Source organism: Haemaphysalis longicornis, unplaced genomic scaffold (genome assembly GCF_048455015.1).
Source record: "Haemaphysalis longicornis isolate Haplotype H1 unplaced genomic scaffold, Haemaphysalis longicornis Haplotype H1 scaffold_1, whole genome shotgun sequence".
NCBI classification, from domain to species: domain Eukaryota; kingdom Metazoa; phylum Arthropoda; class Arachnida; order Ixodida; family Ixodidae; genus Haemaphysalis; species Haemaphysalis longicornis.
The window spans coordinates 257,490,519-257,562,449 of record NW_027526203.1 but is presented as its reverse complement, the minus strand read 5'-3'; the positions used below and the strand labels follow the sequence as shown (position 1 = coordinate 257,562,449).

Below are 71,931 nucleotides of genomic sequence, written 5' to 3'. Positions count from 1 at the left end.
CTAAACTGTGGCGCCAACAGAGATGTTATTAATCGCACTCACAGTGAACTCGACGCAATTCTTTGTGTTCGGCGAAGAGTTCGTAACGTGAAACACAGTCATGTGTTTCACAGTCGTGCTTAGCTGGACAAGTGCTGCTATCCCGCGGAGCCCGACGTAACGAGTGACGGCGCACTCTGGCGCACTCACACGGTTGCATGGAGGAGAAGAGGGGTGCCTGATCTGCGGGCCGTGCGCACAACGTCGCCTAGCAACAGACGCTTGGCCACAAATATGGCGGCGCACACTTGGTTGCCTGCATGCATTCCACGCAATGAAATACCGAGGATAAACAGAGGTCGGCGAACTCACTTATGAGTCCACTCAATCAGACTCATTTGGACTCAAACTCACGCGTGAGTTTGAGTTTGAGTGAGCGCGAGGCTAGTGTGGCATGGTGAGTTTGAGCTTGAGTGAGTTTGAGCCGAGTGAGCCGGGCTGAGTTTGAGTCCGATTAAGTTTCAGTACGCCTAAGACCCAGTAAATTCCGAGTCCATTTTGAGTTCTGAGTACATTTTGAGTTTTGAGTACATTTTGAATTTCAGTCCATTTTGAGTTCTGAGTACATTTTGAGTTTGAGTCCATTTTGAGTTCTGAGTACATTTTGAGTTTGAGTCCATTTTGAGTTCGGAGTAAATTTTAAGTTTGAGTCCATTTTGAGTTCTGAGTACGTTTTGAGTTTGAGTCCATTTGGAGTTCTGAGTACATTTTGAGTTTGAGTCCATTTTGAGTTCGGAGTACATTTTAAGTTTGAGTCCATTTTGAGTTCTGAGTACATTTTGAGTTTGAGTCCATTTGGAGTTCTGAGTACATTTTGAGTTTGAGTACATTTTGAGTTTGAGTACATATTGAGTTTTGAGTGCATTTTGAGTTCTGAGTACATAGGAGTTTTGAGTCCATTTTGAGTTTGAGTACATATGAGTAGTCTAGCAGGCAGCTATGGTTGGCTGTTAAGTTTCATGCGTCGCTGTGGGCTCGGAATTCAGGTTACCTGCGGGTACGGCACCATTCGCGATCCGCATGATCGGTTGAGAGGGAGGGGGTGTCTAATTCTTCTAGTTTCTTGTTGAATTTTCATGACACTAAGCATTTGCTGTATACCAAGTTTTCGCGGCTGGGCGCGTGAGTGATAATTAACTGGTGAGGTCATAGGCGTAGAGTTTTCAATTTCCCGGTGGGGGCAAATACACATGTATATATATATATATATATATATATATATATATATATATATATATATATATATATATATATATATATATATATATATATATATATATATAATTTTTTTTATTTTAGTTGTCTTATTTTTAACCTTCTAGCTGTCTACATCCCCTTTTCCCGCGGGCTTTGCTGATCGCGGCTACTGCTGAATTGACGTAGCACACACTGCATACGCGTACAATTTTCCAATCTGTCGTGAGAGTGTGACGGGGGTGGAAGGCATCGGTGCCCCGCGTGAGCTCAGAAAGTTTTACATGTTCGCTGAAACGGTAGGACAAAAAATTGAGAAAACTGATACATGGTGGCATCATTTATTCTTTTGTAAAAAAATACATTAGGGGCTATAGTTCAATAAACAAAAAATGGGATATCTACAAAAGCATGAAAAATGAAATATCTACAAAAACCACACCTAATGCATATAACCCTTCCCCCCCTTCCCCCCCCCCCCCCCCCCACACACACAAAGTATATGGAGACATGTATAAGTGAAAGCACAACAAATAAAATCACGAATCAGAGTCTTGATACACGTATACATTGGGGGGATCCTGACGCCCAAGCCATTGCGCGATCACTGGGTTTGTGGCGTTGCGCGGCGCTTTTCCCCTCTCTCTCCGAGTTGCTGGCGGAGAGGGGGGAAAGGAGAGATAGGAATGAACTACCACGGCCGCTGGATCAAAGCGCATCCAGCGGCCGTGGAACTACAAGCGACAGCGTCTTGTAGCGTTGAGTGAAGTGAAATCAAGCGCTTCGGTAACACTAAAGTATTAGGGTTGTTCACATGAATGTTAAAACAAAAAAAAGTTTCAACGGAAGTAAAGTAACAACTTTAATTTTTAACATCTACCGAAATTGTGTTTTACGCGCCGATGCTCCTCCTCGTTTTAGCGTTCGTTTCCGCGAACGGAGACGCAAATACAACTCTCGAACGTAAAATCATATCAACTGACGAAATTACAATATTAAAGCTAAAATTTCGAAACAATGACTGGGAGATCCCGTGCACCGAAACCTCCCACACCGCAATGAACTACACCGAAATGTCGGGATCCCTGCTTACCCACAGGGCTGCATTGCCACCGGAACGGAGAACGCTTAGAAAAGGTAAAATGAATGAATTTAAACACGCATCTCCACCGACTGCTGGTAGCGAGTAATTCTAAACTACGGTCTGAACGAACAGCTGAATATATAGAACTGATGCCACACATACCTTTGCCTTGTTTCTTTGCATGGGTGTCCAGTCCACTCGATCGCGCAGCCCAGCACAGCCACTTTCACACGGCACGCTTCCCGCCAAACAAAACGGTTAGACGGATGGTTCTATACTCTTGCCAATCACGTGTAGCGACTGCTTCTGTCCGGCCCGCTACATTGTTCGGTCGACCGGCCCTCGTCTCCACCTTCGAATTTTTAGTTTCCTTGCTCCCAAAACACCAAACACTTCAGTTTTATGGCACAGAAACCACGCCTCCAAATGAGTGTCACAACAGTATACGAAGGCCAACTAACACACACCGGGCCGCTGATTGGCCGGGTTGCTTGCACTGTTTTTTTTTTTTCTTTCATTTTCGTAAAGGCTCGGACTGAGTGTCAATTAGCCGGCCTAGAGGGGCCAAGGGGCGCGACGCGCCACAGATGGAAGTACTTTCTTCGAGTGCATTTTGTTGTGTTTCTCCAGGGGCGGCGGACACCGCTTAGCGCTTCGGCGGGAACTGGGAATTCTCGGAAGCATGCGAGGGGGGCGGGGGCCATGTGGTTTCGCACCGGGCGCGTTGAGTGTTCAGGCTGCAGCGCGGAAACGGTAGCGGCAGCGCAGCGGCGGGGTCATAAATCGCTGGGTGGACTTGTCCCGAAGACGCGAAATGTCAAGGCGGCGGCCGCGGCGTCGAAGGCCTTCTTTGAGACTGCAACACGCTCTGGTTTGTTTTGAAGTGAGTAATTCGGGGATGACCGGAAACAGAGCGACAACTGGACATAAATTCTCGGAACCGTTGCCCCCCCCCCTCTCCAAAGAGCTCCTCAGCTTCTTATTTCTTGTTTTTTTAGGCTTCCCACTTATGCGAGGTCGCAAACGTGTTGCGACCGTCAGAAATGCGGGCACGAGCCAGCCATTGCACCGCCTAAGGGGCGCCAAAAACCACTGTGTCGCCAAGTGATTTGTGGGCAAGCGGGTTACTCCGCATACGCGCACACGCCGGAATGGTTATCGCCTCCTCCGCAGAAGTGGCGCAAGGAGGGGAGCGGTTCTTTATCGAGGCTGCAACCGTGGCCGCCGAACCACGCGCATTTGTTTCGAAGAAGTCGCTTCCTTTACTAGTTGCCGACGACTGGGGCGTCCGCAGAACAGCCGGCCGGCCCCATTTTCCGCCTTTGCCGATGCCTACACTGCGTGGAGGCTGGAGCGTTGGGTTACTGCGGCTTCCCTGTGTCCCACTGGATTGAAGGCCGCACGCTTCCCCACCGGCCGCCTCCTTTCCAGCTTCCTCACCGTTTCTACAAACCGTGTGTGTGCGTGCGCGCACGGCTCAGGACGCATTCCGAGATCAGTGCGCCGGCAGCTTCCGAGGCATCACGGGTGCGTGTTCGTTTGCCGTTTGGGTATCGGAGGGTCCTGTCAGCATGTGGCATTTCGGGACGTTCCGCTTGCTTCACGACGAACGTTTTTAGGCCATCGACTGATTTGTAGTGGGGGTGCGACCTTTGACGTGACGTTTATGCGCGGAGCGCAGGCTTGGGAACAACTGATTTCTGAAAAGGGGACCGCTACACCTGCATGCTGCGGAGCATCGAATAATAACGACGAGTGCCCTCTTATTTCTTCTTTAGTGCTTTTTTACTGTCTTTTCGGTATCAAAATTCACCCCCCCCCCAAAAAAAAAGAGAAAAAAAAAAAAACAGTCTCTGGGACCGCTTATGCACCCAGCCAGGGTTGTGTGGAAGACGTTCACGCTTTCATTGTTTTTCTGGGAAAACCAAGATGCCGCAAATTTAATTAAGCGCACAACGGGCGGAGAGCTGCACCTTTGCGGTCTTGCCAGCAGAACGGCCGATAATTTGTATGGGAGTATTGAAAGACGCGTTTTCCTGTGCGACTGCGTCGAAGGGGCCTGAGAGACGTCGATGTTTCTCTTGTAACGCCGGCGAAATGTCAGTTCTCACGGGTTGTTACCGCTTTAGAGCGTGCAAAGAGCGGGTGCGTACTGGTCGGTATAGTTACACTAGCTGCGAGGTCATTACAGGTTTCACCAACTATCAATAGGATGGCCCCGGCTGGTCGGACGGAGAGAGTTCCACACGAACTTCCCCGGTGGGGGCGGCGCCCCCACCGGGGAAGCTCGGTGGGGGCACGCGCCCCGTTGCCCCCACGTAGTTGACGCCTATGGGTGAGGTCATAAAAAAGGGTTGGCTTAACTTTTCTGCCTGATGGATCCACTAAGAGGGTGGGAAAGGGTGGTGGGAAAGCACATGGCGGCGCTTGCTTGCTGGTTGTTCGCCGGCTACTGTTAACGGCTTGATATACTAGGGGTCACAAAGGAAAGGTGAAAGCCGGGGGTAAAAAGGGGTGGGAGCTGTCCCTTCTGCTGTTTAAAATGATTAGCTGAATTTACTGGGCAACGCCCCTTTAGACAGAAAATGACCGCTTTAGATTGGGTGAAAAGTCAAACTGATGACGCTAAGGTGTGTAAGGTATCAAATGAAAGGTCCCAATTAACGGAATCACGCGGGGTAAATAAAAAAAAAGGTTCCTGATTGTAGTCATAAGGCAGTCATAATAAGTCATAGATTGGGTTAAAATTCAAAATAATGCTGTGAGGGCATGTGGGGAATCAAATTCAAGGTCTCGATGTGGGGAATCATTCGGAAGAAAATGCCTTATGGTTATATCATGACGTAGTCATGGTTAGTCATAGATTCCGTTAAAATTCAATTTCATGACGCTAAGGCGTGTGGCGTATGAAATTAAAGGTCTCGATGAGGGTAATCACGTGCTTCCTGAATATTATCATGACATAGTCAAGGTGGGTCATAAATTTGGTTAAAATTCACAATGACGCCACTGGGTGTGCGGGGCATCAAATTGAAGGTTCCGATGAGGGAAATCACGTGGGATAAAATTGCGGTATGGCTATGTCAGCTTGAACCAAGCTGACAGCTATATCATGAGATAGTCATGGTTAGTCATTGATTGGTTTAACATTCAAATTGATTCCGCTAGGATGTGATGGGTATCAAATTAATGGTCTTGATGAGCGGAATCACGTAGGAGAAATACAAAAATGCTTCCTGGTTATAACCATGAGATAGTCAGGCGAGTCTTATATTGGGTTAAAATTCGAAGTGACCCCGCCAGGGCGTGTAGGGTATCAAATTTATGGTCTTGACGAGGGGAATCACGTGGTACAAATAAAAAAGGCTTCGTGATTCTAATCATGAGATAGTCATTATGGGTCATAGATTGGGTTAAATTCAAGGTGAGGCCGCTAAAGCATGTGGGGCGTCAAATTGAAGGTTTCAATTAGGGGAATCACGTCGGACATATAAATAATGCGTCCTGGTTACAGTCATGAGAGACATGGTAAGTTTGACTTGTATGAATTCCATATGATCTTGCTAAGGTGTTTGGGGATCAAATTAAAGGTCTCGTCGAGGGGGATCACGCGGGAGAAATATAAAAATGCTTTCTGGTTACAGTTATGAGGATATAACAAAAGGTATCTTTCTTTAAGTGCTGGGTCGGGTTTAACCAAAATTCCTTGTCAACCCGTAAGGCAGTTGTGCTATATACATGCGAAGGTTTGTCCAGAGATGTCCATTGCTTCCTAGTAATTAAAATATTGGCGTCTAATTGGTGAATCATCGAGGCAGGATGGCATGGGCTAAAAACAAAAGCCATGCCAAGCTCTCGAACTTAAATCACCAGTCTCAAAAACTCTCTGCTAATAACTGCCATTCAAACGTTACTTCCTCCATTTCCCCGTGTCCCAACAAAAAAGGAAATCCTTCGACACATATGGTGCCGTGGAACTTGTGGACGACCATAGGTAACAGGGGGCATAAGAGCTTATCAGAAAGTCGAATTTCACATTTGTTTATGAATAAGCCGAGCGGCCGCGTTTCGTGTCCGTAATTTCCTTCCCACAGTGTACCAACGTGCACTCGAATCCATAATTGGCCAATTGCATGGGACACATTAACTCCTTGCTAGATTGTAGGAGAGACAGGCAACAGAGCCACCAAGACATAAACAGACATTGCCACAGAAGGAAAACACTTCAGAAAAATAAGCAAGCGCAGTTTGCGTGTGCGCTCGAACTGATTTTACTAAAATAAGAAATCAGCGCAAGATATCGAAACTAGCACATGATAACAATGTAAAGAAAAAGAATTAACTCGGGCTCTGCAGTTCTCCAATGACTACATGTGAAACAAAATGAAAGAACCAGATGACTGACGCAACACACACACACACACACACACACACACACACACACACACGCACGCACGCACGCACGCACACACACACACACACACACGCACGCACACACACACACACACACACACACACACACACACACACACACACACACACACACACACACACACACGCACGCAAACACACGCGCACGCGCACACGCACGCGCACACGTACACGTACATATCCAGAAATCTGGGACACGAAGCAACGACGCCCCTGGTGGCCCCGACGCGAAGCACGCGCGTTTTCAATGGGAAGAGGCTGTTTTTTGAATTTAATTAAAAATACAGGGCATAAATTGAATTTGTGAAGACGGGGAACGCTTCCAGTAATCACTGCGAACATTTTAAAGGCCACAGCACGTTTGCGCACGCAACATTAGTTGTTCCCACAGCGAATGAAGTTTAAACAATGGGAGCCTATGGAAGCAGCTAAAATTTGGGGCCACTTTCAGCCACAAAAACGCGCCTAGTGACAACACAGTGGCTGAAGTGCAAGTTGTGTTAACTGATATAGCTAGAGCAGGGACTTGGCTTCCCTTGCGTGCAAACGACAAGTCATCACGCGGACGATAAAGCGTTCCAAATTGACAATTTCTGAAACACAGTCGCTGTTATCGCCTAGCAGATACATAAGCGCACTCTTCATTCAGCGCTTCCATGTGCCGATGGCCGAGCGGTTTTACCTCAGGCACTTTGCGTTGATTTCATTTTGCAGGGAAGTGATGTCGATTCCGGACGCCGCAGCTGTTTTTTTTTTTTTTTTCGATTTAACTTTGGTGGTGAAAGGACGACATTTTTGGTGACAAACATTTTTGGTGGTACATCTACTGTACCTCGCGCGTTTGCTTTATAACGTTTGTACAGACATCCTTTTAATGCTTATTTTCTCTGCTTATGGGGTGTAAAAGCTCGTCGCGAAATATGTTTAGCACTGTTTCAATGTTTTCTTTGTGTGTATGCAATGTTAAGGTAGCTGGCTGTGATTCGTTTATTCAACATACAGCAGTTATCAACGAAAAAGTTCAGAAATTGCAAAAAAATATTAGAAGTGACATAGGTCCCTGGGATAAATTGCTAGGTAGCGCCATCTACACAGTTCCCGTGAACTAAAAATGTCACAGTTGAGGAAAGTTACAAGGGCGGCGCTAAACAACCACTCGTATCATGGGGGTACATGCGAGAGGGAAGATATCTCTACGTTGTTTGACTGTTGGCCTTTAGCTTTGACCATACAGACTGATACAGGCGGAAAACTATTCCCTGACGTCTGTTATTTCATGTCCCACGCGCAGCGAAGGCGCGCATGTTTTACATCTTGGTGCTGCGATCGCAATTCCCTTTTAGAGCAGTAAACAATCGTGACGGGTGACAATATTAGAGGGAAGTAATGGCTAAATATACTAACCACCTCCGCTAAAGAAAAAAAATGTGGCCACCATCCCGCCCTGCGAACGTGAATGTCCAGCGAAGCTGTATGAAACACCACACATGCTGATGGGGGGTATGTTTTATTATTACTTTAGAGTAATGGTAGTGATAATCGCTTTGTGGTCGCTGTTGTAGACCGTGATTGGTTCTGCGACCATGTTCGCTACATTTTATGCAACCGGGAAACACACGCGGGGTGAAGGAATGTGCTCCCATTGCCGCAGGCTTGGTTATAAACCATTATGCGGTTTGCACTTCACATGAGAGTTTCAAATGAGATCAAACGGCCCTTTCGAAAGCAGCTGCAACCTAACCTTTACCGTGAACGCGTGCGAGGGTGTTCCCATTGTTCACAGGACCTTATCATCCATCATATGCGGTATAATGCTTATTGAAACGAATTTTAAACCATCGTAGCCGTTTGACTGAGGGGTGCATATTTATGTTTAATTACTGGATACGTCCATGTACCCCTCTCCAAATGCGAACGGCTTCGACCGCGTCGGAATGGCACAATCGCATTGACATCGGCTACATATCGCGAAGGACCCATGTTCGAATCCGAACACGGGAACTGTCTTTTTTTTTAATTCATCCACTATCATCACCATTGCCAGTGAAAGTTGGCTTTCCTGCAGTGCGTTTTGCGTTTACGCCACGACATTTTTCCACCAACGAGAGGTATACAGCTTCGTTGTAAAAAGACCGAAGGTTCGTCGAGGAAGGACCAGACTTGCCGTGGGAGCTTGTGTGGATTAGATTTATTTTCAATTACGGATGCCCTGTAGCTAGTATTGCCTGCTCTGACTGATATTTATGTGTAGAAGTGACAACTGGGCTAGTTGGTAATGCAAATGGGACATCTTGAAGGTAGTGCACTTAAACACGGTCACTAGCGAAAGAAACGACAAACCACAGCGCTGTGGTTTGTCGTTTCTTTCGCTAGTGTCCGTGTTTAAGTGCTCTACCTTCAAGATGTCCCATTATGATATTTATGTAGTGGTTACGGTAACTTCGCGTTTCGTGCAGTGCTCTTTCTCCCCCTTTCTCTTTTTTTAGATACGTACGTGAAAGCTTGTTCGGCAGCGTGCGACGTATCGTTGTCTGCGGATCGTCCTGGTTCCCCCGTGTCAAGTGTTGTAACCACGCACACCAGACGCAATCGAATTAGCAGTTATCAAGCCGCTGCCGGTTTGTGCATACTCAAGTTCTAGTCATACAAGGGGCCGGATTCTGTAAACTGCTGGCCGTCTTTGGGAATGACGGGGTTTTGGCGTTAGAAATGAGTGTTTTCCTTGGTTCGGGAGGTCTGTGATCGTAGACAGCCGAAAAAAATAGCGCTGCTCCTGACGAGAAGCAAAACGACAGCGTGAAGCGACGCGACACTGGGCGCGAAAAAAAAAAGAAAAGAAAAACAGAGCCATTTTGAAGAGGAGGAAATGACAACAAGGAACCGGACGGTGTCGCTTCTAGTCAGTGTTATTTGCCTTTTTAAATATACCTACAACATTTCGTCTTTTATTGCTGAGCTTCTAGGTGCTTTTATCTACTGTGCGTGCGAACTGAAGCTACTCAATTTATCGTCGGTAGACGGAAATATCGCAATCCTAAATGGTATCGGCATGCTTTCTACTAGCGCGCGAGAATTGAAAATCAGGCGCTGGCTGTTTAACGAAGAGCCATTATAGCTGTGCTTGAACCATGATCATATTGTCCAAAGATACTTTAGCGACAATGTATAATTGATCATTTTCAGAGGAAACGCCCCATGCAAAGACAGAAAGCGCCGGACTGTTACATGCTCCCCCCCCCCCCCCCCCAACTTTGATCTCAGCATATGAATGACAATTATTCACATGTTTAATAACAGCGTAGTGCAGACAGGATGCAGAAAAAACATATTTTTTTGGTGTTTCGAGTAAGCTCAATGAATGGGCACCCGAGTAGCTTCGTCCAGCCCTGTTACAGTCATGAGTGTGGAAGTTCCCAATAACTATGAATAAAACCCTGTAAGCACGTGTCATTTACATGCTATTTCCGTTTTAGATGCGACTGCATCTCATTCACTCGCCTTGTCCCTCCATACGGCGTTGTCCGTCCACACCCCTCCCCCTACACTATAAAAAAAAATAATAGTTAGCGGCGCCCGGTTTCGATCCCACGACCCAGTGGGCGGAACGCGGGGTACATGGTGCTCTTCCCACTGCGCCACAAAACCGAGACAGAATCAAATGCTACGAACGCGCCTTATACCCATGACTCATTCAAACTACGTCAAGATGCTACTGATACAACGCATGATGGGGCAATGATTAACACTTGCAATAAAAGAAAAGAAGCTCCCACTTACAGCAACAATGATGGAGTAAAGTCGTTGCGACAGCGAAGCTCCAAGAATACCACTTAGAGAGATTGACCAAGATTGGCCAAGAAAACATAATAATAATCATAAAACATAATAATCATACGCGTTCCCGACATGTTTCACGCGATTTCAGAATCAATCCAACGGAAACACCAAGTGAACCCCACGATGAGTCGCATCTACACAGGGTTCCCCTCGAGGGGAGGTGACGCAATTTTTTCTTTCATTTCGTTTTATAAATTATCAAAATCGTTTTTCTTTTATTTTTTCAGTCTCTGAAAGTTCCCCCTCAGGCTATGCTCCTGGTCGAATAATATATACATTAAGAAGGGAAAATAGCAGTTTGTAAACACTGTTATTATGACATAGCTTGATATTTCATTCTCACAAACTGATTCCATTTTCCCCCTTGCTATGGGAATCACATTGATTTTCAATGCGTTATGCATAGAAGGAAAAGCTGAAATTTTAAGGATGTGCAATGCCGTGAGGATTTCCAGTAGGGCATGAACCTTTCCATGTGCTGGGGAAAATAAAAAGAATATTGCCGCTTTTAAGAAAATGCAAAACTAGAGAGTTTTAGCTGAGCGGATTTTCGGCCAGCGGAGCGCAGACGCCAGTGTGCCTGCGCAGAACGCTGAGGTCGCCAGCGGTTTCTGGGAGCGGATTTCACGTGCGCTAAACTGCCCACCCAACGGTGTTAAAGGGGTACTGATACCAATTTTCGGGGCTGATATTATTGTACAGTTCGTTTCCTTTACCCACCAGGGTACCCTGCGTAAATTATAAACAGCATGCGTCGCGTGGAACATATCCTAAATTGAGTGCAAATGTAGCGCCGACGAGACTGCTGTGCTGGAAGCTTCCACCGAAATCGACATCGTGTGACATCAGGGTGTGGCAGAGCAAACGAGGTGACGTAGCCGTGTGCTCCCCTGCTCCTTGACGCCTACCCGGCACCCGGCTAATGACAAGGCGCAACCGTCTGCGCGTGGATGGAGCGTCACAGGTTTTCGCATACCCACGTGATAGCGCCGGCCCGGTTCAGCGGAAACCGTGACATCCTAGCGTACTTTTGGGCGCCCGCGAACTCAGGGCTTTTTGAAACGGCAGCCGTTGACGGCGGTAATCGCGGCGTTATAGTCCCTCATTTATCGTCCGATGATGTATTTGAACTACTGTTTCATGATAGTTATCCCTGCAGGCATCGATCTAAGCAATAAAAACATGACGTAAAAATTTGGTGTCAATACTCCTTTAAGTGGTCTGTGTGATATAAACGCTTCGTTTTGTTTCTAAGCTAGGGGTTATCTTTATCCTTTTTGACTGAAATAAGGCAATGTACCGGTCGGCTAGGGAAAATAATTTGTCTCTGTAGACCACCCAGTTATCACTGATGTTACGACTGTAGAAAGATGGCAGGAATGTGTCAGTATAGAAGGTCTCGAGTTCGGCGTTAATTTTGCTGTAGTCACCTTTACTGTAACCGTGATTTTTTCTTTTTTTCAGTGCCAGTGAACGCAAGCCGAATGTTAAGGGTTACTTGAGGAAGGTTGTGATCGCAAAATCTATCTATGTGTAGCACGGTACCAACTGTTTCAGGGGTGGTCGTCAGAATGAGGTAGGGAATGTTAGAACAGCGAATGCATTGGTTCACCATTTGAGATATAATGTCTAAGGCTAGGTTTATAAACTCAATAGACGTCTTCTTCCAACCTACTAAAGTTACTATATTTCAGAAGCCGGTCAAACAAACGCAAAAAAAGCTTTAATTGAAGGTCAACGCCGGTATTGAATTGAAATTTAGCGTGCGCTGCATCCTTGGAAGAATGACAGGGACAGTGCAACAGACAAAGCTTATGTTGGTGCGCAAATTTGCAACTGGTTTAATCAAAGTGTTGATCGTTTCATGTGTGCATGCGAGGTAGTGGTTGGGGTACAATCCTGGTGAAACTGCTCACGTGTGCTCACAAGACATCGGATTTTTTCTTTAGCATTGCGATCTCCTTATCAGTGCGCGCTATTGTCGGCACGCTTAACACATTCGCCATGTGCCTCCGAGAACATATTAATTAACAGCCTCTGCCACCTCCCTCACTCTCTGGTCCCGAGAGCATGACAGCTCAGTTGCATGGCCAGCCGCGCATCCACACCTAGCACAGTGGGCAGCTATATGGACCGGCGATTGCAGTTGTTTGCAAGCGTTGTTGCGCTCGAAGTCTATCATTCAAACACCGGCCAATTTGGCCGATGTAAGATGCGCCACATGAAAAGAGAATTTTATAAACAACGCGAACTGCGAATTCGACGAATTCGCTGACTTGTTTTAGCCACGAGACCATAGCACGTTTTGCGTGGTTTCCTTCAGCGAATTTACTTTTTTGAAGATCGCCTTTAGTTTCGAATGCGCAGAACATACCACGTAAAGATTGTGCCTGCCTGCCACTTTTTTCAGTATGTGCGAAACTCTGTGAGCGTACAAGAGCACTACGAGGGCTTTTTTATATGGTTTCGCTTTATTTTGGTCATAAATTTTTCTGGGGCATTGTTCTTGAAGTTTGAGCTTTCAAGCTGAGCGCCTTAGGTCCAGCGGATACACGAAGCAGGGGGTGGTTTCCGTGGCTAAAAGTGCCTCAGAAAAATTCATGACAAACCGAAAGGAAAAGCGAAACTACACAGAAAAGTCCCAGGTAGTGCTCCCGTACGTGCACAGAGTTTCCCACACACTGAAAAATGTGGCAGGCAGGCACAATATTTACGTGGTAGGTTCTGCGCCTTCGGAACAAAAGGCGATATGCGTGTTATTTGTCTGTCCCACTGTTCCTACATGTCATTCGTCCAAGGATACAACGCACGCTAAATTTGAATTCCAGGCCATACCAACTAGCCTCTACACAAGCCTTTGTTAGCTTCAACGCTGCTGTCACGCGTTTCAATCTCAGTTTTTTTTTATTCTGAATGTTAGGTTCCGCTGTCGATAGTAAAGCTAATGTGCCGCAGTCCGAGGGGGTTTTCATTAAATTTCGCTGAACGGGCAAGTGGCAAACAACCACGTCGCACAGCCCTCACACCTCACAGTCAGGAGGAATCAGATTTTGAAACCGCTCCCAGCACCCCTACCCCCCCCCCCCCCCCCCCCCCCCCACTTCCCAACCCCTACCCGCCGCGGTGGCTCAGTGGCTAAGGCGTTGCGCTGCTGAGCACGAGGTCGCGGGTTGGATTCCCGGCCGCGGCGGCCGCTTTTCTGATGGAGGCGAAAAGCAAAAACGCCCGTGTGTACGAGATTTCGGCGCACGATAAAGATCCCCAGGTGGTCAAAATTAATCCGGAGCCCTCCACTACGGCGCGCCTCATCGCCTACGTTGCGTCGGCGCGTTAAACCCCACAATCAATCAATCAAAACCCCTACCCCCAAAAAACGTCATCGTCAAGCAGCGTCGCTCGAGAAAGGGTCCGGCCCTTATCACTTGGGCCCTTATCACCTGGGCCGGAATCATTTATCATTCCACTCCGGCGCAGGCCCATCCTTCTTCTCAACGCTTTCGAGGGCGAAAGCTTTAAGTGCCCCATTCTGCGAAAAAGTGCGGTTGTAGTTGTTCGGTACAGAAAAGGGCTGCCGCTGTAAAGAGTAAATAAATAAAAAACACTTGTCTTCCGATCGGATTTCAACTCGGGCTTCCAGCGCCGTAGAAAGCGCGTTACCAACCACACCATTTCCGCAGTTTGCCAGCGGTGGAACAAAACTTGTTAATCCTTTCTTCATGCCACATACCCGCTTGGGGCATTGGCCACGAATCGAGAGCTTTAAGGGGCTTATGTGCCCACTTCACAAAATTTACAAAAAAATGGCTGACGATTACGATACTCCCTAATGCGAAATGTGAGCGCAGCTGTTTAGCTGGCTCGACTATTCAAAATATGTTGAGGCAAATAATTTCGGACAGACGTATATGTATGGTTACAGACCACTTTTATTCTTCACATATTTCTCCTTCGCGGTGCGACTGCCACGCTAATCCGGACATCGCCGGAGCCAGCGAGTGGGTGCGGTCCACAGCCGCGCCGCAGACACCTCCTGTTATGCTGCGCTTTGTTTCCACATTGGTATCGGTGGACGTGCTACGCATTAGTGATCGCGTCATCGGCGAACACACAACGGCATGCGCTAAAGCTTTCCTCTCTCCAGTGTCCTCTTCTTTCGACACACGGCGGCTCGTGGCGAACACACAACGGCACGCGCTACAGCTTTCCTATCAGCGGCGTCCTCTTCTCTCGACACACGGTGGCTCGCGATGCCGCTTGCCTCGCTTCGGTGTCCTCTTCGTTCTCTCGACACGCGGCGTCTCGCGCCACCAGTTTATCTTCGGTGTCCTCTTCGTTCTCTCGGTTACACAGACGCCAATGCCGATGCCGACGCCTACGCTGACAAACCCCTGGAGCGGACGCATAAGATCTGCCCTCTAAAATGTGAATTGAACCGCAAAAGTTGTAGCACAGTGTGTACCGCGTGACACCTGAACGTGATGGCACGTGAGCAGAACAGGTGCACACCAGCCCCACAGAACCCTGACTCTCGGAAAGCTGTGGCGGGCACCAATCAGGTTGCTGACGTAGCAGTGAATACAACAATGCAATAATGACTATCGCTAATAATGGACAGTACTTCCCCCGATATATTGGTTCGGAGCGTGTCAAGGCACGCATTCCGCATTTAGCGCGTGTATGATAACCAGAAGCTGAAGCAAGAGCAGCTGCGGGCGATCTAACATCGCCTTCACTTTTTAAACAGCTGAGCTGTTTAAGCTTGCGAGTTTCATCCGTTTCTGGCGTCGCTCAAAAACTCGGTGCAGCAAAGTGGAGAGGAGGAAAGTGCTAGGCTAAGAACTGTCAGAGAAAATGGCGAGGAGGCGAGGAGCCGACGAGTAGGTGTGGGGAGTGCGCGCCTCAAGAAAAAAAAAACGCTTCTCGTGGTCGGAATGAAAATGGGTCCCTGGCTTCATGAAGCCGGCGTCTATCCGATTACGCTATCATCGCATTCTTGGCGCTCAGCACTTCCTTTGGGTTTGTAGAGTGATTTGATTTGATTGTAGGGTTTAACGCGCCGACGCAATGCAGGCGATGAGGCGCGCCGTAGTGGAGGGCTCCGGATTAATTTGGACCACCTGGGGATCTTTATCGTGCTCCGAAATCTCGTACACACGGGCGTTTTTGCTTTTCGCCTCCATCAGAAAAGCGGCCTCCGCGGCCGGGAATCGAACCCGCGACCTCGTGCTCAGCAGCGCGGTTTGTAGAGTGGGCGTTGGCTTTGGACTTTGGCTGAGTTGAAGTGAATGGGCAGACCTAAGAAAAGCCAAGCTTAAGCTAGTGTCGACCACCAGGTCCGCTGTCTCCTCAGTCTTCGCATCTTAATTGCGATTTCGGCCGAATTTTTATCATAATTGGGTTTCAATGGCACATGGGTTTCAAAGGCTCCTGACATTCGGGTTTGGTAATTTACTACAAAAAACTATACTGCCGAGAACAACGCCGATCTGATTTTTGTGCTTATGTTTTGGTGCTAGCTCCTGGCCGCGCCCAGCTATCTGTTTTGTGTTAAGTGAAGCGCGGGTGTCGTCCTCCTCCTTTTGTACGCCACACCGGCAATCTTATTTTGATAGGAAACATGTGTTGCTTGTGGTCGCTATACTTGAACCTTCTCGTTTAATCTATAGTGTTCTCGGTCTTAACCGACGTTTGCGGAAAGGAGCACCTATCGCTAAAATCGGGCTGAACATACGCCTTGACATTCAATTCGCCGACGCTCGACTGTGCATTCCACTTTGTTCACTGTCGACATTTGTGTTTCTTTTTTTGATTTATTAGGGAGCAAACGTTCGCTCCAAATAAACGGTACTTCTTCAAAAACCTTGCGTCGTTCCTGGCTGCGGGACAGTATAAGGGGAACAATACAAGTCCCTACAGAAAATAGTGCAAATATGTAAAGTCCAGCCTCGTTTTACTAATAAATGCACCTCCATCCACCAAAATGCCCCACGTAAGATGGTTTTTAAGCCCCCACATAAAGCAAAAGAAACGTGGGATACAAAACTTTTAAATTTTTCACATGCACAGAAGGATGGACTTCGCAGAGAGCATTGGGTTTGTTTTACGTACATTGAGTGTAGGCTACGCAGAGGGGAATACGACCTCGCCAGCTCCTACGTCACCCAAAATGAAATGAATTTTCTCGATAGCACCTCAACCTCACCGTTTACGTTTAGGTCTAGACAGGCGAGTTCAGCATAGCATGGGATAAACCCATGCATTTTAGTTAACGGAAGGTGACGGACGAGAAACAGGATCCTACCAGATGTATGCCACGCCCCCTTCCCTGGCACCCCCTTTACTTCACATTTACCGCAAATGTATACAAGGTACTTAACACGCCAAATGTTTTTTTACGACGCCACACGACGCCAAAATGTGCGTCGTACGGCACGCGCCATCGGAAAATGATTATCGCGGTGTGTCGCCTTCTGCACGCACGAGCCAGCGGGTTCGCCTTGCGCGTGCGCCGTGACGCTGGGCGCCGTAAAACTTCAACGAAAATGATAGCGAGCGGGCGCGCATAAGAAATGAAATACACAGAAATGTAGCGCGCCCATTGACTGCGACGCGTTCTTAGCAAAAAATGTACAAAGGGAGAGCGCTAACGCTTTCGCGTTCCACCCTTAAAGGCGAAGCTTAACTATTAAAAACAAATCAATGAACAAAATTAAATTATAAAGTAATAAATAATAAAGATTAAAAAATAAAAGTAAGTTTAAAAAATAAAATAAGACATTCATTAAAGAAATAAATAAAAATATATCAAAATAAATGAAAATACGTGCATAAAACAATGAAAAGATATAAAAGAAAAGTACATCCATAAATAATGTGAACACAAATGAAAATGAGGAAAAAGACAAGTAAAAGATGAGTGTAAATAAATAAAGCATAGTATAAAATAAATGAAAATAAAAACAAATTGGAAATGAGTACAAATGAATAGATTTATTGATTGATTGTGGGTGTTTAACGCGCCGACGCAACGCAGGCGATGAGGCGCGCCGTAGTGGAGGGCTCCGGATTAATTTTGACCACCTGGGGATCGTTAACGTGCGCCGAAATCTCGTACACACAGGCGTTTTTGCTTTTCGCCTCCATCAGAAAAGCGGCCGCCGCGGCCGGGAATCGAACCCGCGACCTCGTGCTCAGCAGCGAAAAGCCTCAGCCACTGAGCCACCGCGGCGGGTAGTATAAATGAATAAATAAATAAATAATTATAATATAACTGAAATAAAATTGGAAAAACTACGCATTGCGCGCTAAGCTTCGCTGGTCATTCACCTTCACAGAGTGGATTGGCTCATCAATTTTTTTATCTTCATCGCAGCTGCTCTTTGGGTGCTGCACGACACAGCTGGTAGCCCGTGGCGATTTTCATTATTTCTTGAAGGAGGAGGAGGAGATAGCCTTTATTACATTAGGAAGACGCTAGGTCAAGTGGGGGAAGTGGGAGTAGAGGGTGGGATATTCGAGGCTTGGGACATCTTGAAAATAAACCCTTCAAGTTGAAGCTGGTTGGCTCCTTAAGGCGGAAGAGGCCACGTGGGATGAGGATTTCTTGAAAGAAACAAACAGGCAGTAACAAGAAAAGGTACGAGCACAAGTTTCTGAGATACTGCTGTGCGCTCACAGCAGCTTACGATAAACTAGCCGTAGTTCCCGGCCATGCCCGGGTGTGTCAGTACGCATAACAATGGGTATAACACATACTGAGTACACGGTTAAAGCCGTTGTTTTAGCCAAATCTAGATTGGCCTCCGTAGGTATAGTTTAGAACGAAGTCCGAAATTACGTCGAAGACATTAACCTCGAAGACATAAAATTACTTCGAAGGATCTCTGAAAGAATCGTTTTATTGATTGATTGATTGATTGATTGATTGATTGATTGATTGATTGATTGATTGATTGATTGTGGGGTTTAACGCGCCGACGCAACGCAGGCGATGAGGCGCGCCGTAGTGGAGGGCTCCGGATTAATTTTGACCACGTGGAGATCTTTAACGTGCGCCGAAATCTCGTACACTCGGGCGTTTTTGCTTTTCGCCTCCATCAGAAAAGCGGCGCCGCAAAGAATCGTTTTAGCCTTTGAGTGAAACTGTATACCAATACCCCTCTCCATCACAAATAACTCAATCGTGTACGGCGTCAATAGACGAAAGTACACACAATACGCTTTACGGCAAAGCCAAAACTTCCCCACGAATTCTCCGTAGCTCTATGTCCAACTGGCGATTTTTAAAGGCGAAGGCCTGAAGTGCCCCATTGTGCGAACAATCGGCGTTGCTGTTGGTGAAGTTGTTGTTATCATCCCGCTCAGAATACGGACGCAGCTGAAAAGAGTATGTATGTATTTATTGTACTTAGGAAAAGGAAAAGCCACCAACAGGCGTAGTTTGTCTCGCCTAGGGGGCGGACACCGGAACGCCTACGAAAAGAGTAAATAAATAACGCATTTCAGTGCGAGTGGGAATCGAACCTGGGTCTCCGGAGTATGAGCTGAGTGCGTTACCACCACGCTACCACAATTTTTTTTTAGGGGCGAAGCTCCTCTTGCTCGGGCCCTGTCCCGTCCCTCGTTGCTGCTGTATCCGGCACATTAATGATGATTGTGGCAGGGATTGGCAGGGCCACTAGGGATTGGCCAACCAAAGATTGGCCGAAGAGGTCAAAACGTTCAACGCGTTCGTTGCTACCCAACAAGGAGGAGAGGAAGAAGAAGACGTTGTCGATCGTCGCCTGCGAGCTCAAGACACGTACCGGGGGTGCGCGACACAAGACGGTCTCCAGAAGGCGATGGCCAAGGTGGCTAAAATGTCACACACCGAATTCGCCAACTTACCCATGGAGATTTTCATCGTCCCAAACAAGCCCTACATAATCACCACAAACATCGACGTCGTCGACGGGCTTGTCAACGGAGCGGTGGTAAGCTTGACGTGTCGAGTCTTTATATGATGTGCGGGCGAATGTTTCACGGTTTTACCGATAAGCATTTTAGCTTCGCCCCTCTCATCATCATTCACTTCGTGGAAATGACGGGATTTTTCTTTAATGCCGGTCTTCGACACAACACAGAAACACAAAACGAACTGATTTACATGAGCAACTCGAGCGACAAGCCACCTACCTATGAAAGCTGATGTCTCTCTAAAATTCCCTAAGAGTAATCAAGGGTTCTATCCTTGACAGCCACTCAGGAGCGCATGCCTTGCGCTTCTGGACTTCTACGTACTGGGATATGGACTCACGAATATACTGCCGCGTAGGGCGGGCGTCCAGATCACCGTGGAGCCAGGCCATGCGCGAGCACCGTATGCTATGCAAGGCCACCAACATAACGAGGTACAAGGGCGCCCCCTCCTCGTTTTCTACCGCTAGATAGCGTATGCCATGGGGGCTCAGCGGGAAATCTTTATGAAGGGTCCTATACCGCGGCACAACAATGCAGAAAAACGTGCTCTATCATTTCTGGCTGTTTACAAATTGAACACTGAGTTCCCCATGGCACAAATATCCCTCTATTCTACATCCAGGTTCCAACAGACAAGGTGCCTGTGTGTAATTTGAAGAAAACGGTTTCCACTCCAGGGTGAACCTCCATTCTTTTGACGCGCTTTAGCACATTTTGGCCTGGCCCAGCACGGTAATTATATCTACACATAGGGACGGGGAAAACAACATCGCAAATGTCCTTATACTGTTTTTTGCGTGTCACAGAGGACAGGTACCCGTCAGATAAACGTGCGAATAGAAAATGGGCCGTCATAACTATTTCCTTCAAATACCTATACACGCCACCTGGCATGCACCATGTTGATACTACATATTCCGGCATAGCGCGCGCCAGCCGTACTTGCATGACACTTTGCAGTAACGGGTCACGAACATCTCGCAAAAACAAAACCCGGTTTACCAGCTGTCGCACATACAGGTGCGCCAGCCCCAAGCCACCATCTCGGACTCTCCGAAACAGGTTTGTTCTGCTGCACCTCTCCCATGAAGAAGCCCAAACGAACACTGCAAATACCCGGTGAAGCCATAAAGCAAGGTGTCCTCGAGTGCTGCGACGCCCTGCACACGGGGGGTGCAGTCCTGCAGATTGACTTTGAAAAGGCGTTTGATTGTGTGTCACACGAGACATTGTTTTGTATTTTGGACCATGTGAACGTTGGATTTGTAATTAAAGAGGGCGTCGCTCGGGCGTACCGCAATTGCACTACGCGGCTGATCATGAACAAAACGTTGGGAGCCCCAATTGAAATGAAAAGTTCGGCATAGGTCGGCAAACTGACTCACGAGTGCACTCACACCCCCCCCCCTCACCACTCACGAGTGAGTGGTGAGTGAGCCTCACCGTCGTTTTGGTCTGGTGAGTGCGAGTGCGAGTGAGTGCGAGCGCCACTCAGGGTGAGCCCCGTTCACCACTCGCGAGTGCGAGTTCCACTCGCAGCGGGCCACGCCGAGCATTCGCGAGTGCGAGCGCCACTCGCGGCGAGTGGAACTCGTCACTCGTGAGTGCAAGTTCCACTCGCGGTGAGCACCGCTCAGCACTCGCGAGTGCGAAAGCCACTCGCGGTGAACCCCACTAACCACTCGCGAGTGCGGGTTCCACTCGTGGTGAGCCCCACTCACCACTCGTGAGTGCGAGTTCCACTCGCGTTGAGCCCCACTCACCACTCGCGAGTCGGTGAGCCTCATTTGCCACTCGTGAGTGCGAGTTCCACTCGCTGCGAGCCCAGCTAAGCACTCGCGAATGCAAAAGCCACACGCGGTGAATCCCACTCACCACTCGCGAGTGCGAGTTCCACTCGAGGCGAGCCCCGCTCACCATTCATGAGTGAGTGGCGAGTGAACGCCCGCTTCTTGCACGAAGTGCGGGGCTTACCGCGGTGAGCATCACTCGCTGTTGGCATTCGTCGCAGGAGCCGCTTTCTGTGGTAATTGCTGCTGGCGATATCCACTCGTACGCATAGTTAATAGAACGACTGCCTTTAGCCTCGGGAATATGTGGGTACTCTTTTTTATAATTAAGGCACCGTGGAATCAACTCTCCAGTGACCTGTTGATTTGGGAATACGGTTTGGATGGACGTCTGACGCCATAATTCACTGATACTCTCACCGTCATAACTCATTGAGGGGCTGTTGCGCACACTCTCGCCGAATGATGTTTCTGGCTCGCAGCGTTTTGTGTTGGAATTAGTGTCGGTAATGTCGTCGCAACAAAGCGATTGCACTTCACGACCGCTGAGCGCTGCGATGGAGGCATAAGGAAGCACCGTGGTCTAGTGCCGTAGTACTTGGTGTACATAATTGGCCGGCTTGCTGCAGCTGTCAAATGGCCGGCAGTTCTGAAGCGCAAATTGCGAGTGCCCGTATTTGTTTGAAAAGGTATCGCAGATTCTCACTGATTCGCGTATCAGGATGGCGAAACGGTTCGGATTGCCGAGTTGCGTGTTGTGGAAGCAGTAGCTCATTTTCGATGCCTTTGCGTATTGAACGTATCAGTATTTGCCTATACTTGTTACGGCGGCGCTCTGTTATGATACTCGCTTTCACGCGGACTTGGCGTCACACATCCTTCTACGTCAGTTAGGGTGCTTGCCTTGAGGCATGTTATTTGCTGCTGTCTGGGTGTTTGACACACCTGAAAACTTTACCGCTGCTGATTTATTGCAAACTTTACCAAAATGTTTACGTTTCGTTATGTTGCGTGAATGTTGCATTGACTCATATACCCCGATGTGCGTACCTTTCGCAAGCAAACGAAGTAACCTCGCTTTAGCATAACCTCACATAGTATTTGCCATGCTGACTCGCCGATTGCATCCCTTCCATTAGTTCCCTGTCTCCCTCTGAAGTTTGTGTATCCGTTCGTGCACATTCACAAAAATCGTGCGTTATGTATGACTCCTCATTCGCCTTACCGAATCACGGAGTTCCAATCGTTACTGTTGCGTGCATTTTGTGAAATATATATTTCATATCTTCAGATAGCGAAAATTAAGATACTCGCTGTTCGTGCTGCTCTGTTGTCATCGACCGTCATTTACCATTACGCTTGTGAATTTGCCTGCCCAAGTGGAAATTGGGACCTGGGCTTCCGCATTTCGCTTTTTTCATTCTGTCCGTTCACAGTCGCCAACCTGCTAGCTATGAAAGCGAAATTGCTTCTGGTGTTTTATTTTCGTATTTAGCGTTGTGGTCAGCTGATTTGCTGAAAGTTCTTCGCAGTCTAGTGTTTCTCATATTTTTTGCACTGTATGTAGATCGTCGTAGACTAGCGGAGAGGTACTGTGACCCCTGTGTGGTGTGACGAATGGCGCATTCAGTACAGCTGACAAGTCGAATTGAGCCGCGAGGATTCCACGTTTAAATTTCCCGCCAGCACAACGCGCATGTCATCGGTAGCGGTATGAAGACTAGCTATGCATGCACGCCCCCCTTCGTTCACACCATAGAGTTCGTTAGTAAGTATACTAGAGAGGAAACACCGCCCCGTAAGCCATGTCGTCGGGGGGGGGGTCATGGGAAGCCCCCCTTTTTTGGCTTGGGCTTGGCATGACAATTGGATTCTTAAGCGGTTTTCGGGATTTGCTCTCTTCACTGTGCATTAACACGTTTATAAGCTACAAGGAAGCCAAAATCCTCCCTGTTGTGTGGTAGCCGTATTCGATGAAACAGCAGGCAGTGCGTGATCGCACCTGACGTTGCTCATGCCGCAATCGAAGGACGCATGACTGAGTGGGTGATATGCCGCCGCGAAATTTGTAGCCGACGAAAAGAATAAACAAAACGTACTTCGACGAAGACAAGATACGACAGCAAAGATACTACAGATACGGGCGCTTGTATGCGTCCTATCTTGTCATCGTGCACGACTCTTTAACGCCACGTTTTCTTTTTTCTTGTTAAACTAGTTGGCCCTCGGTGCTCCGGTTCACCACTAAGGCAACGTTGTAATAGGCACGCTCCAAAAAACTTTCCGAACTCTTCAAGCAACCTAATATTTGCAATAATGGTAAAATAATAAAATAAGAGCCTCTAATGAGTTGAGTTGCCCCCCCCCCCCCCTCCCCCAAATATTAACCTTGTTCGTAACTACAACCTTGGACTGCGGAATAGCAGGCACAACCGTTCCGACAAAAATACGCTTTGCTTCTTATTCCTTAGTTTTAAAACAGCCTGTTTTTATTTTACACTTGCATAATTGCCATATATTCTTCGCGTTTTGTGGCACTTTGTTTAAATTTGCGGTCACTAAAACGTTTCACTCCAAGCCAATAATGAAACAAAGGCGAGCTCGATGTATAATGGCGGCCCATGACGACACAGACGGCCTTGATGTGAGCCGCATAAACGCTAGCGCCAGATTCCTCTCTAGTGTATAATGTAAGAAACTCTGTTTCACACCACCCAGTGCACGCATAACCCGGCAATCGGTGATGGCCGCGTGCTTAGGCATAAAATACACGGGCGAAAATGTCGCGCTGAAAGCCTCTCATGCTGAAACATTATCGGCTCACGTTGGCGTTCAAAGCCGGCAAGTTGCTCAGGTAACGCCTGATAAGGGTGCTACCGCCGTTATCAGCTGATTTCGAAGCTTGTGAAAGAGAAATCGGTGGTGGCGAGGGGAATAACAATTGTGAAAGAAGTGTCAGCAGTGGCAAGGAGAGGTCCAGTTGGGTTCGTATTATTGTGGGCTGCGTTTTAGGTTTTATGGTACACATAATTAGTGAGATCACCCGAACCAAGGGTACAGCACAAACGCAGTTATCAGCTAATTTATTACCAGTACAATATTTGCATGGACATCATGAGGGACAACAAGATGCCTCAATAAGAAGCTTAGGAAGTCTATCACATATGAAGCGAGCAGAGCGCATACATGCACTCATGCTCGGTAATTCTGACCGCCCCTAAAATGGACCTAATGAAACGCAGCTTACAGAGAGTTGACACATGGAAAGAAAAGGCGCCAGGTACGCGGGTTAGATTCTCGGCCCCGACGGGCGCTTTTCTGGGGAAGGCGAAAAGCAAGAACGCCTGTTTTTTCGAGATGAGGCGCACGTTAAAGATCCCCAAGTGGTAAAAATTTATTCGGAGCCCTCCGCTACAGCGCGCCTCACAACCTGCGTAGTTTCGGCGTGTTAAACCATAAAGCGTCCTGCAGAGAATACACTGCTACTAAAAAATTAAAACAAAGGAAACGTGCCTTTTACCAGCTTATGATGCTTTGAGTTATGATGCTTTGAGTCACCTGTGAGTTATAGTGAAACGTTTTCCTACACTTGCCCCTCCACCCATTCTATTTGTATCTTGTAACCCTTCCGACTGGTCTCGAAGGAAATAATGTACTTTGTAATAAATCAATTTACAGTAGCGCTCACAATGTCCACTTCGTGTTTTTTTCACCATGCAACCTAAAGCGCACTCTACAAAACGAAGGCGAAATTCATTTTTATGTATTGAGGGTGCAATAACCGGCCTAGCAAAGTAGCAGACGCCACTGCTTGGAGTCGGCCGTTAAAACTGAAAGACTGCCGCCAAGAGAAATATTTTGTAGCTGTTGCGCTTAGCAGCTGCATTGCCGATTTGGGAGGTTACGTGTTGCTCCTTTTTCAGCGTGATTTTAACAGTGAGGCTGTTGTTGCTGACCGTAATGTGTGCGGTGTGCGGCGTCATCAAAAAAACTTTGTGTAATGTGTGCGGTGTGCGGCGTCATCAAAAAAACTGTCATAGTTACTCCGGCTGTTTACCGAGCGTACGAGCAAGCGTCTCACAAGGAGCGCCCGGCGTCGTCCTGGCTTGCACACGGCGCTCGCAAAAAAAATGCGAAGACAACAGTTCACGTACGTCGGCGCCTCAAAGGGGGTACACAAGGAAGCTCGCGCTACAGACGCCCAGTTCGTGAAGTCGGTTTCACCTGCGGACAAAACGACATGGACCCGCCAGTCATGCATGAACAATGGTATAGATGGATATGACAATGACTACTACTACCGCAGTGAAAAGCGACTATGCAACATGTAAATAAACAATTTCAAACCTAATGCAATGCGTCGTGGTTCTTACATCGAAAGAGAGTGCCCACACAGAAAGAAATCATCCAGCTTCGTTGTGGTGTAAGCCTTGCGCAACTTAGTGCAAACTTCGCCATTTTTTTATGTGAAGCTTTTTATTCCTCGCTGATGGCGTGGGAGCCTGAGTAAAATTCATGTAGAAAAGCGAACCTTACAAAGTGGGTTTCAGAAAACGATGATGATGTCAAGCGAAGGCACATCAAGCGCTTCAAGAAAAACCTTTCCCTTGGTGAGGATTGAACCTGGGTTTCCCGCGATTTGAAGCCGATGTCTATCCGATTCCGCCATCCGAACACTGTTGAATCAGTTTCTATTTTAACTGTGACTTTGACTCAGGTTGCACGGAAGAAAGCTTCGAGGTTTAATTCTCTCAATACAGGCATTTTTTTTTGTCATTTGGATCACGTTGGTTGGAGTTAATGATTGTTTTGCGGCATGCCTCACAGCCAATGTGAAGCTTATCTCTTAAAACACCCAATTTTTTTCTCGCTTCACGTAACATAGTTGTGTCTGTGTCAATAGGGCCGCATTGAAGGTCTCCGCAAAATGGAGCGATTCATCTGGTTTACAATAAGGGCGAAGTTAAAACTCCCGTGCTGTAAAAAAACAAAGTTAGTTGGAACGTGAATTAGCGGTGGTTGTGAATGAGCGTGAGTGGGTGATCATGTGGAGGAAGCGAGTGGTGATTGCGAGTGAGTGTGAGTGGCCATTGCAAGGGGTGAGTGCGAGTGCGAGGGAGTGTAAGCGGTGAATGCGAGTGGTGAGCGTGAGCGCGGATGAGTGCGAGTGGTGACGCTGAGTGGTGAGCGCGAGCGCGAGTGAGTGTGAGTGGTGAAGACAAATGGCCAGCGTGAGCGCGAGTGAGTGCGCGTGGTGAGGGTGGAGTGGCGAGAGCGAGTGCGAGTGAGTGCGTTAGGATAAATATATTTTTTTGAGTGTGAGTGAGTGGCATCCAGTTTTGCCGAGCTATGGCGTTCGGTGCGCCAAAGCTGCCCCCTCAGCCCCCTATTGTTTTGCATATACATCGAAGCCCCGTGTATGAGTATAATCAGCAATGGTGCCATCGAAGGTTTCAGACTACATGAGTCGGAAGTCAAACTTTTGGCTTACGCAGACGACGTGGCTGTTTTTTGTATGAACGAAGAAAGCGTTCATTCAATTGGTAGTTGACACGGTCAGAATGTTTGGCATGGTGACGGGTAGTTTTGTGAACTGGGCAAAGTGCAAAGGATATTGGCATGGGGAATGGTCATCAACACCGCCAGCCTTTGCTAATATTAGTTGGGTCACCACTCCAGTGAAGTACTTGGGCGTTGAACTGGAATATTACAGGGATAGCGAACCATACTGGCGTAGCCAGACACAGGCGTTGAGGGAGAAGGCCGAGAAATGGAAGGGGGCAAGGTTGTCCATTTTTGCAAGGGCCATTACATGTAACTTATTCTTTGTACGAAGATCTGGTATATTATGCAGGTACTGCATTCTTCGCGAATCAACGTCCACCGCGCTACCACAACACGTTGCAAGGCGAGGAACAAGAGTTAGCCTAGGACGTGCTCACTGACGCCAACTCGCGTGACACGTGAGTAGAGAATGTGCACACTAGCCACGGAGAGCTACGATTATGCGGAAGGTGGGGCTGGAAGTGTCGCAGTTGTCTGTTGTAGTTATTCGCGCCAAAAGACGAAGGAATGAAAGTCAAGGAAGGGATGCAAACACGATATTGCAGTAACGAAGTTTTTGATAAGTAGACAGCTCCACGGGGTCCTTACTTACCCCCGTGCTAGCTAGTTACGTGTGCCCCAGTGTTTATGAAAGTGATGTGAGTAAACTGTGTGCGAAGGAGAGAGCCACCGCGGCTCACATCCTGTGGGACTGCAGAGTGAACCCAAGAGAGGCCAGCAAGATGACGACGCTTCCGCCGCAAATTGAGACGGCGTTGAAGACCTACGATCGAGAAGCACAGCTTCAGGCCGTGCAGCAGGTCTCGGCAGCTGTGGAAAGGCAGCGACCGAGCGAAACTGAGGGGAAGGGGGGAAGCACCCCCAGGAAGGGGGCGGCGGCCCTCTTGACCCGAAGGAGTAGCGAGTGAGCAAGGCCTCGAGGAGCACGGCGCCCGAGATAGACGTGATGGCCGCGTCGCGGTGAAGACCCGTCTTCCCAGTGGGGAGACATCTTAACCGACTGCAAGCCATTCAATGAAGTTGTTCTCTCTCTCTCTCTTCAAATCACGCAAGCAGACTTACATGGACCGAGAAGCACTTTTCTAGGAAATTACAAAAACCCTGTAGAGGAAGAAGAAGAAAGAAAGGAAAGGCCGGGAGGTTAACCAGGTGTAGATCCCGGTTTGCTACCCTGCACTGGGGGAATGGTGCTCAGGGAATAAAAGGACGGGAGAAGAGGAAGAGATAGGAGTGGGAACGCGCGCTCTCTAGTCCCGTTTCGGGCACTATAGTCTTTCACGCAAGTTCGTTTCACTCAGTAATTGTAAGAGGGCTTTCGTCGCCTTCTGCGATGTCGATGGTAAAGACCGATGTAAAGACCGAGGTAAAGACCGAGATCGATGGTAAAGACCGAGTTCCCACTGTAAATGGCCGATTGTCCAATCGGCTGAGCGCGGTGGCAAGCACGCTCGTCTCCGTCGAGTATTCGGGGCAGCGACACAGCACATGTTCTATAGTCTCTTCCGCCCCACAGGCGTCACAGTGGGCGCTGCTGGCCATTCCGATGAGGAAGGAGTAGGCTTTCGTGAAGGCCACTCCCAACCACAGTCTACAAAGTAAAGTTGACTGGGGCCGAGACAGCCCATACGGAATACGGCGCTGAAGAAGAGGATCCTGAATATACAGACGGGGATTCGAGAAGTCCGGTGTGCTCCATTGCTGCATGGTAATCTTGCGTGCAAAGGAGCGAAGTGTCGTGGCGGTATCGGTCCTTGAAAGCGGAAGCAGAATGGTGCGGTCGCTCTCATGGCCTGTACGGGCAGCTTCACCCGCCAACACGTTACCGATGACTCCGAAGTGACGTGGAAGCCACTGGAATATTACGTCATGGCCGGCTGTGATGGCTTGATGGAATTTTTCTCTTATCTCTGTCACCAGTTGGTGTAGGGGGCCGTAGCGCAGGGCTGCGCGTAAGCTCTGTAAGGCAGCCTTGGAATCCGAGAAGATCGCCCAATTTTGATGAGTAGCTCCGATGACATGATCAAGAGCCTCACGAATGGCTGCAAGTTCTGCTCGAGCTCGTGGTATGGCAAACGCGGAATCTAGTTGTGGCAAAATCTGCTGGCACAAACATCGCACCTGCCGAACTGGATGACGTTACTGAGCCATCCGTGTACACATGTTTCCGGTCGTTGTACCGTTCATGCAGTAACAGCAGAGAAAGCTGTTGAAGGGCCAATGGTGACAAGTCGGCTTTTTTTCGAATCCCCGGAACACTGAGGCGAATCTCAGGTTGTGCCAGGCACCACGACGGGGAGGACGGTGTTCCCGCAGGGGCGTACCTTGAAGTGATTGCAGCCCTGTGCGTTGTGATAACCGCTGAAAAAGTAGATCGTGGTCTATTTTAAGGAAGCTGCGCCAGATGGTGAGAAGGCAGCCTCGTGAGGAGCCTGATGTACAGGCGTAGTGTTTCAGTAGCCACTTACGTTGCTATTGGGTGTTCCTGAGCGATGAAAATGGTGCCCACTGTTGATGCACAACGCGGCAAACCAAGACACGCACGCAGAGCCTGCGCTTGGGCGCTCTGTATTACCCGCAGGTTAGTGGTGCAAGTGTTGGAAATTGCTGGCAAGCTCTAACGCAAGGCTCCTATGCCTCAAGGAATCAATGTAGAAACGCATTGCCGTTGTAATTATTGCCCTACGTTCGGTATTAGGTATGTCACGAGCGATAAAAGTACCCCTCATTCTCCGCCGATCGCTTCCTCCTACCTCTTTGTTTCTTTCGAAAGAGCTGGAAACACTGGGACTCTTCGATTTACCGCCTCGGACTCACCGAGGATAGTCCGCAGGTAGTCCGAAGATTCTCCATGCCATAGGAATGCATATGAAAAATGAATGCCGGATTGTTGCTCGGGGAGTCCGTGGTGAGTCCGAGACGGTAAATCGAGGAGCCCCACTGTAAATAGTCCCGTGACGTCAGGACGCTCGACTTTCCGTCTGTGAATCCTGCCAACGCCGCCTGTGCGTTTATCCTGCTTATCTTAGGCACTATGGGTCCGAACCTTAAAGAATGGTAACCCTTGCTCTGCCGGCCGCAACGAGTGGTTATACGTTTCTGTAGGCCCTAGGGTTGCCGAGTTATTCAACTTTACGTCTGCCCGCCTACCCCACCCTTGGTCGCGCCCTACTCGTAGCCGGTTTTTGGCCGGATGGTGCGGACGCTACAATTTGGATATTTGAGGTTTTTAAGTGCGAATGCACTTTATAAGCGACCCCAAACCATCCACCGCCGGCGGCGGCGGCGGCGGCGGCGGCGTCCGCAGTGCTCCTCTATATTTAAAAAAGAAACAGCATCCGGCGCCAGTTTTCCATCCGAGGACTTTGCGGCCGCAGCGCGACGCTCTACCGACCAAGCCACGGACGCGACGGTGATATCAGTGTTAGTGATGCGCCTTATATCTTTAACGCATTCAAACTACGTCGTCAGCGGCGTGCGTTGGCGACTCAGCGGCGTTATAGCGGCTTGATAACTGCGTGGTGTACACGTGATACTACAAACCCGATGGAAGAGATGGAAGAGAAGGCGGCGAGGCGGTGGGCTGCGGGGGCCGAGCGCAAGCGCCGCAAGCGGGCCGACAACCGTGCATTCGCACTTTCACATTCTCCCCCTCGGGGAAATGCGGGGGAATTTTCTCCTTCCTAACTTACTGTCGGGGGCGGCGGAAGGGTCTCGGAACCTTTTTCAACTACTTATTGGTACCTACCGAGTACATTGATTACTTTTTTTTTCGACTTTTGCTCCGCCGGCTTGGCCGGTTCGGCTTGCGACGAGGACGGTTTGATATCAGCAAACACGAGTTCGATATCTGAACGGGCCGGCGATAAATTCGGTCGGTCGTCAGTACCTAATTCTCTTGATAGAAATTTTATTGCGCCGAGAGAGAGAGAGAGCGATCTTTAATGAAGTCTGGCGATGTTAGCTGGGCTAAAATGCCTAACTTGCTACGCCAGTTAATGACGTGATGAAGATGATGGCGATGATGTTCAAGGAGTTGATGCGTACATATACGGCGAGTTATTCACAGCGACTGGTCTAGACCTGCGCCGAAACCCACGCTGGCCGTTCGCATGAGCAAGACGGGCTATTGCAGCTATCCTAGCCCCCAGAGAAACAAATAAAAAGGATAATGCTCCTCCTCCCTTCTCTCCTCTTTTGTTTTTACCGGCGCATTTATTTTCCGCAGAGCTCAAAAAACGGCGTCCGACGGTGCCAAAAGTAACTTCACTTTGATAGCGACGTCGCCTCGGTCGCTATCAAAAGCACCAGCAGTGCTGGCATGACGGTGTGCTTAACGGGAGGTGTAGTAAAGGGCCACACACGGAAAGGCGATCGGCGATAAAGCCCGCTGCTGGAAACGTGAATTCTTTTTCTTATAATTTTCATTTCCCGCATCACCGATTACGTCACCGCGGGAAGTTTGAAATCTTGAAGGTTGAGACGCCACGTGGTGCCAACCAGCTGAACTAGAAGCTTCCTGTCCCAGATTTCTGGATATGCACGCACACGCGTGCATGATGGAAGTTAACAGCTGGGTACGGTAGTGGTAATTGCTTACAGCGATACCGTGGTGCTTTTCCGAGCTACGAGAGCTCATCCCACCTAGCAAATGCTAATACAAACTAATACAAGTGCCTCCGCAAACAAGGAGACACTTTTTTGTTTATCCCACGTGATTTCCCTCCTCGAGACCCTCAATTTGATACCCCACATTCTTTAGCGCCACATCTCTGAATTTTAACCCAATCTGAGACTATCCATGACTCCCGTGTTACACGGTTCGCCATTTTCGATATTTTTTCTTCATATTATTTTTTAGTTTTTTTAACATTTAGTTTGATCAATTCTCTACATTTACGTTTATAATGATTACAGGTTGAACTTCCGTGATATCTGCATTTTTGTGTAAATGTAGGGCGTTACACGATCCTGCTGGGGGGAGGCGGAGGGGGGTACTCGGCAAAAAATGCTACGAATTAAAAAAGAAAAGGCATATCCATGAACGCCTCACGCTTCAGAGATTCGCGGGGACAGTTCGCTTTGACGCAAGGCGTTTTTTCAGGATGCAGAGCAAGAATGCACGGAATCGTAACCCCAAACAGCTTCGACGTAAATGAACGGAGCAGTGATCGCACGTCCCCTCGCCCAATATTGCTTGTTTCGACCCAGGGACCCAGCACACCATCGAGTCTGGACCGCCTCTGTCATGAACACGAACACGGAGCCTACATCAAGAGTTTGGCATCCAATATATACGTAGAATTGCTTGCAACCAGCGCTAGTCATCATGGGCAGCAAGTATAGCTGTAATAAATCTTCAACGAAAATTGTTTCCGACCTCACAGTAGCTACGGTGTCATGTCGTGCCGAGTGCAAGAGTGTGAGCTCCCGAATTTGCACCCGTCATATTTTTACCACGCGTGAATTTGAAAACACTGAATGCTAATGAAATCAGAGTCCATCTGAGCCCGAGTAAATTCCTAGCACGAGAGAGTTGTGAGGCCATTTGAGTTCTGAATTCATTTTGAGTTCTCAGCCCATTTTGAGTTCTGAGTTCATTTTGAGTTTTGAGTACATTTTGAGTTTTGAGTACATTTTGAGTTCTTAGTACATTTTGAGTTTTGAGTCCATTTTGAGTTTGAGTACAATTTGAGTTTGAGTACATTTTGAGTTTTGAGTACATTTTGAGTTTGAGTACATTTTGAGTTTTGAGAGTCCATTTTGAGTTTGAGTACATTTTGAGTTTCGAGTAGATTTTGAGTTTTGAGTACACTTTAGTTTGAGTACATTTTTAGTTTTGAGTACATTTTGAGTTTTGAGTCCATTTTGAGTTTGAGTACATTTTGAGTTTTGAGTACATTTTGAGTTTGAGGACATTTTGAGTTTTGAGAGTCCATTTTGAGTTTGAGTACATTGTGAGTTGTGAGTACATTTTAGTTTGAGTACATTTTTAGTTTTGAGTACATTTTGAGTTTTGAGTCCATTTTGAGTGTGAGTACATTTTGAGTTCTGAGTACATTTTGAGTTTTGAGTCCATTTTGAGTTTGAGTACAATTTGAGTTTGAGTACATTTTGAGTTTTCAGTACATTTTGAGTTTGAGTACATTTTGGGTTTTGAGAGTTCATTTTGAGTTTGAGTACATTTTGAGTTTTGAGTAGATTTTGAGTTTTGAGTACACTTTAGTTTGAGTACATTTTTAGTTTTGAGTACATTTTGAGTTTTGAGTCCATTTTGAGTTTGAGTACATTTTGAGTTTTGAGTACATTTTGAGTTTGAGGACATTTTGAGTTTTGAGAGTCCATTTTGAGTTTGAGTACATTTTGAGTTTTGCGTTTTGAGTACACTTTAGTTTGAGTACATTTTTAGTTTTGAGTACATTTTGAGTTTTGAGTCCATTTTGAATTTGAGTACATTTTGAGTTTTGAGTACAGTTTGAGTTCTGAGTACATTTTTTTTTAGTTTTGAGTACATTTTGAGTTTGAGTACATTTTGAGTTCTGAGTACATTTTGAGTTTTGAGTCCGAGTGAATTTTGAGTTTTGCGCTCAATCTGAGTTTGAGGTTGAGTTAGCGCAGATGTGCTGCTCAGCATTGAGTCTGAGTTTGAGTGACTGGTGATACGAAAAAAAAAATTGTGAGTGAGTTTGAGTGAGCCGCGCCAACTTTTCCGAGGTATGGGTATAAATGACGCGCGCGCGCTCCGCTCCCATCATTCTCCAGCCGCAATGCCGAGATCGAACTGAAAACTTATGGGAACTTGAGTCGACCCCATGTCTGTGTGACGCTCGTTAATTGGTTAGTCACAAACTTTTATTAAAGGGACAGACAACCGATTCCTGTCGAGGATATATTCTCCATCCCAAATGAAAGGGCATCACTTAAAGCACCTTGACGAGAAACGGTTTTGCTGATAACGCCCTAGAACTTTTTAAATCGAAATATTTAGATCTACGGGCCGCATGTGTCCCTCCCAAAACTAATGCTGGCAACCATGACGTAGAGTAGCTCGGCAGCATACTTTTGTCTGTATGCGAAATAAAAAAGGATATTTAAAAACTTGTCCCCAGCTAAAAATGTTTGAATCGCAGGCTTTCGTGTTCCTCTGTGTGTTTTTTAATGCACCCGTCTATTTTGTGCGAATGCGCCATCTGTAGGGATAGACGATAGGTAGAATCTGCGGCTTCACGTTGTGGAGGCGGGAAATTCGATTCTCCCCGGGCGCAACGTTTTTTTTTAAGCTGCCGTTGGCGTATTTGGAAACTGAAATCTAATATTTTGGCAGAACAAACGCCCCTGACTCAGGTAGAACCGTCAAAGCTCCTTCACGGGGTCTGTTTACTGAACGCTGCCGTTGATTCTGGGCATGGAGGCTCAGTTAGCCACACTGAGAGCAACCTTGAGGCGGCGGGCGGCGTGTGCTTAAAATTTTCAAAACAACGTTTAGAAATACATATACAATTTAACATTGTACAAATACTTGTGTTAAAAGGTTTTCAATACGTAAATAAACGTTTCAGCAGTTACAGTAGCTGCTAGGTTTGCAGGTCACGTGACAGGGACATATATTGTAGTGTCAAGTTTCGACACTACGAACCGCCACCCTTTCGATTTCAGAAAGTTTGCTGCCAAATTAAAATTATTTCCGCCAATTTGTTCAGCAATTGCTTGTGGTTACCGGGCTATATAAAACGCTTGCTTTCATATGAGCTAGAGAACATATACGCGACAAAAATCGGTTGTCTTTCCCTTTAAGGTGGGTCCACGCAGAGCTTGGAGGAAATGAGACACACTGAGGCGGGAGAAAAACATTAACAATTAGTTTAATGGGGTGCCTCAGTGGTGCCGACTTCCTCGGGCGGAATCGTTCTTGTTGCAGGGGTGGTCAAACGTAGACGGGACGCCGACGGGCCAAGTGGGTCTCGGGGCCAGGAGATTGAGGCAGTGCGGGGCCGGTGGCTCGAAAGGTCTGCGCGATGAATCCTAGGGCAGAAACGGGAGGCAGTACCGGGCCGGTAGTTCGGCGAGCTCGAGCTGTAGGCCGCGGTCAGGAAGGGGAGGCCGGGCTGGACCGGTAGCTCGGCGGGCTCGAGGTGTAGACCAGGTCAGGAAACGCTGGCAGCGTGGGGGCTCCTGAGAGGGATGCACTTTCGGATTGCTCCTACAGCTGCGTCCGAATAGCAAGACGGTCGCCCCAAGTCCAACCCCGATCCTCACCGTTCGCTCCTCTTTATCTCCTCCTCCTCCCACGTCCGAGCAGCGGTGGGGAGAAGGGCGAGAAGGCCCGGCTACAAGCGGCGGTGGACGACGCGGCTGTCCGCGCACCCGCCAAGGACGCGTCAAGCGAAGGGAAGCTCGGCTCGCCCCGAGGCAAAAGGGAAACATGTGTCCTTTGCGATGCTGCCGCGCGTTCCCGCGGGAAAACTTCCTGCGGCCAAAGTTTTTCCATCTGGCTCGGAGAAGTCGGGACACACGCATGACCGTTACAGCTGCTTCGCATACTACTCAGGGTTCCCGTACGGGAAAATGGTGAAATTCTTTTTCTTTGAATTTTTTTGCTAACGCCACCGAAACTAACTCAAGCTTAAGAGCTTCACTGGTAATAAATTATGCCAATTCAAATTGTTTTAAACATTGTGCGCTACAAAACACCCCGCGCTTGTAGAAAATGTTCAGTTCGCCCGTGTAAACCGGTAGAAAGTGCCTCCAAAGTTGGGGGTCTCTTCATCATGTTTCTTAGCTGGCGGTCTTTTCTTACACCCTTTTTCTTACACCGTTTTTCTTTACGCCCTTTTACTTAGTTTCCAATACACTAATATATAGCTATATACGCTTCTGGGAAAAAGGGTGTTGAAATAATGAACACGCATTTTGAAGGGCGTTGAGGTGGCGGGGAAGCATTGTTTGGTATTTAATGAAATTCTATAAGTTATGGAACACAAAAACTACATCTTAAGTAGAAAGTTTTCGCAAATCCGCGTGTTGATTTGCATATTCTCATTATAAAATCCATACTTCCAGAATTAGCGCTAAAATACCTGTTTTAAAAAGCAAGAACAGCACATGTATTACTAAGTGAGTATGCACTCCCTGTACCGCTTGCATCCCGTTGGTTTTCTTGGTCAATTCATTTGTGTTCCAACTGTAACTTGTGCGTATTGACTGTTTGTGTTGAATGCTGCGCGCTCCGCCGATTCACATTTCCACTGTGCATGCCATCACCTTAAAAAGAGTGTGAGGATGCTAAACGCCCTTTTTTTAGGGTGTTGAGCATCCTCAACACCTTTTTTAAGGGTGTTGAGCTCAACACCATTTTTTTCATCCGTACACCTTTTTTTGCCAAAACACCTTTAAGGGTGTTTTGGCAAAAACACATATTCATATAAACACATATTCATATGTGAAATACCCTTCACACTAAACTTTCTCACACCTTTTTTGGCCGATAAGGGTGTAAGAATCTTGTCGCATGGCGAACACGTTTAAGAGGTGTTTTGACTAAAAAAGGGTGTAAAGATGAAAAAAGGGTGTTCGTGTGAACACCATAAAAAGGGTGTATGGTTGCTCAACACTCTAAAATAAGGGTGTGGTCAGTGGAGCTACGCGTGACGGTGTAGATGGGCCGAGAGCGCAGCATCACATACAGACACATCTACATGCACAAGTCAAACTTGACCATCAAATGAATTGAGCAAGAAAACCAACTGGATGCATGGCGACAGCGAGTACCTACTTACGTAAAAGTACATCTGCTCTTTATGTTTTTATAGCAAGCAAAGGAAAGTCTTCCAAAGGCGCCGGTGGGCTTGTCGCAAAAATAACATATTTAAGCGCTAATTTCGGAATTATGCATTTTAATGTAAGCATATACAAATCAGCATGCGGATTTGCAAAAACTTTTTAATCGAGGGGTAGTTAGTATGTTCAATAAGCCATACAATTTTATTAAATACCAGACACATATTCCCCATCCTCTCAACACCCTTCAAAAGGGTGTTCTATATTTTAACAGCCTTTTTCCCAATAGGGTGTAAAGCAACAAATTAGGGCGTTGGAAAATAAGAAAAAGGGTGTAAGAAAAAGGGTTGAAGATACCTCCAACTTTGAAGGTATTTCATACTCGTTTACACGGGTAGACAGAACATTTTCTACAAGCGGAGTATGTTTTGTACTTCACGATGTTTCACACAACATAAATTGGCATAATTTATTACAAGTGAAGCTGTTTAACCTTGAACTATAGTTCATACCACAACCTGCATCCAGCACTGTGGAAGCTACATTGTTGTGAATAGAGCCCCGACTTAAGGGGTATTCACACGGAGAGAAATCCGCCGTTTCGCTCCTATGAGTGCGCATCACGTGGCCCCTACGTCACGGTTTCTCTCCGGCGCACCGCCTCCGATGCGAGATCGGAGCTTCTGCTCGCGAGCTACAAACCCTCCGACGCTCGGCGGCGGAGGCGGCGGGATTTCGTCTGCTCGTCTGGCCGCTGGCCGCGACTGAAGTTCTAGAGCGGTTGCAGGCACTCTATTTTTATCGCTTCTTAATACATCGGACGCGAAAATGCGTGGCGCACATGACAGGCGCACTGAGGGAGCCGCGTATACCACCAGCACGGGCGCTTGGCGAGCGGCGGCCGCGGCCGCGAAGTGGCGCAGGCCGGCGCTGGTAGCTCGAGCGACAGCTTGTTATTGCTCCCCAAGGCGCAAACAAAGCTGCGTATACGAGAAATGGGGTAATGATGTGATGGAAAGTTGCTTTAAAAATCGTCACCTGAGCCGCTTACCAGAGCGGCGATCGAATATCCGCCGCAGTGTTAAGCCTAACATCAGTATGCGGGTCTGTAGGTGGGCCGGCCGGCTGCTACTACGTCGCGCGCCGTTCTCTGCGCGCGGCAGCACCTGCATCGCGTCGACGACCGATTTTTGGTCGGTTGACAAGATCAGTACGTATGAGCTTAACAGAAATTGCCGCCGTCGCGGAATCGGCGCTGCTACGGCAGCTCTGCTTTAGAGATAAGCGACTGCAAACAGTGATGTCCGTCCGAAAGTCGCATCCTCCGTGTGAGCGAAGGAGCTGGCCGAGCGGAACTCCGCCTGCGGTGACGTCACGACCTCCCTCGGATTTCTCCGCCGAAACGCTCCGTCGTGTGAATACCCCTTTAAAGGGACACTGAAGTGATATGTAAACATTGCGGGATTACTAGCGCAAATTGTAGTCCGGAGTCCCCAGGGCATGTTTCGACCACTCTAGGCGCGTTTACGCGATTTTATTTAGTAGAAAAACTAATTCGAAAACGCTGTCCTCCTCTCTTTACGCTCGCCCATTTTCTGTGGCGTTTTCGTGTGACGTCAGGAGGGGATGAGCTGGCAATTGGCTGCGCCACGGCTGCGCTACTGCACGGCTCCCCGGCCGACAGAGTCAGTCGGCCCAGCGTTTCGTCCGCCGGCCGTCGGCGGGTCGTCGCAATCAAGGAGGTTAAAAAAAAATTGCTTGGTCGCAATTCGTTCGCTTAGTTGAAACGAAGCCAGGACACGTTTGTGAATGGAAGAATGTGCCTTTCTTTACTTGGTTTGTTTGTACACTGTATCTAGCTCCAAGTCAAGGTCGCTTCACACAAGCGCTGCACATGCGACGCTTCGCTGACTGGTACGCCAGTAGGAAAATATAAAGGCCTCTTGAAGGCGGGAGAAGAGTCAGCAAAGTCAATATAGGTACTAAGCAAATAAAATCAACTGATATTTTTACCGCACAGCGTAAAACTAGGGCGCGGGAAGCACTTTTTTGCGCTGGGCGAACAAGCACAGCGGTCAGCAGCACGACTACGCATCTGCGAAAGCTTTTCCGTCTACGAAATGCAATTGCTAGACGTGAGCTACTGTGGAAACTCGGGCGACGCTTACTGCACGATCGCAGTACAACAAATAGTCACCTAAGCGGCTTGAAATGCCAAAACTAAATAAAAGTGTAAACCGGTTGTACAATATATACCCTATATTAGCAAGGCTTCCGCGTCCCGCTCCGTAGCCTCCAGTCTCTCCCCAGCCCTCGTCGGGGAAGGTCATGTCCAGCGAGAGCTCCCCACAGGCGACCGGCGCAGCTGCGCCGGACCGGTTCCCCCGTGACCCGCCGTCACCGTCCGCCGGCCCGTCTGCCTACCGCACCCTTCTGCCCACGCTCCCCACCGGAAAGCTCAGCGAGAACGCGTTGTTCCTACACGGAGATCCGTCGGCGCGGCCCTACGGGGTCGAAGACTTCGCATCTGCCCTCGAGAACATCACAGACTTGAGGGCGATCGAGTGTCTCGGCCCCTTTCAGTTCAACCACGTATGGATGGTCACCTTCAGAGCAGAAAACGAGATGGCCCGCTCCGTAGCCTAGCAGTCTGGGGCGCTGGGACTTCACCGTAAATGTTTTGCGAGTCACGAGTTCGAATCCCCGCGGGTACGTGCTTTTTTTTTTTTTTTGTAAGTTAACTTTTTTGTTTTCCGCCGATGTTTTCTATATTGAGTTCACCTTTTTTGGGGCCGCAACATTCATGGCTACACGAACTAGTTCACAAAACGCGCGCAGGCTGGCACTGGCGCGCTAGCGAGTTCTCGTTGGCGTGCTGTTGCCATAAGCACCGACTGCTTGCAGGCAGTGGGCACAGGCCAGAATGAACACACCCTTGGCCTGGTGCGAGCACGCTTTTTACGATACAGGCATGAGGGAGGCAAGCTCCAAATATGGGGGAAAAGCGCATGACATTTGGGCGTCTGCGGGTACGCGGAGGGCGTTCATGCACTGCGTAGGTCTCGGCTAGTGAATACTACGACTACAAGCCGTCCTGGGAGGCTTCTTGTGCATTTTACAGCCGACAACATGGCAGAAGCGCGGTACGATGATTACTGAGATATTGAGAATGCCCATCCAACAAAGCCATTGGTTATGTTTTACAGAACCGAAACCGAAACCGAAACTTGTGTGATTGCTAACCTTGGGCATCGTCCAATCACGGCGCCCCTCCTCTCAACGTCACAGCCTTAGTTGGTGCGGCCGCCGCAAACCGCGCATGGTAGTTTTTCTTCTTTCGCGCTTTGTAAAATAATTACCGATTTGTCAACCGGATAAACGATGAAAAGTGTGCTAATTTGAGCCAGTCTACGCAGTGCAAGCAAAAACGGGAGCTTGACAAATTCACTTCAGTGTCCCTTTAAGGCCCAGATACATGAACCCGACGAGGGAGGGTCGACTCGACTGGCGGGTTCAGCTACCTCGACCCCTCACGGGTATACATGAGCTCCATTCAAAGAGTCGAGGCGAGGCGCCCGGGGGATTGCCGGAGAAGGAGCTACCGTATTTTTGCGATTCTAGCGCGCACCATCTTTTGCTAAAAGCTAGCCTTAATATTTGTGTGCGCGCTACAATCGGGCTCAAAACCGAAACAGGTTTTAAATCGGTCAGCAACATTGCCATAGGCACGAGGTCCTCCCAAACTCCAACTCAATCCTATAAAAAAATCCGTCAATATCCCGTGAGTGAATTTCGGCGCACTCATTCCTGAATGACATACCTTGGTCAGCTGTTACACATTTTTCTACTATTGCAATTAACCCGTCACATGTAGAATTATGAAGGTTAAGACACTTGAAATCGCAAACAGCTTCAATGCTTCCCACTATAGTTTTATTCCCTGAAGGAGCTGGATAAGCAAGTTTACGAAGCACAATTTATTTTTGGCTGCCACAGTTGCACGCGCAAAATAAAATCTCCTTCTTCTCGGTAAGTACTGTCATGTATTTTACATCTGCGCGGTAAAGCCGACGTCCAATTATGTTTTCAGATTTTCCTGCGCAAACCTACGCGCGCGGTACAATCAGTGGCGCGTTATAATCATGCAAATACGGTATTCAGCTCCCCGCGGCCCGCCGACTCAGCCCGACGAGCGCGTCAACCCACCCCCTGTCTGCGAGCCGACCGGACTCGCCCCGACGGCTTTTCGACTCACCGCGTCCGCTTGCGTGGAGTCCAAAAAACCTGTTTATTTCAACTCAACGCGCCCTCGTCGGGTCAATGTAAACGAGGCTTTAGGGGGCCTAACACAGCAGGAAGGAAAGCGAGAATAGGCGCCGAAGCATGGGGGTTCCACCTGCCGAGAGGGGAGACTGAAACGTCCTTAGAAAACCCCTTCCACGGTGAGTTAGGCGCCCTCGGTGGGCGCTCTATTGCCTCCACACTGCTGCATGCAGCTTGTGGTATGAACTATAGGTTCGGTGGCGTTAGCAAAAAAAGGCAGAAAAAGAACTACGTCCCCTGTAAAGGGTGCACCACCGCAGGTAAGGTATTATACCAGTGAAGCCTTCATTGTAGCCTGTTCGAGTGTTATCACAAAAGGCGCAAGCGTATACCCACCTCTTACTACACCATTTCAAAGGTACAAGTCTTTTTTGGATTCTAATACCCGTGCTACACGAGCGTTTCGAAGGCCTTTGAGTCGAATGTCCTTTGACTCAAATGACACCTTTGAGCTGCTACACGACTTTTTTCAAAGGCCTTTGGTTCAAATGCCATTTGAGTCAAAGGAGCACGACAACTGACCTTTGAGAGACTCAAAGGCCTTTGAAACACGAACGGTCGTACCCTCGGGCTCAGTTTCTGCAAGCTGTAATAACAAAACCAATTATTTACGAGAAAAACTTTGTGTTTGAAGTGCAAGATCTTAATAATTTTTCACTTGTTCACTTGTTTCGTTCTGTCACTCGCTCTACGATTACGAGGTGACTTGGTACTCTCAACACCGGCGGTGCGAAAAAAGACAAAAAGAACCTGGCTGCCTTGTGCATGTTTTGTTCGCGCTTGTAGATAGATAGTTATCAATTTGGTCTCTAATAATTGCTTTTTTGCCCATTTTAACTCTAAAATTACATTTTCGCCAAGAACGAAACATGGCAGCAGTGGCGACACCAAAACATGGCGGGCGAATGCGGAAACTTTCAACTGCCTTTGAGAATCGCCGTGTAGATCGGCGAAACTCCTTCCAGTTCGAATGGCATTTGAAATTTCGAAGGTCCTTCGACTGAAATGTCCTTCCAAACGCTCGTGTAGCACGGGTATAAAACGCAAAAAGAATTGGCGCAGCTTGCAATGGTGGTACAAGGCTGGAGAAACAGCATAGTTGGGGGTCGACCTAGCTTGTTTCCTTCTTGGATCTGCTGTCAGTGTGGAACACACTGGAACAGCCTTGTAAAATCCGGCTAAACTTGGCCTCACCCCTGAGAGCTTATCCTAGCTTAGCAAGAACATCGAAATTAAAGCCTAGATAGCAAAACTTAGCGAAACCGAAAGGAACTAGGTGGACCCGCAGCTGCGCTGTTCTTTCTTTTTTTTTTTTGCAACTGAACATTTTTTTCAACACCCTACAGAAAGCCAAGCGTGTTGCCATCGTTCAACACCCTTTTTGCCACGCAACTATAGTTTTTTTTATTTTAAATGTTCAAATTGATATTTCACGTGTCAAAGCTGAACTTGGGGCATAGGACACGCCGAATGTGGAAACGAGCGATCATTGCAGACGAAGTCTTTTTTTTTTTTTTTGAATATTTCTTACAAGTAGAGAAGGGTATGAGGGGATGTCTTGTTCTTTACAGTGCAATTATACATGTATGCATGGCCTTATTCAATGAACAACTGAACACCTTTTCCACACCCTTTCAACACCCTTTTTTTCACAGAAAAAGGGTGTAGAGCTAGGAAAAGGGTGTTAGGACCCCAAGCCCGTCACACTGATAATCTGTCAAGTGCAACTAAGAACGGAAACTGCTCACACCCTATGTTATTGTTGCTCCCACCACACCCTCAATAGCTTCGGCCTTCCTGCCCGATAAAACCGGCACCTAAGTGATGGTTACGCCGTCGATGGGGATGCCATAATCAGAAATGGTGGCATGACCGGGGCAAAGTTAACTTCTGCGCTTTAGTTTAGAACTGGTCTATAGGCGAAGGAAATTGAAGAAAAAGAAACGGGCTGGGTACGTGGCCCGCTTCGCGCGGTTCCATAATTTTGTGGACCTAATAAGCGAAGTGAATTGGTTGAACAACAAACAATTGCAGTCAGGAAATAACAGTTATTGCTATTTTTGATAGTGGAAGAACACGGTCTGATTTCGCGCTGTATGTAAGAGCGGGTGAGAAGGCGTCGAAATTTTCATGCTGCATCGAAGACCCCGGCCTATTTAGAGGAAGGTTAGCCAACATAAATGTATGTATTCCGCTTGTCCTGTTGGTTTGTGACTTTTCTGCAGGTTGATGGGTTTGCATTCGCGTGTATGGTAGACGAAGCTGGCTTAATCAAAAAGCGGCGCAGCCGCAGTAGAAGACGACGTTGTCAATCGCACGCACCGAAGCCACTGCTTCCCCAGAACAGCCGGAGGTCTGCGCCCGACCAATCGCCATGCTGCCTTCCAGCTCCGTATGTCGCCGCCCCAACGCCAATGGCGCGGAAAACTGGCGGGGAGCTGTTGCCGAACCCGGCACCATTCGCGATGTGTGGGCCGCGAACTTGGACGATGAATTTGACGTCATCATGTTCCTGGTCCAAAAGTACACATACGTCGCGATTGACACGGAGTTCCCGGGTCTTCTGGTGAGGCCAGACAACAACGAGCTCCGGCCCTCGCACTACCAGTACGCGTTGGTCCGTGACAACGTGAACAGGCTCAAGCTCGTACAGCTGGGCTTCAGTTTTCTTGACGAGAACGGGGAGCCGGCCCCAGACTGCTCCACTTGGCAGTTCAACTTCAAGTTCAGCGTCACGGAGGATGAACACGGGGACGATGCCATCCCATTTCTAACTGAACACGGCATTCAACTGGACAAGCACGAACGAGACGGCATCGACCCCAACGAGTTCGCCCAGCGGTGCACGACGTCCGGCGTCGTCCTGTCGGACAGTGTCAAGTGCCTCTGCTTTTATGGCCCGTACGACTTCGCCTACCTGCTCAAGGTGCTGACGGGGCAGAACTTGCCGCAGGAAGAGTCGGACTTCTTCGAGTTGATCCGCTTGTACTTCCCGGTCATCTATGACATAAAGTGCATCATGCCGAGCTGCCCCGGTCTGCGCGGAGGCCTGCAGAGTGTCGCAAACGCCCTGGGTGTTCAACGAGTGGGGCCTGAACACCAAGCTGGAAGTGATAGCATGCTCACCGGTGCTGTTTTCTTCAAGATGCGCGAAGTGTATTTCGGAGGCGAGATGGATGACCGGTATTGTGGGCAGATATCTGGCCTGGGGGGCGTTAATTTTATACTCTACGGCAGCACATGGTACGGAACTGAACCCGTGAGCATATCGGACGTGCAAGAAGGTCCCAAAGATGCTGATGCGGAAGATTGCAGCTGGGCCGAGCCCCGAAGTAAGACATCTTCCTCGTAGCAGCTCCTGGTGCGCTCGTCCTGGACCAAATTCGGCGGCCTATGGAGGCTGCGTGCAGCTTGATCAGAGCACTCTGTAATCCTTCCTTTCAAAATTTGAGGACACAGGCTTCAAATCAGTTCGGGGTGAACTTTACTTTCTCTTGTGTTTTTTACAACTCCTTGTTAGCGATGTTCTTTTTGTCGCCTTTTACATCAAGTAATAATAGTAGTTTTTTCTTATCTCATTGTGAGTCGGATCTTCTTTATTTCCCGAAAGGTTTCGTTTCCGATGCCTTGGTGACGCTTTTTTCTAGAGTTTGTTTCAACGCCCACAGCACTGCTCCGGCCTATTCCCGTGTTTACTTTAAAGAAAAAGATTAATTAAACGGGCGCTCAATGCAACTAAAGTTGCTATGTCATGCGCGAAACGGACATATACTCACTTTGGGGACTGGCCAGGAGTCGGGAGCTTTGAGGGGCTAATGTGCCGAGCTTCACAAAGCTATGAATTGAAAACGTTAACGTTAAAGAATAGTGCGTCCCACATGACGGCTGAATGTAATGGCATGCAGTTAGACGAGGCCACAAGAGCCGTGCCGAACTTGTATTCTAGGAAAGCTGTGGCGTGTTCCTGTTTTCTTGCTGAAGTAATTGGCGCCTTAAGACGAGGAAGCGAAAGCGAAGAAAGAGACGCAAACACCACGTAGCAGTAAAGAAGCCTGTCGAAGGGATTCGCACCTAAAATTAGACAAACCGGAAACGAAGAAAGAGATGGAAACACGACGTAGAGGGGAGGTATCACCAAGCTTTCCCCTTTAATGCACACGAGCACACTGAAGTGTCCCTAGAATTTTTTTCTTTGCAGGATTAACAAAGTACAATACATGCGGCGCTAAGCAGACCAGGATGGAGGGAAAACAATTTCACCATCTTCCCGGAGGGGAACCCTGAGTAGTACGCGAAGCAGCCATGGGGTCGGCTCAAGTTCCCATTAGTTTTCAGTTCGCCGTTTCCGTTAAGTTGAGGTTCGTAGCTACCGTTATATTTACCGTTTGGTTTCCATGGTAACTACCAAACTTTTCACTTACGGGAACTTTGAAATGGGAACTTGCGTTGACCCCATGGCTGCTTCGCATACTACTACGGTTTCCCTACAGGAAGGAATCTTGAAGCGCTAGGACACAGGGACAAGCGAGTGGGACAACACAAGGCGCCTTGTGTTGTCCCACTCGCTTGTCCCTGTGTCCTAGCGCTTCAAGATTCCGTCATGTCATACCAACAGGCCCAAAGCAGCACCCTCGTGCCCTACAGGAAGATGGTGAAATTTTATTGCAGGGGGGGGGGGGGGTGTTAGAGGTTAGAGTGGAGAGGCATTAAAGAGAGAGGGAGTTTGTACGGGGTGTGAGCTTGTCTTTATTTAGGCATTATCATAATCTTCAACGTAGGTGACGTCGAGCTTTGGTTGGCGTTTCGCTTTGATTATGACAGCCTTGTGGTCTGTGAAATGTAAAGTCAAGGGCTGTGGTAATGGATAAACCCTAAAGTTGCTGAAGATGAGGTCGATGCACGTTCCCCGGATGGTTGTGGGCTGCTTGTGATGGTATGAAATGCAGCGGAGAGCGTAGCGTGACCGCATGCATGTGCTGCATGAGCCAGTCGTCGTTTGTAATGTCGACATTGAAATCCCCGGCGAGTATGAACGGCGTGTTCTTGTAGGTCGTTTCGTATTGCAGCATTTGCAGCATCGCCTTGCCGATGTACTGTTCCACGTTGGCCCGAGAGAGGTTCGGCGCGAGGTACATGGTCATGGTGATGATGTTGTTGTTGTTTGTGTAGTGTGTAATGGCGCCATGCTCGCCGTTGTGGCTTTGACTTGTGGGTTGTAGATCCAGATCCATTGCGGTGAGTGGGCGCTTGACGTAGATCCCGACACCACCGGCGGGCCGCTCTGCCTCCTCCGTACACACGATCATAGCCTTTGATGCTGGGTTGCGGCGCGTTCCATGTTTCCGTGAGGCAGAGCACGTCCGCTTTCGTGAGCACGGGATCGCGCTCGATGTCTTTGACATGGCGCGTGAGGTATATGGTATTTACAAGTGCGTTGCCGCGCCGCTTCGGGATCCGCTGCTGGGCGTTGACGTTTCGATTCGGCTTCGCGAGCCTTCGTTGCATCCGTAGCTTCTTGACGGTGTTCATCTTCCGGACCCCGGAGCTCAGGATCGTCTTTGCGACGTTGATGTGCCGCTTCAGCTTCCCGAGCCCGAAGTTCACGATCTGCTTGCTGGCGTTGACGTGCGGCTTCAACTGCGCGAGCCCTCGTTGCATCAGTAGCAGCTTCTTGGCGGCGTTGACGTTTCCTTTCGGCTTCGCGAGCCCGAGCTTCTTGACGGTGTTTATGGCGCCCTTCAGCTTCCCGAGCCCGGAGCTCAGGATCGTCTTTGCGACGTTGACGTGCCGCTTCAGCTTCCCAAGCCCGAAGTTCACGATCTGCTTGCTGGCGTTGACGTGCGGCTTCAACTGCGCGAGCCCTCGTTGCATCAGTAGCAGCTTCTTGGCGGCGTTGACGTTTCCTTTCGGCTTCGCGAGCCCGAGCTTCTTGACGGTGTTTACGGCGCCCTTCAGCTTCCCGAGCCCGGAGCTCAGGATCGTCTTTGCGACGTTGACGTGCCGCTTCAGCTTCCCAAGCCCGAAGTTCACGATCTGCTTGCTGGCGTTGACGTGCGGCTTCAACTGCGCGAGCCCTCGTTGCATCAGTAGCAGCTTCTTGGCGGCGTTGACGTTTCCTTTCGGCTTCGCGAGCCCGAGCTTCTTGACGGTGTTTACGGCGCCCTTCAGCTTCCCGAGCCCGGAGCTCAGGATCGTCTTTGCGACGTTGACGTGCCGCTTCAGCTTCCCAAGCCCGAAGTTCACGATCTGCTTGCTGGCGTTGACGTGCGGCTTCAACTGCGCGAGCCCTCGTTGCATCAGTAGCAGCTTCTTGGCGGCGTTGACGTTTCCTTTCGGCTTCGCGAGCCCGAGCTTCTTGACGGTGTTTATGGCGCCCTTCAGCTTCCCGAGCCCGGAGCTCAGGATCGTCTTTGCGACGTTGACGTGCCGCTTCAGCTTCCCAAGCCCGAAGTTCACGATCTGCTTGCTGGCGTTGACGTGCGGCTTCAACTGCGCGAGCCCTCGTTGCATCAGTAGCAGCTTCTTGGCGGCGTTGACGTTTCCTTTCGGCTTCGCGAGCCCGAGCTTCTTGACGGTGTTTACGGCGCCCTTCAGCTTCCCGAGCCCGGAGCTCAGGATCGTCTTTGCGACGTTGACGTGCCGCTTCAGCTTTCCGAGCCCGAAGTTCAGGATCTGCTTGCCGGCCTTGACGTGCGGCTTCAGCTGCGCGAGCCCTCATTGCATCAGTAGCAGCTTCTTGGCGGCGTGGACGTTTCCTTTCGGCTTCGCGAGCCCGAACTTTGGGATCGGCCTGTCGCCGCTGCCGTTTCGTGGCAGCGACTCGAGCCCTCTTCTCCGCGGCGCTGTCCGCGGCGCTGACACTGGCGTTGACGCTGGCGTTGCTGGTGGCGTTACCGGCGGCGTTGCCCGTGGCACTCATCGCAGCGTTGTGGGAGGAGGTTCCCCTACGGGAAGATGACGGCAGTGGTTGAACGCGAAGCTATATCGCGATGGATTCTTTGGTTGGCCAATTCATAGGGGCATCCTGCCACAATCATCATCAGTGGTGCCTGGCCAGGCATGCGCAGTGGGGGTGTGGACGCCGCACAACGGTGGCCACACAACGGCGGAGGGAACAGGCGCAACCATAAGCTGCTTCGCATCTAAAAATAAATGAGGGATAGGGGCACCAGTAGTTTTTTTTTATTTCCCTCGTCCTCGTCTGTTTAACGCCGAATTTTTTTTCGAGTATGAACCAGCGCAGCTACATACTTTTTTACCAGGATTATTACATTTCCAGGAGGAAATACATGCTCTTACAGCCCCAATAATATGGCTGCAATATGCGTCGCTTTTGTGTAGTTTCCAGTGAGCATGGGCACGACAAATTTCTGAAAAAAGATATGCTCGGACAAACCGTAAGTTCAGTGTTGCATGAAAAAATACCAAGAAAATGCATCGTGCGTGTCTCCCGGTGACCGCCGAGTTCCCTGCTCGCGCAGCGGCTTTAGTAAAAAAAAAATCTAAAAATTATAGCGCTGTCGGAAAGCTCTATCGCGCGTGTGAGGTTTCGTTCGGGAACACGACTAAATAGATTCATATGACGATCATTACTACCAGCACAGTGCAAAGCAACGACGGAACATGTAAATAAACAATTTCAAACCTGTACAAATGCGTGGTGATGCGTCCTTCAGTGCTAATGTATCCTGCAGCTTCGCTATGATTCAAGCCTTGCGCGACTTAGTGCAAGCTTCGCCATTTAATTTGGTGTAAGTCTACAAGGCTGAGGATGACTTTGCATCCTCCACTCACCGCGAAGAAGACGGCGACGTCTTCGATGCATATGACAATTTTCCGGCTACGTGTTGAATCTCCATTTCTCTCAGCTACCGCCAACAAACCATTCCCCAGGTCGATTCTTTAAAATACCTGGGAATAATCTACGAGTACAATCTCAATTGGCGCCCACACTATGGGCGTTTCAGAAGAGTGCAAAAGGTGCCACTCCAGCGCTGCACCCCTCCCAGCTACTTTTTCCCAGTCCCGCTGCTCCGCTCCTGCTTGCTTATTTTCCCGCTGACATTGGTGGTGAAAAATTTACGAGTGTGTTAACTGCTACGCCAACGTTAAAAAAAGGTGAGGGAATACATTTCTTTCTTCGGTGAGGATGGAAGCGCCAACAAAGATGTAAGCGAGTCACCCCTGGTAGCCATCACCGTGAAAATTGTGCACCCGAAATTTTTCCTGAAAAACACCGAAGTTTCACTTCCGGTGAATTCGAGACTTACCTTGTCAATGCCGGATTAGCTATGGCTGAGTACTTTGTTAACGGATTTGATTGATGATTGATTGTTGGGTTTTAACGCGCCGATGGCCCCTGCGTAGCGGCAGGTGCTGATCACTCAAGGGCCGGGTGAAATACGTTCGAAAGACTAGCATCTACGTGCATGTGCGCTTTGGTTCTTCAAAACATTGTGGTCGGAAGCCGCTGTTTGGAGTCGGAACGTAGATTTACTTTTTCCACATGGCTGTCCTAAAAGTTAAAAACCCTGACTGCAAGATACAAGGTTCCGGTGAATATTATAAACCTTTTCGACCCCGCACGCTGCAGCCATGTTCAGCACGAAAGGCCAGAGGGACCATCAGCATTAACAAAATAAATACCGCCATCTATTGCCCGCTGCTGCGACGTACACCCTCCATTTGCAACTGGACCAACCTGCCTCTGCGAATGTACTCGAAAGGATATTTGCTGACTACTACACTCTTAGCCAAAAAGGACTAACGGGGCATCGGCGTTAGTCCTTTTGGGGACTAACTGTGTTGCCACTAGCATTAGTACTTTTTGGGACTAACGGCAAGGGTACCAACTGTTAGTCCCCCTGCACTTAGTCCCTTGGTGGTTTAACTGTTGATCCACCATAAAGTTGGTCCGCCATAAAGTTGGTCCGCCATAAACTGTTGGTCCCTTGCAGGTCAACTATTAGTCGCCCCGCTTAGTCCACTAGAGACCAACCGTTGGTCCTCTGAGTATCAATCGTTAATCTTTCCCATTACTCCCCCTAGACGAATTGATGCTTTCAAGACTAAATGTTCATCCCTGCAAATGCTCCCCTCCGAATTAACCACGCATACTAAAAGACGATGTGCTGGCTCGTGCAAATACTCCATGGGGAGTGGCTGTCGTTCCGTTAGACCGACAATTCAGAAGGCAGGAGTAAACAGAAGAGACCAGAAACAGTATTTCTTAGCCACTTGAAATATTCACGACAAAGAAAATGTCACTTTAAAGCTTTTATTGCAACACTAAGTAAGCAACATACACAACACAAGTAAACCGTACTCCACTCTGTATGTCGGAGTCTCTATTTCGAAGGTCTGTTTGGTACACCTTGTCAAGGCGATGCGCCCAGTATTGGGCTATCCCGGGTATACATGGCTGCTGTTTTTGGCGCAAACGTGCTCCACTTGCACGAGGTGCTTGTCCGTGTGAGTGGAGGCAACTATCCTCCGTGCCGCTGTCGGGATGGGCGCAGGTCGTCACGCTCCTGCAGGAAAGAAATAGGGCAACAAAACAATTGTGTTATTCGTGGTAGGATAACATTCGCGGTAGGACGCAAAACGTAGTGCAGCCAAACGTGGCCTGTGAAGTGCACTAAGTACAAGACTACGGATTAAGTAAGACCATTGCCACGGTCGTTAGCATGCGAAACTCAGGCATTGTTTTTTTTTACTCCAGCAGAAAAGACGCCACTCAAACCAGCAATAGAACCTGGCGACTCATTCTCCCTAACTTAGGGCAACAGAAAATATAAAGATTGCTCATTATTCGCATGCAGGTTCGCTATCATGCTCAGAGGCTTAGTAGCACGAAACAAGGGCCTCTTCCCTCTCTTTCACGAGACATGTAAGGAAAGAGACGCTTCCTGTCAGCACCAGCTCTAAATCAAAATGGTTTGACAGCAATCAAAAATAATAAAAAAGAAGAAATATTCAATTATTGGAAGAAAACCTGCTTTCCTGAGCTTATGGTGCGGGTTTGTAGAAAAAGGTCATTATTGATTTCTGGCTATGGTGCCAGTGTCGAAGAATGCGTTTTTATTTCCAAAATGTAATAAGAGCCAAATTTTCTCAATGTTTAAAAATAGTTTCGGGCGAAATGTCCCCTCAGCTTGCTGCATGGGGAGTGGCTATGGCTGCACGTTTTTATTTCCTCTTTGCGGACAGTTCACGGTGAGTTGATACGTGCACACAAAATAGGCCTTCAAAGGAAAGGGGCAAAAATGTTTGAGGCTGACCACGCTGCGAGCGCGTGGCTACCAGTGAGGGAGCAACGACAATGAAAAAAAAAGTGAAGGAAGCTTTCCGCCACTGTAGATCAGTCACGCGAGCGTGCGCCTGCTACCGTGACATTCATGTGAAAGGCACCAGTGACGGGTGGGTGCGGGAAGGACTGCAGGACGAGAACGTTTTGGGCACGAGTTCCCCGAAAGCCAAACAATTTTTTTTTTTTTTTGGGGGGGGGGGGGGGGGGGGGGGGGGCCTTACTGCCAGTTTAGGTTCGCCGTGGCGGCCACTAAGAGGACCGAAACTGGAAAGGGGGCCGTTAGATAACACTGTATTCTAAAAACAAAAAGCTCGCCGTGCTGTACAGAAAGATACTAGGGTTCTGTGAGAGGGCTTTTATTACGGCGGTCAGACCTCGCCTTCGACGAAAACTTCATTCTGCCATTCTGTTGTGATACGGCAGATTACAAGTTTGGGTTCCGCAAAATATGGACAAAAATGCCGTATTCAGCCAATTTATATCAGATTGTAACCGGTATTGTATAGTTTTATTCTGGACGTAGTTGCCGTTACGAGGGTGCAACTATTTTGGCCCTACTGAGTCTCCAAGTGTACGCGTCCTTTGTAGATCCGGCGTTTTGCCAGACCGTTTTTAAGTTTGCTGCTTAAAATATCACGATATCATTTAAAATTTCTTATGTCTGCGAGTAATTCTTGTATCCTAACAGCACCATGTTGTTATTTTATTGTTCATATGTTTGCCTAAAAAGATAGAGCCCCTCAAGTGTCTCGACCACGTGTTAACCACGCTTGTAAGATTTCTGGCTATAAATTCATTAAAACTGCAATTTCAAATGAAAAAAGTTAGCGGTTAGGTTCCTCTTTGTACGCTGCTCCTGCTGGGGTGGTTATTTATGCGGTCGGGTCGGTCGTTCGAAGAAAAATTGCGATTTTACTATTTTAGGGTTAAGTAAAAAATTAGGTAAATATCGACCGTAACAAATAAAAATTATGTCGTCGTCGGCAGCAACGTACAGCGAATCGACTGGCGTTGGTTTAAAAACAAACTGACACTCTGACGCTAAGGCACAAGCTCACGAACTTCCAAAAAAAATTAAAGCCTTTCCACTCAACGTGAAAGCTGTCGTAAATGCAGAGCAGTGATTCGCCATAACGGCCTCTGGCACCGTTATCCGCTTACTGCTACTACCCATCACGCTCTTCGCCTCCCTGTCTCACTTCTCTCTTGATGAATTGAACGGAGGTTTGTCCAAAGCAGTTCCAATTTCCCGCCTTCGCAGTGCTCGCGCGCCCCCTGCCTGGAACGAACAGCGCGAGCGGTTCTCGCACGTGCCGGCACCTTACTGCGCAGTCCACAACGCGTTGTTTTTGGCGGTCACTTATTTCGCTTACTATCGTAAAATTGGGCCCATCTCCAGTGTTTGGGGAGTTGGTGGTAGTGAATGCGTTGTATCAGCAGCTTCTTGACGTAGTTTGAATGAGTCAAGGATATATGGCGCGTTCGTAGCCTCCCATTCTGTGTCGGCTTTGTGGCGCAGTGGGTAGAGCACCATGTACATTGCGTTCCGCCCGCAGGGTCCGAAGGATCGAAACCAGGCGCCGGATAGTATTTTTTTTTATATAGTGTAGGGGGAGGGTTGCGGACAACGACGGTGTGGACTACGACTACGGACGTCAACGCGGGTGACATCGTGAGTTACTGAAATGCTCTGCATTTAAAAGAGCAAATGGGGAAAAGCCGTGGCCGTGGCAGCTCACCTTTCGCACGTCCGTCCCCGCTGGCCGCCGAACAAGTAGAATCAAGTCGGAGGGCCCCCGCCAGGGGGAGCAACAGCAACATCGCGGGAGAAAAGGGTGCTGTTGGTCTTTCCGTTGGTCCCATTTCCGTCGAGGGTCCAACGTTTGGTCCCTTCATTTTTCACACGACCCTAATCTTGGCGCGTTTGGTCTTTAGGGGACTAAATGGTCTTCGCGAGGCGTAAATGCTGCAGTTCGTCTTATTTTCTCCCGTTTTGGCTAAGAGTGTACGTTCGTAAACGCTTTCGGCCCCGCAATTGCCGCTTCTCGCGACCACTTCGCAAGTGCACTCACGACTTCAGGGCATCATTACCATCGTCATCATACGCTCGCGCAGCGTGGCAGTAGTACGGCATAAGAGCATTCGAATCGGTCGTTGGGCAGACCCGCTGGAAAACCACTGCGCTCCAGCGCGGCTGCCCGATCAGCGACAGCGGCACGCGTCTAACCCACCTTCCCCTGAGCAGACTTCAGCCCCCGCCCTAGAATGAAAGCCGCCGGAGATGCTATTGACCACCGGAGCCGCTGCGAAGACATCGGAGCGGCTGCGACTTCTGCCCGGCAGCTCTTCAGCTATGGCGGCCGCCAGCACAACAACTTCGCACCCGTTGTGGCCCGTTCGATGCCCATGCTGAAAGCCCTGAGAAGGGCCCGCAAGTATTACTATGCCACATTCCAGGCCATTGCCGGCGCCAAGTTCTGGGCTCACGGCTTCGTTCTCGCAGCCAGGTACGCACGCTGCGCTGCGTTCTTCTCCAGCTGCTACGGGAGACTAAGCTTTGTCGTCGAGTCCATGCCCGTGCAGCAGGGCAACGCGTGGCCGCCCGTCTGTGACGTCGTGGTAACCGGGCTTAGCTCAGAAATGCTAGAGCTACTCGTCGATCTTGCCTACAACATCCCGATTAACGAGCGCGAGGGCCTGCACAACATCCGCGAGGTTCTTGACGTTGCTGAGTCGTTGAACATCGCTAGTAGTACGCTAAAGTACGGTACTTCTGCCTTCAGCTGCTGTGGCAGAATTCGGAAACAGAAAACTGCATCGGCACCTACCAAATGGCTTTGAGCAAAGGGCATGAGCTTCTATCTGATTGCCTTCCGCTACGTAATTCGAAATTTTGACAAGGTGTGAACCACCAGCCCTCAGTTCAAATCCCTGATGCCCGAAAAGCTTAGCAGCGTGCTGTACAATGACGAGATACACGCCCCGAACGAGGTTGAGTGTGCCTTTGGGGCTGTTCTCAAGTGGATCACTGGGAACGTCGAGGAGAGCCGATGTCACTTGCCTCGCCTCGTGGCGCTGATAAAGTTCGCCTTCTGCAGCCGCGAAGACATGGCGAAAATCGAGAGTGACCCCCTCGTGCGCGCGAGTGAGCAAGGCGCTCGAGTTGCTACTTGTTAAGCGGACGCTGAGGGGTGGCCACCGTTTACTGGAGGACGAGACCGGACCATTCCGAGTGGCGCTGGCTCAAGCCGCGCTTTCCCAAGGACGGACTCTTCTTGTTCGGGGGCGGGACCGGCGGCGTAACCAACCTCCTGCTCACGTACAACTGCCGTTCCAGTCGCTGGCTGATCCAGCCTCACCAGGACACGCCTCCCAGGGCCTACCATGGCGTGGCAATCCTAGATGACCTCATCTACTTTGTGGGTGGGTTCGACGGCCACGAGGGTAACCACACGGTCGTAACTCTGGATGTGTTGGTGGGCGATTGGACCGGCAGATCGAACATGCAAGTGGCCCGTTGCTGCATCAGCGTAGCAGTCCTCCAGGGCTACTTATACGCCATAGGCGGCTTCGACGGAGCGGAGCGCATATCGTCCTGCGAGTGATATGACACCAAGCAAAACCAGTGGGAATTCGTCGCTTCCATGCACGCTGTCCGGGGCGACACCTGCACCGCGGCGACCGGCGGCCGTATCAACATCATGGGCGGCTACACGGGCCACGAAGTGCTCGACAATGTCGAGTGCTACTACCCGTCGGTTGATTCATGGACGCACGTGATGAGCATGTCGAGTCCCCGCCGCGGCCTGAAAGCGGTTGTGCGCGATGACGTGATCTACGTGCTTGGTGGCTGCGATGGTACCTTAAGGCCGGAGACGGTCGAGAGAATGGACACGCGCAGGGGCCATTTGTCCGAGCTCCCCAGCATGACATTCCCAAGAAGCAACTTCATGGCCGTGCTACTGGAAGGAAGCATCTACGTGGCCGGAGGGTTCGACGGCGGTATGGCGGTGTCGTTGGTCGAGCGATACGATATCCAGACATGTCAATGGTACCGCACCCCGTACTTAAGCATTGTGTGCAGCGGTGCTTCTGGTCGCGTTTACCCGGAAATTCTTAATGCGAGAAACTGGCTGTAATCACCCAAGAAAAAACGCACAGAGCCGTTGTCAGTTGCGCCTTGATTATCCTTCCTACACTCTTAGTCAATTCCTGGTTATACGACCCGCACGCAGGCGGGCCGCCGCGTCAATTTAAAGCCGCTTATAAAGCGTGGTTCAGGCGGCCTCGAGCGGAAGCGGCCCGCCAAACACGTGGCCCACCCAACACGTGGCCCGGCGTTTAAGCGGCCCTCTTGAGGGCCGCCTAACGAGAGGGCCACCTAAACGCCGGGCCGTGTGTTCGGCGGGCCGCTGGCCGCAATTTTTCTACGCGGCCCCTTATGCTAATCTATTCCCGCTTACGAAGCGGCTCCAAAATCATACGGCCCCTCAAATAAGCGGCCTTTTTGCTTTCCCCCCCCCCCCCCCCCAAAAAAAAAAAATCCGCTTGGACAGAATTGATTTCACACGTTTTTTTTTTCGCTCGCAATGACATGTCAACGTCAGCACCCCGTGAAGAATGCTGTAACACATGTTACATCATGCGAGACATGTAAGCACATAAACGTAACCCTACGGATAATCGAACCTGGGTCTACTACAACACATCAAAAGCCTGATATCATAACCACTGCGCCACGACCCACGGGCTACTCAGAAGTGCAAACATGGGCTTATAAGTATTCTGCATGCTGTTGCGCGTCAAGCAGGAGTCTTAAATAACACATTCGGCGGCGAGTGGCTTTCTTTACGACCACCGTTTTTGATTCACTCTACCAAAGAGGCATAATACTACGGTTTGCGAGAATTTAAGTACACTGGTACGAGCGGAAACCTTTTGTCATGCTGTGTGCCCGTTCCAACATGCGCCGTGCGGGGATTTATTCCATCGATGCAAACGGAATTGATAACAGTTATTCTGTCTTGTTACCGAACGTATTCTTGGCCATTGGTGGAAAGTGCCCCCATGACAATACTTGCAAATAACTAACACGTAAGGCGCACTGTTGCACTGAAAATAAGAGCTGTCTCGTCACGAGTAGCAAGTATACCAAACCTGGAATGGTTTACAGAATTTTTTCTGCTCGTCGTAGCTCTTCTGATGGTGTGGTTACATGCCTTGACCTTTGTTTTTGTAATAGGGGGGCGGTAGTAAAATACGCATCTGGTGATGTAATGAACCAATATTAAATCACTCACCATACCTACCATTGTGTCGCGACGCCTGCAGAATTGCTGCGTAAAGAGATAAAGAGCCGTTGGAATGCCAGATACTGCGTTTCCTTTTATGGATCGCTAGCACACAAAGAATGTCTCAGCGTTTTCTCGCGCAGACCGGATAAGCGCTCGACCGTTTAACTTGTAACGCCCTGCCTTTCCAGGGAAATTCATGTTTCGCGGAAGTTCCACCTTTAATCGTTATAATATCGTAAATGAAGATCATTGGTGAAACAACGTTTAAAAAAAAGTAAAAATTACGAACAATATAAAAAATGACGGAAAATGGCGAACCGTATAATGCCCTGCATTTCCACAATAATGCAGATTTTGCGGAAATTCCACTTGTAATCGTTATCATAGCGTAGATGAAGATAATTGGTCGAACAAAATTTTGAACAACTAAAGAACAAGAAAAATATAACATTACCGAAAATGTTAAGCCTTGTAACGCCCTTCATTTACAAAAAAAAATGCAGATTTGGCGCAAGTAACCCCTGTGATCGCTGTAATAAGGTAAATGGAGATAATTGAACGGACAGGACTTAGTAAAACCAAGAAAATTTTCTCTAAAAGAATCCCACTCAAGAAGAGCGCTATAAGAATGCTGCGCATTAATAGACATTTCTCTGAATTTATGCAATTTTTTTAAGTGGTCTCGTTTCATTCGCGCTTCCGTTATTAGCGAGTTATTATTGTACGCAGAAGCGCAAGGTCGCGGTTCAGCATTTTCAACATTTTCAAGGCACTTCACCAAAACCATAGCACTTGGGCATGAACGCACCCTTGTGTCGAAAGTTTAGACCATATAAAACAATGCCACAAATAAGTGGGTTGCAATGGCTGCAATTGCCCGAAAACATTTTTAATTTGTGCCCTTCTGGAACATCTTCATGACCTCAGTTTTCAGTCAATGAGGTTCAACCTTCATAATCTCGGTGTTTTGTCACCTGATTTATCAGGCCTCAATGCTCATACCACGAAATAAAAAAACTCCCTATATTCATAATGACATGTTACAAGCAAAGCTGTGAAGCAAGTATCTGTATACCTTAAACATATCCGGATCTTGAAGTGATAATCTACTCATACAAGCTTGGGACAGGAACAGAGAGCTGATTGATTGATTGATTGATTGATTGTGGGTTTTAACGCGCCGACACAACGAAGGCGATGAGGCGCGCCGTAGTGGAGGGCTCCGGATTAATTTTCACCACCTGGGGATCTTGAACGTGCGCCGAAATCTCGTACACACGGGCGTTTTTGCTTTTCGCCTCCATCAGAAAAGCGGCCGCCGCGGCCGGGAATCGAACCCGCGACCTCGTGCTCAGCAGCGCAACGCCTTAGCCACTGAGGAACAGAGAACTGAGTTGGGTATGTAAATGTTAAGTATTTTGTCATTCTCGAATTCATGCGCATGCACAAGTGTGAGATGAAAATTACAGAAATGACACCATGTCCAAGGAACGATGTTTTCTTTTTATTTGATATCCAAGATACAAATGTGAACACAAAAGACTTAGTGAAACAACAAATACAAATATTAGCAGATTTCCCTTATGGAACACACAAATGAAAATCTTTTTTTTGTGGAAGAGCAAATAATGACCTGTCCAGATAAAATTATTGTTTTAATTCATAAAATTTTCAACAGCTTGCTGCTTACAAAACAGGGAGGAAACTCGTCTTTTTTGCTGGCTACTGACTGTATAACGCCCAACGTTTGGCCTAAAGCTGACGGTTATCTCCTGTCCTTAATGTAATATATTACCAAACAAAGAAAAAGTACATTCTCCGGGCTTCAATTACGGTCCAGGTACACCACTTCCGATTATGTAAATGGCCTTTGTAGAATTGCCCCAAGCAATCTTTGGCCCGGCAGCTGCTGCTTCTGGAATTTCGTCGCACTGTATTGGAAACACCGTTGTAAACATTTCAAAAATGTTGAGTCATGGGCAGCAATCTGTTGTGTGGGCACTGCGTGAGGAAAAGAAACGGCAGGTGAATAAGTGACCAGGTGAAAAAGGGTGGTGTTATTTATCGGCAGTAAAACAGTATAGCCTGAAGGGGCACAGCAGAAGTATCACCAACGCGTTAGCAGATATGTGAAAATATAAATCAGGTAAGTGTATCGCTGTAGTTTAGGCAATTATTTCTTTCTTACTGCTTGTAGATTCAAACGCTCTCAAAAGGACGTTTTCTTCATATACATAGGAAGGCTGAGCGCTTTTTCAGTGCAAAGGCGTGCGAGAAAACGTTGCCATAATTTTATTTGACGGAGACACATCAATTGCCCGTCGAAAAGAAACTCTGTTCGTTGTCACACACAGAAGGTAATGTGCCCTAGTTTCTTTTTATGAAACAAGTTCCACCAATAGTATGGCGCAAAATATTTTGTTAAAGATGGAACAAAATTGGTAGCAATATCTTTTGCTAAAGCATAGGTAAACTGCGCGCACCGAGCAACAGCCAGCGCATCTGTAACAACATTAGAAGCCACCGCTTCGAGCGACCTTCACGCCGGCGACACGCCGCGTTTGCGCTGCCAATGCTATCATGTTTCTGCAAACCGCGAGTTGACACTCCAGACAGACGACAGCTGTTGCGTACACAGCAAGATGGGGGCTGGTGTTAGTCATGAATGCTGCTTCATGTGAAAAGTTTACCACCTAAACGCACCGTGATGAAGTTTACAAATCGCCACAGAATCTAGACTACTCAAAGCGCGAGAAAAGTCACTAGCCGAAACGACGACGCGAAAACCTAGTTACGAAAAAAAGTTACATCACTTTCTGGTATACGCCTACCGAAAATGACAAGCAGCGGCCATGGAATATTGGAAAATACAAAATTCAAACTGGGTTTTATGTGTCTTGACCTGGACAATTAAACGCGTGGAAAAAATGCAATTTCTTTATGAAACCACGGTACTCATTACGGCAATGGAAGCACGTGACATGTGCAAGCGTTTTAATTTTTCGCCTAGCTGGATCCCAAAACGGCCGCCGCAGAGGCAAACCGAATCCTCTATATATAAAGCACGTCAACTTTACCGTACGGCCCCAGGTATCGCAGAACGGTTTTGGCGCGGGCTTCTTACGATGACGAAAAAGGCATAATTTCATGGCCTTTACTAGTTGTCTGCAAACACAAATTCTTACAGTCTGCGCCCCCCACCCCTCGATAAAAAAAACAAGAAATCCAGGGACTTACCTATCCTTTCGTATTCAACCGGGCTATGCCCGCAATACACACACCAGCCGGCTTGACATGGCGCCGCCGCCTGGCTTGTGTGACCGGTGGCCCTAATAAACCCATCGCATTTGCAGTTGTTTCGACTGTTACACTGACCTCGAAGCACACATTTGATGTCAGCGGAAGCGAACGTGGTCAAGAAAGTGTGAACGCTCGGAACTAAGTATGAACTACACAGAGCAAGAGTCAAAGCGCGGGCCACCAACTTGCTCCGCGGTGAAATTTGTCGCACGTACGCGATAGAGACAGATCGCCGTATCACAACTCGCCGCGCGCGAACTTTTTTCCACTCCTACTGCGCATGTGCGCGCGAGATATTTTTGAATGTTTTTCGGCTTTCGCCGCGCCGTCGGGCGCGCGTGGTCGGCCACCGCAAAAGAAGCTCGCGGGCTATTTAGTGAGCAGGAATACGCGCATGCGCCGCAAGCCACACATATCGCTCGAAGCTTCACGATTCCCCCCTTTTTTATTTTATTCCTGGCGTCAGGCTGTCTGCTAGTTTATAGCCGTGACACGGGCCGTTGGCGCAGCTTATAAGCGTGATGCAACTACGTGAGGTTTTGTCACGGAAAAGAAGTCTGTCAGGGCCTCTTATATCACGGTATTGAGACTGCCCACCGCATATAAATAGGACGCCATCCGGGACGCGACTAAGAGTGTAGCAGTCGTATTTCGCCGGGAATTCGGACCTTCCCTTTACTGGTCTTTTTTTTCGTATTCCATTGCTCACAGGTGTCGGATGAACGAGTAAAATTGTACGCTACCCATCGTATTTGCCTGATTCCTATTGCACGCGTGCCCTGTGCAGTAAAGTCCCACAGTCAGCGTTCTATTTAACGGATTTTTTTTTCTCGTATAGGGCTCAAGATGAAACTGAGATGGTCGACTGCTCAGCTTCGTATAGTACAAATCACTAAGAAGTCGTTCCAATAGTTCATGCTTGAATGTGGGGCTTCTTCGCTTGCTTGACCAGAAACTTCGGAAACACAACAGCCGGTCAAGCAAGAGACTCTACAGCAGCGCTCGTTCACAAAGCGGGTTAATAGGTCGAGAAACCGGGTTGTAATCAGTTCAATGCTGTCGGTTTTCGTTCGCAAATGAATTGAATGGGTTTTATCTTCTAGTTTTCTCTTTTACCATGGTAACACACCAACGAAGAACATTGGCCACAACATGGGACAATTTTTTAGTACTTTTGTTTGTATCTTGCATTTTGATCTATTCTTTTGTGTTAGCGTTCTGCTTTAAGGCGTGACAAGTAGCGCTCTTGTTTGTCTCTCTTCACCGTCTCCATTTCTCAGTTACCACTTTTGAATCGGAATATATTGAATTTAGTGATTGACCACTGTCCAAGGTATACTTGTAGGTATGTGAATGAATGAAATGGAATGGAATGGATGACTTTATTAGAACAAGGACGCCAAGAGGCCCCCGTTGTGGGATATGGGGAAAAGGGTAGGGGAAGATGGTTCATATAAAGCATTTCTCTGTACTGTGGACGTTCACTCAAGCACGTTATGTCTCCTTACGCCCATAGGGGTACCACACGCACGGTTGTTGTAGCGAGGCCACTCTGATACGATGATCACCCAGGAATCCAAAAGAAGCCGTTAGGAAGCCACAAAGGGTGCTCTTGAGGGGTCATCTAGAGAGGGGGTGACCATCCGCCACCATACTACTTTATAGAGACTTGTTTTAAAGCGAATTCTCCAATTTTCTGCAAAATTTGGGGGGTGTTTCTGACATGCTGTACCTGTTCTGCAGGAGTCGCCGATTTGCGCCCCGACCGTCATTCGATTTTAGTCGCTTTGCCTCCGCTTGCCGCGCTTTCGTATTCGGGGAAGCTCGTTGTCTTCGTAGACGTTGAGCAGCAGCGCGACGCCTCTTACGTTCGTTTCCGTCCATGGCGGGAAGCGGAACCCGCTTATATACGCGGTGCACCACGGCACCATCTCGTGTTTACGCGTAGCGCCATCTAGCGTAGTTAGATGCAGTCACTGTGTATTACAACTTGATCACAACCGTCACAGTGGAATTTTTACGCAATCGGGGTCTTGAACGCTCACCATAAAAGAAAAAAGAACTTACGTGGTATGTAATATCGGCGTCAAATGAAACGCGAACACGAAAATATGAACCTGAACACACAAATAGCGCGATTTCTTTCCATGCCAGCCATAATGACGCGTGGCTTAGTTACAAACACATAGTTGGGAAAAGTGGATCTCCAAAATTACCAATAGCAAGCCATTATATGAACTCTACGAAAAGTATTTTTCAATTTCGCATGTTCCGGTGCATATTTTCGTGTTCGCGTTTCATTGGACGCCGATAGTACACGACGCCGATAGTACACGTACTCCACCTTCATGGCCAAGCTGTGCACAGAGTTTTACAGCCCGCATACTGGGCTACATAGTTGAAGCCAACCTACGCAACCAAAGTCAAGTTAGCGCCCAAAGAGATACTTGCCTACGACTTCTCGACATACTCAAACGGTGCGCAGGTTATGAGTGGGGTTGTTCTATCAAGACGCTTCTTCGCCTACACCAAGGTCTCATTCAATCTATAGGATACTATACGTCCTACCGAACCTCTGCCCTACCAAGACCCAAGCTAATAAGCTCGAGGTTTTGAACAGGCGGGGCGTAAAAATAGCCCTTGGCCTTCCAGCCCCCACTCCCAGCTTGGACCTCTACACTGAGGCTGGCATGAACACTCTTGCCGACCTCACCTCCGACAGGCATCTAGCACCGCAGCATCACCTAGCTATGACACCAGCCGGACGTTGCATCATAGAGCAACATCTCAAACAGCAACCGCAAGGACCTAGAAGGCAGTTCCCGTGACCACCGTGCACTGTAAAAAAATGGCCAATTTTACGGAGAAAGCTGCTGGTAAAATGTGGCCGGCCACATTTCCGGAATTTAGATAACGGAAAGAATTTTAAGAATCGACATTCCGTAGTACGGAAAGGCCGTAACAAAACAAACACTCCGTTTCAAAAAGCACGTCTTTCCGAAATTGATAGAACCTTCGGAAAAGAAAAAAAAATACTCCGATGAGGAATCGAACCCGCGACGTTGATCGAATGGGCACGATTCTCGAGACCACTTCTCCACCGCACGAACGCTTCACTTCTGCCGAACAACCTATACATGGATGCCCACCCTGCGTGTGCCATACATCGGTGTTTACTAGCTGACTTACAGATTTTCTGGCTGATAAAGTGCGATTTCTTAAATAGCGCTTGCGCAGTAAGCTTCCGCGAAGCCCCCACAATAGTTGATCGCCATCAACTCCGCTGTTTCGAGAAAGCGCTCGCAAAAATGCGTGTGACTGGCTACGACTGCGATTTCGCACTGCATGAATAGTGCTTGCTGTGCTTTGGTTTTAAGCTTTAGGCTAAATACTTCGGCCGATATTGATTCCTTAAGAACTAAATTACCTTCCGCAACTCTGCTTCTGCACGCAAATGACCTTGTATTTTCTACAAGTGTGCCGGTCACACACGCATGTGCAGTTCGCAGGTCCGGGGCAGCGACGTCGCCGGAGCGTCGTAAAGGCAAGATACAGCGCTCGTGTTATGCGGTATGGGCCTCATGGTTCTCACTAAGTTTACTACACTTTAGACACTAACGAAACAGAGCCGCATTCATTACGCCACGATTGTTGTCGGGGTGCAGTTTTCGCTTCTCGGTCGATTCCCGACGATCGACACGACAATATATTTCTTGCAGTTATTAATAAACCGATCTGTTTCTGTTCTGCATCATACAGAGGAAACGCCCGTATTTTGCAAAGCAGAAAAAGATTCCGTTTGACGTGTAACGGAAAGACCATCCGTATACTGAGGGACGGAGCACACTTCCGTTAAATTACGGGTGTTTTCTTTGTTCTGCATCAAACGGAACACGGCTCTGTTTTATTACGGCCATCTGGTCCGTAATTTGTCCGTAAATTTACGGATTGTTTTTACAGTGTGGACAGCAGAAATGCCCGCATGTGCTCCAATCCCTGGACACCGCACCGGCCTTCATGACTGGAGGGCCGAACAACGGAAACTGGCCCCAGCATCCTTGGCACTTCAACGGCTAGACGAGGATTATAACACGGCTCTCTGGGTTTTCACTGAGGGATCAGTTGACCCTGTCACTGGGCGTGCGGGCGCTGCCTTCGTGTGTCCAGAATGCGATGAAAAGCCTAAGATACACCTTTTCGACAACACGACACCTGAGATGGCCGAGCTGATAGCCATTCAGCGAGCTGTTCAATGGCTAGAAACGGAAGAACGTTTCAAAGAATCGGTGATTCTCACAGACGCAATCAACGTCCTACACCGTCTAAAACGACCAGATGAAACCTCCGAGGTCATCTTAAATATCCGGCAACGAGTCAGCAAGCACGCAGCGGACCCGCGGACGTCTTGTGACTTTTTTCTGGATACCGGCGCACGCGGGAATCTCAGGCAATGGCAAGGCTCACGCACTTGCGCAACAAGCTGTAAGGGACACATCAACTGGGAAAAGCGGTATCACCCGGGCTTACCCCTTCTCTTCTTAGCATGGACGTTCTCCTGAGCTTCCTTCGGTCATAAAGTCATCACCTGCATCTCAGGGTGAGCAGACGGATGAGAACTGTGAAAACACAGCGGAGGAACCTTCACCTACTTTGAGCTCGGAATTTTACACCCGCCACAAGGTAGAAAGGAAGTTGCAACTACGAGCGTCTCTAGGAGTGAAGCGTTCAGTCATATCTCAGCATTGACCCCGGAAATGGCACACGATCGTTCACAGGTTTATAACTGGATCGGCAAGAACCCCACACTTTCGCGCCACAAGATTCGCCAGCCTAGATGACCCCGAGTGTTCGCGGTGCTCAGCCAATAAGGACATTGCACACATCCTGTGGGACTGTCCTCGCTTTGCCCACTGTCGTGAACAAGCCTTCAAAACCGTAGGAATGGCAATCCCACCGAGCCTTAATGATTGGCTTTATCCAGGCAGTTCCAATCAGAGTGAAGAACGGCGCCTGCTCGTCGCTCTACGAAACTTCGTCGAGGACTCTGGTATTCACCATTTCCTTTGATTCCACACCCAATTGGATGTACCAATGGATGTATCCTACTTTTTCCCCAACTCCCATTACCTAATCCCTCTCCCCAAGACACCAAAATTCGCTAAAGCGTAACATGGCGTCTTTGTATCCCTTGTACATAAAATAAATGCGTGTTACCACCACCACCACCACAACCTAACTACACCGGTGTTTCTGCGAGTTTTGTCGTTGCTAGCTGTTTGTGCCTATTTTCGAGTGTTTTGGAGTGGTCTTGTAACCTTTTAGGTAGTTTCCGCACAGATTTTCGCTTGATGGTGGTGTGCGCACGGATGAACGCGGACGGACATTGGGAGGTACTAACGTACTCCGCACCGTTACAGGCGAGGGGGTAAGCCGTTTGACTCTCGGGTACTAACTCACGGCTTAACCCAGTGGGTAAGATGACTGACGCTAACTCTCTCTGGTCTACCAGACGCAGGCTCGAATCCTGCCGGTGCCTGTGTGATTTTTTGCGGTTGTAAATGCTATGCGCACGGACGCGGACGGCATAGGTCGGCGTGTTCAATCGTGAGTACACTCACATTGTACTTATTTGTATTCAAACTCACGAGTGAGTACGATGATGAGTGAGTACACACTCAGCAAAAAAAAAGTGAGCACGATGACGAGTGAGTACAGGAGTAAGTTTACCACTCGTGAGTAAAGTACTCATGAGTACACTACTCATGAGTATGAGTACTCATGAATACAGTATTAATGAGTATGAGTACTCATGAGTTTGAGTATACTAATGAGTATGAGTACTCATGAGTACACAGTACTCGTGAGTACACAGTACTCATGAGTTCACAGTGCTCATGTGTACACTACTCATGAGTACAATACTCATGGATACTGGTTTTGCGAGTGCCTGCACTCTTAAGTATATGCACTCGTGAGTACAGTAGTGCAAACAAGTTTTATCATGAGCTCGAGTCCGGACGCGCGTGTACGAGTCGCAAACATTTAGCGGTGCCGCTGTGCAGCTTAACTGTCAAGGATTGTAAAATCAGACAACGAAAACTGCACCTCCCCCCTTTCCCGGTCCCTGTTTGGCGCTGTAAGCGTTTCTCGGTGGTCTCTCGCAAAGGGGTCACGGTGAAGAGGGAAAAACGAGGGGGTGAGGGCCCGGCGGGAAATGCGGCCGCAGTTGCTCTTCTCCTATGGCACTTGCTGACTGCCGCAGTTATTTTTGTTGACGCGGCCTGTGAACGCGTGGCGGCTTCATTGCGCTTGCTCCCTTCCAGTTGTTTTAGGGGAGAGGAGGTGGAGGCTGCTAACAATGCACGCACCTGGCGTACTGAAGTCCCTCTTTTTCAGTCTTCAGAAGTTTCCGTAGGCGCATTTCACGCTGTGTAGTCGTTTCGTGAGCCGAACAGCTCATTTCAACAGCCGCAGTTAATTTACGTAACTCGCGTCAAACCGACTGCGTGATTTGTAACGTTTGTCCCACCGAAATTGTCCGCACCATTCCGCTGTGCGTATTCAAGCGACAACTTGGCTGATGTACGTGCGCTCATACGGTTTTATTAGGTTCCCGTTTTGAAACATTTTGCTCAAGTTCGCTAGTAATATGGTCTCGTGTAGTGCCATTTACAAGTGAGCATAAACCCCCACCATGCAAGCGCGGCGGTGGAATTTGTCACAGCAATGGAAATAATATATCCGGGTACACCTAAGCCCGTTTGTGAGTTGTGAATCGGACAACATATCCGGTTGAATGCGTGCGACGCTTTGTTTACCTCGCATATTTTGTCGAAGAGCTCTGGCATCTTGCCGCAGGAGGAGCGTTTTGCTTTCGAATGACTTCACTTTCGAGTGGCAACCCCATTCGCCGCTTCTCGTTTATGCCACCGTGTAATGAGGGCGCTCACGATGACGGTGAATTTCGGTGGTTGTTATTCCCCTACCTTCACTACTGTTTACAGGCGGGGCGACCACCCCTCGCTAGCAACTACTGCCGAGTTTAAGCTCGCACTGTGGGAGGCCTCGTGAAGGAATCGTTTTGAAATGGTGAACGCCAACGCCAGACGCCGGGATCGTCGCTTAAAGGGACACTGAAGTGAATTTGTCAAGCTTCCGTTTTTGCTTGCACTGCGTAGACTGGCTCAAATTAGCACACTTTTCATCGTTTATCCGGTTGACAAATCGGTAATTATTTTACAAAGCGCGAAAGAAGAAAAACTACCATGCGCGGTTTGCGGCGGCCGCACCAACTAATGGTGTGACGTTGGGAGGAGGGGGCACCGTGATTGGACGATGCCCAAGGTTAGCAATCAAACAAGTTTCGGTTTCGGTTTCGGTTCTGTGAAACAACACGTTTGACATCCGATGGCGTCGTTGGATGGGCATTCTCAATATCCCAGTAATCGTAGTACCGCGCTTCTGCCATGTTGTCGGCTGTAAAATGCATAAGATAAGCCTCCCAGGACGGCTTGGAATCGTAGCATTCACTAGCCGAGGCCTACACTGTGCATGAACGCCCTCCGCGTCCCCGCAGACGCACAAATGCATGCGCTTTTCCCCCATATTTGGAGCTTGCCTCACTCATGCCTGTATCGTAAAAACTGTGTTCGCACCAGGCCAAGGGTCTGTTGGTTCTGGCCTGTGCCCACTGCCCGCAAGCAGTCGGGGCTTATGGCAACAGCACGCCAACGAGAACTCACTAGCGCGCCAGTGCCAGGCTGCGCGAGTTCTGCGGACTAGTTCGTGGAGCAGTGAACGTTGCAGCCCAAAAAAAGGTGAACTCAGTATAGAAAACATCGGCGAAAAACTAAAAAGTTACCTTTAAAAAAACAAAAGCTTGTACCCGCGGGGATTCGAACTCGTGACGGGCAAAACATTTGCGATGATATACTTAGCGCTCCAGACCACACAGCCACAGACGACATTTTTTTTAACAAAACCAGGTTTATTTACACAATAAGTATGTACAGGGCAAGAGACAGGGCAGATATGTACAGGGCAAGACACACTACTATTAATTGACTTGATTGACTGTAGGGTTTAACGCGCCGACGCAACGCAGGCGATGAGGCGCGCCGTAGTGGAGGGCTCCGGATTAATTTTGACCACCTGGGGATCTTTAACGTGCGCCGAAATCTCGTACGCACGGGCGTTTTTGCTTTTCGTCTCCATCAGAAAAGCGGCCGCCGCGGCCGGGAATCGAACCCGCGACCTCGTGCTCAGCAGCGCAACGCCTTAGCCACTGAGCCACCACGGCGGGTCACACTACTATACATGCTGTTGCCTTTATTACATTGTTGATGCCACGTTCCTGACTGGCGTGTTACGCTGTTCAATAGAAATCACACATACACTATAGAGAGCGCATTTACGGGTAAAAAAGGAAAAAAGGGTGAGTTGTGTTCCGTTGCAACCTAGCCTGTTGCTGGCTTCATATCCACTTAAAGCGTTCCAGCTCCTTTATTTTAAAAGCTACCGTCGCACGGCAGCAGCGCGCAAGGGCTTGTCCTAGTTCTGAGTCTGAGTCAGGTGCCCCGAGCGCACTGACGGTCCACTCCATCTTGTGGACGAAATGCCTCCACGCTGGCTTCGGGGTGGGAGTACACTCCACCGCATCCACTCGCGCACGCCACAGTGAGTGTAGGCCAAGTGTAATGACGCATTCGCACAGCTCCGAGTGTTCTACCGGAACGTACAGGTAACGGGGACCTGCCCAGTCAGTCCCAGTGGACGCCCAGAAAACACTGCACCTCGTCCCAGAAGTAACGTGCAGTGTTGCATTCTAGGAACATGTGCTCCGCCGTCTCCAGCCTCCCGCACAGGAGGCAGCCCGCACCGCGCGGCAGAAAGAAGCCACGTTCTTCCTGTCGTGCTCCCACCGGTAGCACCCCGAAGTGGAAACGGCAGAAAAAGTTTTTCGTCCCAGTCGCAATCGGCAGGCACATGATTCGCTTTAGTACGCCCCGCTTGGCCGCCTCGACTGGTGGCTGTCGTTACAGGGGTGGGGGAAGGAGCTTTGCGAGAAGGTCGCGGTATAGCCGGCGGGGCTTAACTGCTAGAAGATAGTCCCATGAGAACTGCTGTTCCAGTAGGGTGATGGCGCCAGCGATTTCTCTATAGAAAGGGGCGGCTCGCGCGCCATGGTGCAGTTGGACAGTTGTGACCTGCCACTTTGATATGTGGGCAGAGGCGATTGACGGGAGTGCTCCACGGAGAAAAGGGTCGGACTGGTATATATAAATATATAAAACGTTGGACTGTCAGCTTAATCTCCACGTGGACCAGACCTAGGCCGCCGGCCTAGTCCCCAAACCAGACCTAGTCCCCAAACCTAGTCCCCAAACCAGACCTAGTCCCCAAAAGAGATTTGTGCGTCTCATAGGCTCGTACGAGGAGCGCCAGACGAAGACCGCCCACTGTCGGTGCAACTTGTTCACCGATTTCTTGTCGATGGAGGTGACTCGCGCCGAGTATAGGGCAGCCGGGTACACTACGACGTTGCAGATGTGTGCCACAGACGAGAGCGCTGCAGATAATGGAAATATAAGATATTGTAACGGTGAAAGTGAGCACTGGGGTTTGTAGCAATAAAGAAAAGCACTTTATTTAGAGGGCGAACTTGTGCCCGTAAGTCTCCTGCCACCGCTAGCTACAGCGTCCACCGAAACTGCTCCTTCGTCTTTCTCTTCGCCTTTTTCTCAGCTGCTGGCTTCAACGTCCTCACTTCGAATACTGGGTGTGGGTCGCTGGGTCTGTCTGGCAATGATGATAATAATGCCGTGGCATTACTCCCCCTCCCGGAAACGGCATCGACCCGATGCCGGATGGTTGTTCCTTGCTATTCCAGCCTAACCAGTCTGGGAAACGTAGTAGCTGAAAAGCGCCGTCTCAGTGTGCAAATACGTAAAGGCAACCAGATACGTTCAGGCAGGCTGGACTTGGTCTGAGGGAAAGTAATAGGGCTTCGATCTCTGTACGATCTCTGTACATGTACGATCTCTGGGGTAGGCCGCCGTCTCGATGAGCACGCTGCTGTTGCCTTGGGTTCTACCTCGTAGCTGACATCCGATACGCGACGAAGGACTTGATAAGGGCCGAAGTATCGGCGGAGAAGCTTTTCCGAAAGCCCACGGCGACGGACGGGTGTCCACACCCAAACAAGGTCTCCAGCTAGATTTTCAGGATTGCGTCGTCCCTGGTTGTATCTTTGGGCATGGACTGTTTGTTGCCTTAGAATGCGGAGTCGGGTAAGCTGACCAGCTTCTTCAGCGCGCTGCGTGATATCTTCAACGGCATTGTCGGCAACGTCGGTGTGATCTACGGGAAGCATAGCGTCCAGTGTAGTGGTCACCGCGCGTCCGTAAACAAGTTGAAACGGGGTGAGTCGAGTTGTTTCGTGCGTAGCCGTATTATAAGCGAAGGTAGCGTAAGGTAGAATTTCGTCCCAATTCCTGTGTTCTAAGTCGACGTACATGGACAACATATCGGTGATGGTCCTGTTCAGGCGCTCCGTGAGCCCGTTAGTTTGAGGGTGATATGCCGTGCTTTTACGATGCTCGCAGTTAGTTAGCCTAAGGACGTTTTCCGTGAAGGAAGCAGTGAAGGCGGTGCCCCGATCCGTAATTACAGTGGTAGGTGCGCCGTGTCGCAGAACGATGTTCTCTACGAAGAATTTGGCTACTTCTACGGCGGTTCCCCGAGATAGAGCCTTTGTTTCGGCATATCGTGTTAAGTAGTCAGTGGCTACAATAATCCATTTGTTTCCCAGAGATGATGTTGGAAATGGCCCAAGTAGATCCATTCCAACCTTCCTGAATGGCGCGTCGGAGGGATCAAATGGGTGAAGCATTCCGGGTGGTTTTACGGGAGGTGTCTTCCTGCGCTGGCAATCGCGGCACGTCCTTACGTAATGTCTTACCGATTGAAGAAGGTTCGGCCAAAAGTACCTCTGGTGGATCCGCGCAAATGTGCGACTCACGCCGAGATGGCCGGCTGAAGGCTCATCGTGACAGGCTTGCAGGATTTCCGCCCGTAGCACAGTTGGCACGACAAGAAGAAATTTCTCCTGGCATAGCTCCGTTTGTACAGCACATTGTTCCGCAGGCAGTACGCGGCCACATTCCTAAGGAAGGGACGCGGCACGGTGGAGTTCCTACCGCGCAAATGTTCGATGAGTGGCCGTAGCTCGGCGTCCTGCATGTGGTAGTGAGCCATGTCAGTGGTGCGGAGCACTCCGAGAAACGGGATGTCCTCTTCTGATTCACGTGTGTCGGAAGAAATCGGCGCCCGCGATAAACAGTCTGCATCGGTATGTTTCCTTCCCGACTTGTATACGACAGTAATGTCATACTCCTGGAGGCGTAGGCTCCAACCCATTGGACCACAGATATCCGTAGGACGTCCGTTTTACAGCCGAACGTCCAAGTCCCGCGCTCGACGTCTGGTGGACGTACTTCGGATGTATTTTTCTGGGAAACGTGAACGTCCGTTCAATTTGGTCCGACGGACGTCCGAGCTACGTTTGTGCATGGGCGTTTACTATGGTCCCATCAATAATGTCGGCTGGACGCCCATCGTACGTCTGTATGGTTGAAACAATATTCCTTGATCTTGTTTGTAACTTATCGTAATTAGCATCGCGTTAATTATGTTATCTATATTCTTGCTGCCTTCAGCGGGGGGCAAACAATTCGTAAGCTCAGAAGCAATGCAATAGCTGTAACCCTCGCGCCTTTCTGGCTCGCGCACAAGTAAGTCGTTGCGGGCTGAACGAATTCAAAAAAAGAACGACAGCAGATCTCGTAAAGTTTTATAAAAACAGTTGGGTTGATATACAATGTTGTATTGTTTGATTTGCTGCTGATTAGGCTAAAAAGTATTTTTTTTGTGTGCGACTAAAGTTTTTTTCTTCTTTTTTGCGATGCAAAGCCAACAATGGTCAAGACACGTCAAGCCGTACAGCCATAGCCATTCGCTTTTGTGTGCGACAAT

The 71,931-nt window shown here is 48.8% G+C and overlaps 1 protein-coding gene and 1 pseudogene across 1 annotated transcript; both read left to right on the top strand.

The window, feature by feature from the left end:
* Window positions 1-43,369: 43,369 nt before the first annotated feature.
* LOC144158693 (CCR4-NOT transcription complex subunit 7 pseudogene) lies at window positions 43,370-44,347 on the top strand (annotated as a pseudogene).
* A 9,222-nt stretch (window positions 44,348-53,569) lies between these two features.
* Window positions 53,570-54,909, top strand: LOC144158688 (kelch-like protein 18). Its single transcript, XM_077689734.1, has 3 exons — window positions 53,570-54,066; window positions 54,220-54,449; window positions 54,494-54,909. The coding sequence occupies exons 1-3, from the start codon at window positions 53,570-53,572 to the stop codon at window positions 54,907-54,909; spliced, it is 1,143 nt and encodes a 380-aa protein (XP_077545860.1).
* The last annotated feature ends 17,022 nt before the right edge of the window (window positions 54,910-71,931 follow it).

What these genes read in the sequence shown, in the direction of transcription:
- LOC144158688 (XM_077689734.1), top strand. Translation starts at nt 53,570, where the DNA reads ATGAAAGCCGCCGGAGATGCTATTGACCACCGGAGCCGCTGCGAAGAC. An exon ending in ATCGCTAGTAGTACGCTAAA is followed by an intron (nt 54,067 to 54,219) that starts GTACGGTACTTC and finishes GTGAACCACCAG; the next exon opens with CCCTCAGTTCAAATCCCTGA. An exon ending in TGACCCCCTCGTGCGCGCGA is followed by an intron (nt 54,450 to 54,493) that starts GTGAGCAAGGCG and finishes GCGGACGCTGAG; the next exon opens with GGGTGGCCACCGTTTACTGG.